This window comes from Uloborus diversus, chromosome 5 (genome assembly GCF_026930045.1).
Source record: "Uloborus diversus isolate 005 chromosome 5, Udiv.v.3.1, whole genome shotgun sequence".
In the NCBI taxonomy this organism is placed as follows: domain Eukaryota; kingdom Metazoa; phylum Arthropoda; class Arachnida; order Araneae; family Uloboridae; genus Uloborus; species Uloborus diversus.
Window position 1 is genome coordinate 11,055,393 of NC_072735.1, and position 72,089 is coordinate 11,127,481.

The following is a 72,089-nucleotide window of genomic DNA, read 5'->3' on the forward strand; positions in this document are numbered from 1 at the left end:
CTTGGAGGAATTCGCGCCAAAAACTAATGGGCACAAGTTCACATAGGGGCACATATGTGTACTAAATTTCGTTCGATTTCATGCGGTAGCTTTTGTTGTAGAGCGGCCACAAAAAACTGGTCACACACAGACGTGACACACATACATACACACACACATACATACATACACACACACACACACACAGACAGACAGACATTTTCCAAAAATGGTCGAAATGGACTCAGCACACCTCAAAACGTTCGAATCCGTCAAAATTCGAAATTCGAAAATTTGCACGAATCCAATACTTTCTTCTATATATTAGATATAGAAGAAAGTAAAAATTTTATCGGTTGCCAGTTTCTGTTAAATAAACAAAATACTTCTTATGTCAGCAAGAAAAAGATTTAAAATTTTTCCTTGATCCTACTTTTGGGGGTAGCAACACGTGAAAGTTTAGTTACGTTTTCTTTTCCGTGCTGTCCTCTGTTATTTAGAGAGAAAAAAATCATTTAAATTTTGATATCTTGACGTTTCCGCAAACACGAATTGCGATAGGACCCTACTCGTTGAAGTTCATATTTCTACAGATGGAATGGAAATGGTAAAGAAATCTGCACCCGTCCTAATATGACTCATGATTTTCCAGAATAGATAATACGAGGCATATCCATGAAAAATAAAATAGTGATATGGATGCAGTAATTAAGATTGTGATTTTATGGCCGATATTCACCAGTACATTTATCATAAAGATTATTTACAGCGTATTACGTTATGTATTTTTATTTCTTATCAGTGTTAACTGATGGGAATGAGTAATCGGGAAATTTTGAATTTAGATAGTTTTATTGTTTATATTCATCCATACAGGTGTTTTCGCCTGAAAAAACACAATTTTTACCCAAAAAACCTTCTTTTTTAAATGTTAAGTCTGCTTGAGTTAGGCCCTGAAAAAAAAAAATAATAATTTTAATAATAAAACCAATCCGCCGATGATTTGTAACTATGATGACGAAAATTTCGCTCTCTAAATAAATACTAAAAACAACCATCGTCATGGTAGTCTGTTAAAGGAGAGTAACATCCTTTTTGGTGAAGCGAGGATAGTATATAATTCGTTATTGCTAAAAAAAAACAGCCCTGAAAAAAATATAAATAAAATCAAACCGCACATGGTTTGTAACTATGAAGGCAAAATTTTCCCTCCTAAATAAGTACTAAAAACAACCATTGTCATGGAAATCTGAAAAATCAGAGCAACATCAAACTTGGGAAAGTGAGAATAGTACGCAATTCGTGATTGCTCAAAAAAAAAAAAAAAAATATTTAATGTGTTTGGACTGACCCGTTGATAGCAATCGAAAGAACACATTTTTCCTGCTTATGAAAGCATTCGTTTGGGACTTTAGATTCATATTGAACTGAAGTTATAAATAACCTTTTTTTTCAAGTAAGTTTCAAGAACAATTCTAAACCTTTATTTACGCAATTGGTAACGATTTCATTATTGGCACACAATAGTAGAAAGCTTAATCATTTAAAATTCTTATCTACTGTCAATTCTTTTGAGTTAACAAACAAAACACTTGTAATTGGTTTTAGTAAGGGATTTTCAATTTTCTCTCATGATTCTGCTTTTACGACTAGCAAAACTCAGTAGTTGTGATTATCTTTCTTTTTTGCTTGTTTTTACTTTCTTCTATATCTAATATATAGAAGAAAGTATTGGATTCGTGCAAATTTTCGAATTTCGAATTTTGACGGATTCGTACGTTTTGAGGTGCGCTGAGTCCATTTCGACCATTTTTGGAAAATGTCTGTCTGTCTGTGTGTATGTGTGTGTGTATGTATGTATGTGTGTGTGTATGTATGTGTGTCACGTCTGTGTGTGACCAGTTTTTTGTGGCCGCTCTACAACAAAAACTACCGCATGAAATCGAACGAAATTTTGTACACATATGTGCCCCTATGTGAACTTGTGCCCATTAGTTTTTGGCGCGAATTCCTCCAAGGGGGGTGGAGCAATGGGACGTTTTTCGAGTTACGCGTGCTTGCTATTCCTCAGGAAGTAACTGGCGGAATCAAACAAAATTTGGTCCATATGTTGGTATTAACAGGAACAGGTGCTGATTCAATTTTGGTGTCAATAACTCAAACGGGGGTTGAGCTATAGAACGTTTTTTGTCGTCAATTGTGACTGCTGTATCTCAAGAAATAATGAACGGAATGAAAGAAAAATTTATCGGCAAGTAGCCCTTAGTGGGTATAAGAACTGATTTTATTTTTGTGTCAACAGCTAAAAAGGGGGTAGCGCAAACACTCGTTCTTTTTTTCCATTTTGAGTGCCCTATCTCAAGAAGTAATGCTACGTTCTGGTTGAAATTTGGAATATATGTGAATCCATATGTAAACAGGCTCTGGTTTAATTTTGACGCCGATCGCTTCAAGAGGTGTTGATTTTTTTTTTTTTTTTTTTGCGCATAAAAATATTTTTATTAATGCAACAATAAGAAAGATAAATCGTAATAGATTGTCGTCTGCGTATTTCTCGTGATTTTAATTGTATGGAAATGATAGGAAATATTATCTCAATGATTTAAAATTTTTAACTGTTGCCATCTTATGTTTGTTAACAAATAAAATATTTGTAATTAATTCAAGCAAGGCTTTTAAAATAACTTTCAATTTTCGCTCTTTGTTTCATTTCTTATAAAAAAATTTGAATTTAATGCGCGCTTTTTCCCGCGAGATTCATCTGAAAATGAGCTAAGGCAATCGAGGTCGCGATTATTTTATTTTTTTAATTTAATATAAGTTCTTGTACTACTAACTACTGTAATATATTTCACGTAAAAGTGTCAAGTCCACCCTTTATGGTTTTACAACAGGATACGGTACACAACGCAACAATACTTCATTTAAGTTTCATTTGCATCAATTATTTCCTTTCAAGAGAAAAGCAAAACTGCCAGTCTTCCCAAAAAGCGCAGCTATTACATAACTGGTTGCATCCAATGAGATCAGCGATCGCATCCTCGTTAACACGCCCTCCAGTGCATCAGCAAAAATCGTAACGCCAGCGAAACAGCGATAATCTTACAAATCTAGTCTTCCGCTCTACCCCGTTCTCCCGCGAAGCGAGCTCAAGTTTCCACTATTGTAGGTTTTCTCCATTTTATACAGCTCACTGATCAGCTTAAGATTAGCCTTTTTGGATCGGACATCGGAGCGCGTGTTTGAGTGGCTGTCTTTTCTGGCGAGTTATCGCGTTTGGTGATTATTCACTGTGAGCAATTATTAGCGGCACGTAAATTTTGGGCAAATTTGGCGAAATCCGAAACTTTGCTGTGGTAACCCTAGCAGTGCAACAATGAAAAATCTGATCCAAAATGGCTAAATTTAAGCTGATGCGTCGGCCTGTCTATATAGCTGCTCTAACCAGAAGCCGTGATAAATTTTGTATCGAATTTTTTCCGGTAAACTCGAAACTGTTTTAGTAGAGGAAAAGAGAGGCTAGATACAAGTGTTCGCAGTCCTCCTAATTTGTGAGCCAAAGAATGAAAAGGACAAAAAAAAAAAAAAAAAAAAAAAAAAAAAAAAAAAAAAAAAAGCTTTTTCTTTTTAAACGTATTCAAAGGCAACACAGGTAAAACTTTGTGGACCTATACTGCGTTCATGGGAAAGATGAACTGGATGTAAGAAATGCTGCATTTGGGGACGTCCATCACATATTCCGCTTGGACAGAAGCGAGCTCGGCGGTCCGATTTTTTCCCCAAGTTAGTTCGGCAAAATGATTGGTACTCTTTTCGCGTTTAAACTCAAGTTTTATTTAAAAAGCGTTATCATATGCACATTTTATGAGTCCTTGATCTGCCCAGTTACGGACGTCCAAAGAAGCAGTCTGTTGTTGTTTCTAATCCTCTGCTTGTCTTACGGAGTCAGACAAAAATCCAACAAATCATTGACCCTTAAGAAAATAAGGACAAGAAGGGGGGGGGGCATATAGTCTTTGGTAAAAGACCCAAGCAATCCAGATGTGTTCTTGGAGAGACTCTTCAGATGTCCGCTTGCCAATCCAGAAATTGCCGATTTAGATAACTTATACAATTCGACACAAGGCGAGCTTCAATGCAAAAGAATGGAAAGTTCATTCTCCTATTAGTATTATAGCTCAAATGGGCACTTTTACTTTCTTTTCAATGCAGAGAAAATCCCAGAGTGGCGTATTATTTACTTCCGGTTTAATAAACACCACATGACAGCAGGAAAATGCTTCAATGTTTACTTGTATAAGCCTTGAATGTTTGCTGTTATTAATCAGTTATTTTATCTCGGGTTATTTCTTCATCGGTAGCCACTTTTGATAGCGCTTGGAATTTCATCTTAGCGGAACGAGAACATAACAATAAAACGCATTGTTTACCCTTTCCTGGTTTAGACGTTATAAACATCAACTCAACACAGCTTTTGGTCTGCATTAGCGGTGTTTATGTTTTAATTGTGTAGGGAGTGAACCTTTTAACAAAGACTGAAAAGCACTTCAGATTTTTTTTCTATAACTCCAGCTTATATAATATGAACTATTTTTAATTCTTTGAAAGTTGAAATGATTGATATTAATTCTCTGTGTAAAAGTGAGGAAAAAGTAAGTTTTTCCTTAATCAATTGTAAAATCTTTCTGTATTTTCTTTACAAGAATTTGAGTTCACTTTAGTTTTGAAGTTTTATTTGTAAAACATTCTGATAAAACTTGAATTTCTCTAAAGAACTAGTTCTAGTATTTGATAGACTCTATCATTTGGGCTTCTTTGCTTGGCGTTTAGAATGTTCACATATATCTTCATGGTCCTAACCTAATGATACGCTACAAAATATCTCTTCAAAACTCTATGAAGCTTTTAAAAGCAGTCTACAGTGGCTTCCAAAAGTGTTCGTACACTTTGAAGGTTTTTTAGTAAAACTAAATCAACGCCAGGGTCGGATTTAGCGTTTGAGCGACTCCGTGCAAAAGTGAAAAATTGCGCCCCTTTGGAACTGCATGAAAAAGACCCCCCGTCCCCCCCCCCAATAAATAAATAAATACATGCTTTTCTTTTTTTTTTTTTTTTTTTTTGCAAACGCATAAAATGTGTCACAGTAGCTTGGTAATAATTAATGTAAATATTAATTATAATTTTCATTAAAAATAACATTTTGTAAAACGGTTTACAGATTTAATTTTGTTGATTTCAAAAATAGTTAAACTGTTACAGAGCTAATTCTCCGAGAGCGCGGACCTAACGTTTGGTTTAAGAGGGAATCCTTACTAGAATATGAGCACACAAATGAGGATACTTGTGCCTATGTGGAATCTGGAATTCAGAGAATTATGCTTGATGTGTTGCATGCATATTACTGATCTTCTTTCTATGTGGAAAAAATAAATTAATGGGTAAAATAGATAAAATTTTGAGATCTTGAAATCAGTTTATGTTTTTCGCAATCACGAATTGTTGGGTTTCTCGTTTCTACTAATGGCTTTTATCGCAACTATCATTTCAATTCAAGACATTAAAATTTAATTGAATGTCATGAGTCTGATACAGGATGTTATGGGAGGGGGGGTGTTGAATACTATTTTCGCCTAAAAAAGATCGTGTAAAGTGAAGAAGGTCGTTTACAATATTTTGATTCCTAGGCAAATAGATGCCACCAGTATAAGCATACATAAATAAAATTAGAAGACGGACATCGGTCAACGGCCAAATGAAAACCATAAGCAATTCAGGACAGCCACAAAAAAAAAAAAAAAAAAAAGCAATATAAACATTGCGCTATGGACAGAGTTTGAAAATATCATGATATTTTCGAAAATATTGGATATTTTGATATATATTGGATATTTTAATATATATCGGATATTTTAAATTAGCACAAACTAAAGTCTTCAAAATAGTAAATGCATCCTCAAATCGCTCTTTATTTTGTTATATTATAATTACAATATGTAGACTTAAAGTTGAAAATTCTTTCATTATTTATATCTAAAATTTCATTTTGCATTTCTATCAATTTTAATGGGGTTAATTTAGCATTAGCTGTTTTACTCATTTTTCTTCTGTTAGCTACTTCTACAGTTATATAACTCAGAAATAAATAATATACATTAGTCAGTGCACAGTCATTAAACATTTTCATTTTTTCTGACCGATGTTTAATAATTAATTAGGCACATTTAATATGAATTCAAATTGTTACATTTTATGAGTATAAAATACAAGTAAAATATACTTCAGATGTAAGGCTACTATAAACAGCTCTTGGAGCATCCTGAGCATCCATGGTATTTTTGCGAGGGTCTTGGTGCTTCCCTTGGACTTGAGGATGACAGGAGAGATCAAACTGCTTTGACTCGTTTGAGCACAGGTCATCTAAAAACCCTCAGATTTTCCCATGGTAATAGAACTTTCCTAGTTTGCACCAAATGTCATACTGAAGAGGCCACTGCCCAACATCTGATTTTTTAAGTTGGTTTGGTAAGCGAGGATCTATTGAAGAGACCTGCTTCTGTCTTGAAGTTGATTAAGGCGAACAACCTCATGGATCTGATCTGTTTCAGAAACAAAGAGATAAGTAAGAAGAAGAGAAGAAAAAGGAATATTATATTACTTCGTTATATTAATGATATATTATACATCATAAAAATATAGTACATAACTTTTTGGTTATTTTTAATGATAAATGAACAATATTACTATGATTAATATGCTTTTTATATTGAAAATACCAGTTGAAAAAATAAATATCAAAATATGATATTTTCAAAATAAATATCGGATATATATTGTGATATTTGATATATATCATTATATATATCGGCGAATCCTGCCTATGGGTAAATTTAGAGTATAAATAGGGGTCTAAGGGGTTACAACCTGAAAAATTTCCTAAATTGTAATTCTAAAAACTCTATTTTTGACACTATTTTAGATTTGATGATATTAGGAAGAAAAGGAATGTTAAGGGGATTTTACTTCAGATTTTTTCGAAATTGAAGGCTCAAAATGAAATTTTAAACAATTCGAAATTTTAATTCTTTGAACGGAATTTCAAAAGGGAAAGGAAGAAGGGGTTTCCAAGGGTCTGAACAAGAAAATGTTTCCAAAAAATAAGTAAATAAAACTTAAGTTGTTGTCAATCTATATCTTTTTTTTTTATTCTACTCTAATGGGCTGTGTTAGAGGCTTTACCTTTTGTAGACCTAGTGCGATACCCAAGGTAGCATCCATTTTTTCATGTGGCACTGCTATCGACAGATGCTATTGCCACAAGAATATCGACGCCCAGTTTCCTTATCAGATGGTTGTTCCTGGGCTCTTTTGATGCGAAACTTAGTAGGAATTTTTTTTTTCCATAAGTACTTCAAGTCAAATGAATAATCGAGGGATCTTTTACATGGCGCATAATCATAGGACCCTAGCACTGTCTAGTTTCTGCATTTTGAAAATCCACCGATTGGAGTTGGGTTTGAACCTGCGTCTTCTGGTGTTAGATACCAACCCCAAACCACTACACTGTCATGTGCAGGTAAACGGCAGTATCTACAAAAATGAGTTTTTGAGATATTTGAAAAAAACGCGTTTTTGATTTCTCCTCTTACATCAATAAAATATTGAAATTTGGTTTTAGGCTATTCTATATGTTTATATCGAAATATTTTTTGGGTAGTCTGTTTCATTTTGATTTTGCAATCAAAATTTTAATTAAAGCAGATACTGTCGTTTACCTGCTCTTCGCAGTAGTAATTTTCATGCACTTTTGATGGTAATCAGCAATAGCTGCACAATGTACTATTGAATGTCCAATAATTACAAATTCAACATAATATGGAGTAGACTCGTCATTACGAAGTATATTTATTGCAAAGTGAATAATATATTTTATTTTAAAAAATAAACAAATACCTTGTATACACTTGACATACATTTAATATAAATAAATGAAATGTATCTTAAAAATAAAATAAAAATTTATTTTTTTACACAAATGTTTTTATGCCTTTATAAAAATAAATTAATGAATAAATATGTATATTTATATATAAACATATGTTGGTTATAAATTTATTATTGAAGAAGACAGAATTTAAATAGGGTATCGACATACATCCACTTGATATAAATTTAATCCAAAACACATTTACGTACCTCCTCAGATACCAGATATACTTGCTGATTTAAACAGTCCTTGCTACAACAAACTCATTTTTGTGTTTTACCTTTTTAAACACTGAATAGAGAAAAACTTCAGTAGATTTTTTTTTTTTTTTTTTGCGCATCTACTCAATCTTCTGTCATGTTCCTTCTTAATTGGAATTCCTCAAAGTCACGAACGAAGGAGGGGGGGGGGGGCAGACAGAAGTCTTCAGCTGAAAATTAATTTTTAGAAAATCAAATTCTTTGATTGATTATCTTCATGATCCACTTTGTAAAAGTGATTCCGGGAACCTCAAGTTCTGCAGGGAAACCACAGAAGTCATTTGTAGTCATGCAGATGACAGTCATTTTGTTGTTGTTGGAGGAAGCCACATGTTTAAAATGGTGAAAATCAAATACATTTACTCAAAATTTAAGTACTGACAACGAATAGTCAACAAGGCATATGTTTTAATTGCTTAACGGCATTTTTGAAAACTATTTTATGTTTCTGTGTTGTCACTTGGCAACTAGAAAATTCTTTATGCATTTTTAGAACTACGACAAATTGTTTACTGTTCTGCACTTTGTAATAAAGCAATAAATCTCCAGGAAAATTTAGGCGAAAGAAATGCTTCGTGCGTTAACTATGGCTCTCATCGAACTACTAAAAGTGCAGCAGCTTAGTATATATTAAAATTGTGAAAAATATCGTCTTTGACAGAGCAAAACAAATGGAACAGAATCGTTCTGTTGCTACACGTTTATTTATCGTCTGCCAAGCATTACTTGTGTTTACTCGTATATTATCTTCTATAACTGTATATTAGCAAAAACTCATTTTGTTTTATTGTTTTTAGAACACGGATATGAAGAATCAAAGATTTTTTAAAATGTTTGGGGGCTGTGAAATTACAAAACATTTTCTTCGACTTTGTTTGAAATAAAGTATGATTATTTTCCTTCAGTATCCCCCTTATTATTTTCCCCAAGTGTCTTCTCCTTTTAAGTATCTCTTACGCTCAAGGACGAGAGGCGGTAATTCCCAAATTTTGCTGAATGATTAAATATGACCTGGCACGCATACCTACATCTAATGAGAAGCGACTAGAAATCATTTTAAAAAATGCAATGTTTTCTCTAAATTTGCTGAATCAAGGAAATTTTTGAGAGGTCACACAATGACCTCCCGTTGGGGCTTTACTGCTTGCGCTTATTTAAGCTAAAAAGAATTCGCGAAAAAGTTTATGCGTCTTGGTTCAAGTTTCGGCGGCGATTCATTTATGTTCCATTCGCCGGACAATGGTTATGGGCAGGTATAGAGCAGTAAGTACTTACTGCTGATTACGTGCATAATAACCTATCTTCCATTAGAGTGCCCCTGGAGCCAATAGCCAATCTCAATTTCATCTAATTCTTTTAGCTTCAACTTATGTCATAGAACTCCAAAAATAAATATAACCTAAAATTTTGATGACCTGAATCATTAATGTAGCTCTGAATTTCTGTGATTAATAGTGTGCAAATTAAATTGAAGAAACATTACCATTTTCTCCGTATGTTGTGGCCATGGTTATAGAATGAATTATTCGTGTTACTTTTGCAAATATGTTTTTTTTTTAAATTTTATCATTTGTTTATGCTTACTTTTTTGACCTATGCATTAAATTTCATTTTCTTTTCTTATTTTTAGATATGATTTAGTTTTTATTTTAAAGCGGCATGAAAACAAGAGCAAACAATGGAGGTAGAACTTTTCTTTTCAAATTTTTTTTCCACTGTTATTCTTTGGTTTAAACAGCTTGCTTTTATAAATATTGATAAGTATTTTGAATTTCGAAACATGTATTGCGTTAGATGTTCACACATAAAATTGAGTTATATTTATTTCTATTATAGTGAGAAATATTTTGTTTTCCTCTTTCTTTTCTTCATTCAAATAAAGCACACAAAAATTGCAGAACATACTGCTTTACTCAAGGGCGGATCCAAAAAAGTTTCAAGGAGGGGGGGGGGGGGTGATTTTTTTAACTAACCTGTTACTACGTTTATTTGGTTCATGGACAACATACATTTTGAGTTCGTGTACTTGGTTACACAGAGGACCCGTTTATGAACTCACGTCCAATATGACAGATAGCACAATACGGGTACATAGTGTAGGACAGAATTAACAGCATCTAGAAGGAAGTTACAACTAGGGCGACGAGGGGGAATTGAACCCACCACCTAGGGATTACTACAATGACGCGCCAACCAACTGTGCTATCAAGGCCCCTTACTACAGATCTGGTTTGCTCATGCTTGTGTATGGGGGGGGGGGGGGCTGAAACAGCATTTTATCTAAAACTGCTAAAATATAGAGATTTAACCAAGGGCACCAGAACCTTTTCTGCTGACAAATTAGCTGATGGTGATGTAATTTTATACTGATTGTTCCGTAATTACGCTTTGAAGTTCAGTAAAAGCTTGAGTTGTCTAAAAGTGCAGGAAATGCGTAATGTTGAATTTGCCAGTTTTCCCTTGTCTGTATAATTTGTCAGTATATATTTACTTAATCTAGAAAGAATATTCTTTTTTTTACACCTACTATGTCTCATTTACTTTAGAATCATAATTTTAATTAGAGTCCCAAGGTATTGCAGAATGCAAGGAAATAATTTTTCTTTGCAAATAAAGCTCTGTGTAAGAGCCTTGGCACCCTCCAAGTTAACTAGAACAGTTTTGATGGATTTCCTTTAAAACTTGTTCCCTAAAGAAAAAAAAAACCATTCCTCCCAAGGTGTTTTTTTTTTTTTTGGGGGGGGGGGGTCCTTTGTTCCGGTTGACTTGGAAAAGAACGCCATTCTTGATATTGTGTAATAGGGATGCACTGATCAATTGGCAGTAAATCGGCGGAAAAAATATTTTCCAAAATAACTTTTGTTAAGTATACCTTCAACAAGAAACTATGATGAATACTTGAAATACACTGCCAACTCAGTCATTCTAGCCCCGGAACTGTTGTTTCGTGCTTATTAGCACTCATCAGCCCGGCATAGGAAGTGACTGAGCCGGAGGTGGAAAATCTCTTAAGAGAGCCGAACAAAGAGGTAGCCAAAGAGGAGCCAAGAGAGCCAAACAAACTGGTAGCTAAAATAGAATCAGCACAGCCCAGACGAGTGACCGAAGTAATGAATTCAGTTCAAATCGAAGGTGAAGGCAAGGCATGGCATTTTCAGTAAGTTACCGCCTTATAGCCGAGGCTAAGGCCGAAGCACTTGAAATACAGCGCCAGCTCAGTCATTCCAGCCGAGACAGACCAATTAGCTACCAGTTTGTTTGGCTCTCTTGGCTACCTTAAGAGGTTTTTCACCTCCGGCTCAGTCACTTCCTATGCCGGGCTGATGAGTGCTAATAAGCACGAAACTGCAAGTCCTCGCCTGGGATGACTGAGCTGGCGGTGTATTTCAAGTGCTTCTGCCTTAACCCTGGCTATAGGGTGGTAACTTACTGAAAATATGATGAATACATTTGTTAACAATAAATAAATGTAACTTTCTGCAAACATTACTATAACATGTAGTATGAAAGTAAACAGAGTAGAGAAAAAACAAAGAGTTTAGAAAGTGGATAAGACTGAATGAAATATTAAAGTATCATTTCTTAAGTTTATGTTGTGACCCACCCAGCTTTTGATAACACAACTTTTTTTTTTTCAGTGTTTTTGTTCCTTGTAACTACACATGATTGCATCATACATTTTACAACTTACTCTTTCAATTTATTAATTCAACAAAACATTAATTTTTACTGAATATCATTTAATTAAAAAATTAAAAAAAACCTGAGCAAACTTTATTACTGTTTTTTTTTTAAACTAATTTTTTTTAACTCTTTTTTTTTTCTATTTTGAATAAGTACACAGATATGTACATTGTTGTAAAATTTCATGTGTCAATACTTTTCTCCTTTAGCATAATTCTTCTAGATAACTTTATGGAGAATGAGTCTCTAACTTTTTCAGAAAATGGAAGTCCTGGATAAAATGGCTACTAATAATTGAAAAGTAAATTTAACTTAAAAGTGCTACCCCTACCCTACTGACCGTAGAATACTCCCTACTTTTTAGAAATGTACATGTTTGTACCATTTCTCTTTCTCTCTCATTTTCCAAATCGAAATCTACAACGCTTGGCGAAATTTAAGTGTAAATTTACTTTTATATAAAGGGGAAAAAAAGATGATTCTGATTTATTTTATTTACTTTTTCTATTTAGTCCTCTTTTCGTGGGATTAGAAGTAGCAAGTTTCGTCATGTGTTTGGATGTGCATCGAAGAAAGACAAGTGTTATGACTGTGTAAAAATCACAAAAAATGCCCATGATAGTTCATTCTGTGCCGTGAATCCTAAATTTATTGCTATAGCTACTGAAAGTGCTGGAGGTGGATCCTTCCTTGTGATACCTGTTGAAAAGGTACGTATAATTTCTGTACTTTTTAGGCTACTTCGCTCAATGATTCTATTTTTTAAGGCATACAATATCAATTTAGACTATACTTGTTAAACATTTTTGTTTCCAAGGATGATTTGTATGCTTAATGCAGTTTACTCTTTTTATCTGCATTGTTTTGGGGTAAAAGTTGCAGAAATTGCAGTTTTATTTTATTATTTTCTTTTTTGTTTCTGGATACGTTTTACTCAAGCTCTATGTATATAAAAATCTGTGTGTGATGCTTTGCTGCAATGAATTGGAATCTGCTGTAAATGGGAATCAAGTTAAGAAATGCAGTAAAATCCAGCTTTAATGAACTTCAACCCCCTAATTTTATCAATGGTACAAGAATCTTGTTCTAATGAGATTGCATTGTAATCCAGTCAGAGTGAAAAAAGAGAAATTTAAAATTGAAAATAATGTGATGACTTAAACTAGAGAAACAATAGGTGTTTCATTAGTTTTCTCAATAAAAGGAACTCAAAAGATATTGCACTGACATGGTTGCAATTCAAGCTTTTTACCTGCCCATGGAACCAAGGGCGCCCATATTGGGGGGCAAGCGGGGGCTCAAGCCCCCCCCCCCTTAGAAATTAGAACTTCCTTGTGTTTAGTATTTTTTTCTTTGCTAAAATGTAAAAATATTTCTTCTCCAGCCATTAATGAATAAGTAATTAAAAATGTCCAATTTTAATGACTCTAATCTGTCCTGAAATTGGTTTTCATGGGGAAAATATCATGCTAAACCATGGTTAAAATATCTGAGCCCCCCCCTTACAATTTTGCATATGGGCGCCCATGGATGGAACTAATATAGTATTGATAAAGAACAAAATATTTTTGTTTAGAAATGAAAATGCTACATAAAAGTTTATACAAAATTGAAGAATCAGCAAAATATGAAATTGAAGCTTTCTTATTTATTGAAATTATTCTTATATCTATTGAATCACGAACAGTGTAGATAAAGATAAATACTAGTTAAAATTGCCATTACAGTAAAGGCAACATTTCCGAAATAGCATCCCTTACGAATTTGAAGATTCTTTTATTTAGAAAATTAATTTTTAAATTAGTACTTTTGTTAAAATATTTTTAGTTATTGGTAATTATTAATCTTGATTATAGCCTTATAAAAAGGAAATTCTTAAATTATTTCATTTTAAAAAGTTCTATTACTTTAATTTTTATGTTAATGACACTTATATTTCAAAAAATACTATTTTTTGGCTTCTGCAATGGAAAATAGTTTTTTTTTTTTTTTTTTAAATTCAACTTTGTTAAAATACAAATAAATAGAATTTCAGGGTTACTTCAAGTAACTAAAAACATTAATACTACATTTTGCAACTTTTTTTTTTACTCAGGCGGCTCTTTTTGCATTGTTTTCAAAAATTTTAGACTACTCTTGCAACTTTTTTACAGAACTTTTTCTGTTGACGAATAGGCTGATGTAATTTATACCATCGGGGGGGGGGGGGGGGGGGGGGTAAAGAGTGAGCGTCCCAGCCTTTGCATGCACCAAACACATTTTCCCTCTCCCCTACCAAGTATTGATTATGTGACTTACTTTGATCTGACTCTGAGGTGCAGATTTAACGATTGCTGTTCACTTAAAAATCTTTTGTTTTATTATCCTACATTTTTTCAAAAAATGTCCTACATTTTATGCATTGTTTGAATCCTGCAGTAAAAGCAAAAAAAAAAAGGAATGTGCAGTGTATTTGAAATTGTATAATCATTACAGACAGGCAGGGTTGATGTTTGCGCTGGAAGAGTAACAGGTCACCATGGGCCAGTGCTGGATTTGCAGTGGAATCCCTTTAACGATAATATCATTGCATCAAGCTCAGATGATTGCACAGTAAGTATTCTTAAATAGATTGTTTTAAGTTCCGTCATTTATTTCATTTTCCTGTATGTATATTTAGTAAAGATTCGAATATTTTACAAGTTGCCACTCATTTGATATGTTTGAAGTGTTGTTACCAAATAGTCACTTACACATATTTGATTACTTTTTAGAATTACATAAGTGTTAAATTTAAATATTACAGTAAAAATTTTGATTAACATTCATCAATGTAAAACCATCTTAAAGGTCTGCGTTCCTTTATCAGGTCTTTTTCATTTCATGTAATTCACTTCTCTCAAAGCTTTTTTGAGCAATCACGGTTGCTTATTGTTCTTACTTAACTGTTTTTGGCGTTCCTATGATTTTATTTTCCCACCAGCACCCTTTGCAGCATCACCGTCGACCGATGCTGCACCTCTAGCAAAAACCGTCTCCAGGTTTCGTCAATATCCTACACTTACACACATACATGCACGCACATATACATATATACACCTACACAAACAAACACACACAAACACACACACAACCACCCACCCACACACTCATGCCTGCACACAGACACAAACACACATGCCTACACACAAACACACAGACTTCCTACACACAGACACACATACCCCCTACACACAGACACACATACCCCCTACATACAAACACACTCGTGATTGCAAAAAACATAATTTGAATTCAAGATGACAAAATTCAAATTAATTTTTTTTTAAAGATTTAACTGATTTTACTTTTTTCTTATTCTGTTCCCAAAAATCTTTACTAATAATAAAGCGGAAAGTCTCTCTGTCTGGATGTCTGTGACGTGCATAGCACCTAGACCGTTTGGTCGATTTTCATGAAATTTGGCACAAAATTAGTTTGTAGCATGGGAGTGTGCAATTTTTCGAAAATTCGATTTTATTCTTTTTCTATTTCAATTTTAAGAAAATTTTCCGGAGCAAAATTATCATAAGATGGGCGAGTAAATTGCGAAATTATCATGACGTGGAATGGGAGAGCGAATGAACATAGCCAATTAGCGAGATATTCGTCATCCATTGTTTGTAAATATACAGGCAAACCGAATGACCTTTTAATTTTCAACTACAGGCAAAGCCGTGCGGGTACCACTAGTTCAAAATAAAACAGAAAAAAAAAATTGGGGGGCATTTTTTCTTGAAAACCAGAGCTTAATTTTGTGGATGATGCCTTTGAGACTCACATTGTGAAATACTGCCTGATTGCTTTAAGTAAATCATAATGAAAAGTGCTATGAGTTTTGCTACAGATATTTTCATATCTTTCTTTTCTTTACTTGCACTATTATTTATTTTTGTTTAAATACAGAACCTTTTTATCAATGGTTTTGAAATAAAAACAAAACCTTGAATATTTGGATCATAACAATTTGGTTTAAAGATGGCAAACATGGTCCTTGATTTTAATGAAACATATTCATGTTCATACCTATTTATTTATATTCATATAAGCATTTAAAGAAGGTATACAAAATATTTTTTAACGGATCCTAAATAGTTTAGGTTTTTACAACCAGGTCAAAAAAATTTCGAACATAAAGGGCAAATAGTTTTTAAATTGATATTTTAATTTTTGATCCAGTAATTTATTGGATCAAGAATTTCAGAATTTATTATCAATTCTAAAAGCTTTAAACTGAAGTATACAGTTGTTTTACTACCGTAAGTCTAAAAAATAGGCTTTATGTTATGTAGCTAGTAATATGCATTTAAGCGGTTGTATATGTGTTGTTCATGAATGATAACCCAACGAATAAACATAATTGATCAAAAGAACATTAAAAAAAATGCATTCTTTTGATAGATGATGTTTATTTTATATAGTTCTATCTTCCTCTTTTAATTTCTCCATTAAAACCTTTTAGCCAAAAGACATAAGTTTTTTGGTATTACTTTCATTTTACACATTCAAAATAATTTTGTGTTTTAATTTCACGTTCAAAATGTACTGTATTCAGCGATTGTTATTGATTTAATTTTTTTGAAAACCAATTTTACAAAATTTTGACAACACCTCAATTTTATTTATTTTTATCAAATAAAATTTAAATTTGTGCCATGCAGGATCAAACCCAACTTTTGAAACGGAAAACAAATATCTTACCACTTGATTACTCGTAATCTATTGCTTAATACATACCTAAATAAAATATTTTTTCGTTAAATTTGTATTGGTATATTTTCTAACTGTGATTGATAATAAGTTATTTTCCTTAATAAAAAAAAAAATTAATGAAACATTTTCAATGTACGTCAGTAATCTCGCATAGATATCACTTACAACTTTTTAAATAAACAAAGTAGTTCAACAATGTGTGATAAATGGATCATTACAATGAATAACACTGCCCATCTCTTAGAAAATCTCCCTATCCTCTTTCCCCAACTCTTCTAAAAAATTTCTTAAATCATATTGAACTCAACAAATATGATTGTTTATTTGTGAGAATGTTAATCCTTAGTCTCTTGTAATTAAAGTATTCTATTTTAAATTTTCTGAATGTTTACTTTTGAATTGTGAGAAAAAATTGAAGAGAACTTTGATCTCTTTTTCATATTTTCAATGGTATGTATAGCTCTCAGTCTTTGATATTATTGCTCTTCATTTGTTTCCATTATGACATAAGTTGAGATGTTTTTTATAACAGTTCACTGTTTGTTAATTTCTTTGCATGTGCTTTAAATTTTCAGATGAATCAAAAAAGAGAAGTTTCAATATTTTCCCCGAAATTTTCTAAGTGAATCGGCTAATCTAATTTTGCATTATACAACATACTTGCCAACTTTTACGGATTATCCGTAAAATTTACGGATATTCTCAGAATTTTACTGATTACGGATTGATATGATGTTTTTACGGAAATCTAATCTCAAATGCGCAATCAAAGAAGGGGAAGGGGAATTCTGTCGCTTATCTCCAACGGCGACGATCTGCATCGTGTGTGTCATGCGCTGCATCCCGACGTCACGGAATAGGCGTGGCTAACGGCTGGCAGCAGCTTGTGATTGGTTTGAATTGCAGACCGTACAGCCGGTTCCCTATACAGGCAAGACAAGAAAAGTTTTCTACCATTGCGAAAAAAAACTACTTCGCATATACCTCAAAATAGAGAAGAAGAAGAAGAAGAAGAAGAAGAAGAAAAAACTACTTCTACTTCTGACTTTCCGACCGCGTGTTGGTTCGTTGTGTGTTGTTTGCATGGTTGTTAGTTATTTTTGACCTTTTGCTAATATATGGAAAATTCTACTTAATTTGTTATTATCAAGAACATGAGTGCTAAATCGGATAAAAGTTACCATCAGACTTTTAAGGAAGAGTATAGTAAAGAATTTCTGTCGATTAAAAAATCGAATAAAGGTGAAAAATTTGCCTTTTGCGATGTATGCAGAAGTGATTTCAACATTGCACATGGAGGAAGAAATGATGTAATGTCGTTGTACAGTTTGTAAACAATTAAATCCCTGTTTTCCCCATGCATAATTGGTGTCTTTTAATAATTCTTACTTTCAAAGAACTTCACAAAAAATAAATAAGTAACTAAAATAACTAAAAAATATATAAAATTGAAAGAGGATATTTAAAACAATCTAGAAGAAAAACATGTTTAAAAGGTTTTTGCATTCTGCAGAAAGTGCACTGCACATAAATGAAAAGTATGTCAATTGAAAAAAGAATCATTCAACATCAAAATATTAAATTTTTGGTGGTAAGTATTACAAAAAGCTATTCTAGTTATCCATTTATTGCTACTTATTTAACATGTGTTAAGTTGGACAATGAAACTTTTTTGGTATTGCATTTTTCATTTTTTATCACTTTGCATGAATTTTTTTTCCTAATAAAATTCATGCAGGGGGATTAAAGGGAAAATATTTTAAGTAAATTCTTGTATAAACATATAATGCAGAATAGTGTTGGACATTTCCACTATCATACAAAGGTAAAACTTATGTATTTAACACAGATTAAAATTGCTTCATCATTGTTTCGAGGAGGTATGTTGTTCACGGAAAAGTTTTACTGATGCGCATTTTCAAAAGTTGGCAAGTATGATACAATATCGCTTGTTTTTCACGCCTTTTTGAGGAAAATATTTCTTTGATATTAAAATGTTTTAATGTTGACATATTTCTTGATTTTTGAAAAACATTTCTTTGTGGCAATTTTACTATTTGATGAATTTTGAATACAAAAATTCTATTGAATTATTTTTCCTGGTTTATTTTCTTAGTTTAGTAATTATTATTGTAGTGGAGTAATTTATCATCTTCACTTATCCCCTTTTAAATTTATAAAATGGAGTAAAATGTTGTTTACTTATAACAAAATCTTAATCATTATATTCAGTACTTTTTCCTTCAGATTATTATGTTAAAAATATATTTTCATATGTGTCCTTTATTTGAAATCATTGTTCTTATAGATCAAAGTGTGGTATATCCCAGATGGTGGACTTAAAAAAGCCAATATGAATCAACCTGTTTTAGAACTTACTGGGCACAAGCGACGTGTTGGTTACATTGTGTGGCATCCTACAGCTGAGAACATATTATTTAGTGTTGGTTTTGATTACATGGTAAGTAAAAGCATTGATGTTCTCATTTGCTATTAGTGCTAACTTTCTCTTTATCTTAACAAAAATATTAACAATAAAAAAATTTAAAAAAAAAACACTATATTTACTGATATTTAGACATTTTTCAATTGTACATTGCTCTTGGAAAAGAACTAATGTTTTCTGTGAGATAAGATTTCCTTGTGAAAATACCTCTCTCCCCCACTCCCAACCCCAATAATGAAGCTTTAAAAAAGTTCCAAAACTTGCAGTTTATTTTCAGAAATGTGTGGTGTATTATTTTGGTGAATACTGATCACTGCATTTATCAAACAAGAGATCTATTTACATAAATTCCAAAAAAAAAAAAAAAAAACATGCAGTATAGTTTTAAACAAATGAAATGGCTTATCAGAAGCAATCATTTGCCCCCAGTTAATATCAGGAAAAGGTTTATTCTTTGAAGTGACGCATGGAAGGAAAGGTTTTGTGGGTGAAAACACCCCCAGAGGCCTTGGTTTTATTTTATAACTAATCCTATTACAGTAGTTCATACCTGGGCTGCAGAATTGGTGTCGGGCTGATTTTGGATTAAAGGCAGGGTTGTAAGAGTTTGGGCCAGTGGTGGTTTCAACCGTGGATAAAACTGGTTTAAACCAGCTGGGATAAAATCAGTTTCATCCAGTTTTGGCCACTTAGATAATTATTAAATTTTAAATGAAAATCAAATAATAATTTATTAAAAAGAAATGCAAAACAAACCATAATCAATCATCTTTCATTATTTATCTAAATAGTGTGTTTTACAGTTTGTAGAAATTACAGCATGGTTAGAAGATAAGGTTTACATGAAAAATATGCAGTAACATTAAAAAAATAAATGAGTGAAACATTGTAAGTTGAATAGATAGATTTTAACTCTCACACACAAATGTAAAGTATTTGAAAGTATTTCAAGTAATTTTGAAGAATAAATGAGAGAAAAAAAAAAGCTTCTTTTAGAAACATATATAGACATTTTTTAAAAAACAAAATTAAAGGTACAGAAAGGAAACACTTATGAAAATTAAAATGCAACACTACTGAAAAGTTACTATATTTATGTTACAGGCTGTTTTGTATTCCTTATGTCTTTTGTTTTAGTTGTGAGCAATTTCAGTTATTAATTTTGAAGAAAGTTGAAATTTGTTCACTACTATTGTTATAAAGTAAATTACTTCACTATTATATTTAATTGACTAAAATTACTGTGCTTAATTAAAAAACTTCCAACTAACAGATTTATTAGTTGCAAAACACACATCTCTCACATACATACAAATTAGAAATGTATTTTCATGTAATTTAGTTTTGGCCAGTTCTATGGTGGTTAAATCTAGTTTTGGCCGGTTTTAGCCAGTGGCCTGGATAAAATCAGTTTTGTCCGGCCAAAACTACAACACGGATTAAAGGAGTCAAAGTCTCATTTTCCCTCCAAGTCCGAAACTCTTCCAGTGCTTGCGGAGACGGAGGGGGGGGGATTTTGGGGTTAAAGAGTCGGAGTTCCTAAAATTTCCAAGACCAGAGTCTGCTTTTCTCCCTCTGACTCCGCAGCCCTGGTAAGGACTGCTTTGACCAAAAGCCCCCTCCAGAAGAAGTTTCTGGCTGTGCTAGTGATTCTTTGTTATAGGATCTAAACTAAATAGACATCATCCTAGTTTGAATTTTATTTTGTAACTGGAGTTAAATGACAAAAACTAGAAAGCTAGTTAAAAACTGAATTTTTTTCATGGTATGAAATGAAGGATTAGTATACAATGTCAAATGTTAGTACATTGATTACTGCAACATAATACATTAATGTTATAGCTTTTTATATTTCAAACAATTATTGCTGTACTTGGATTCACTTTTCAGATCTTAGTTTGGAATATTGGGGAAGGAATTCTAGAGAATAGCATTATTTGTCATCCAGATACAATACACTCTTTATCATTTAATCGGGATGGAAGCTTAATTGCTACCACTTGCAAAGACAAGAAACTTCGAGTTATCGATGCTAGAAACGGTGTTGTTTTGCAAGTAAGTTTTGGTTTTATCTTCAATTTTGCATTTTTATACCTTTTATAAGATTCTTTAGTATAAATTTAAAGAGTCAATATGTACAACTTAGCTTTATTTGTAACTTATTGACAGTGCTGTATGATATTGAAATTTAAAATGTCTACAATGATAATTTATTGTTAGGGCCATTCTGTCTGATGCAAAAAATCAGTAATCCCAGTTCAGCAGATGTTGTGTACTGTACAGAGAGATTTCTAGAGTTCTTTTCAAGGCGTGAAACAACTCCTTGACATTTTGAAAGAGTGAAAATCTGGAAGCAGTAAAAACCATAATAATTGATTAGTTCTGTAACTAGTTCCTAACTCTAAGATATAATGGAACATAGCAGGGAAAGACTTTGAGAGGAGTTTCTGATTTTTAAACATAAAATATGCTTGTAGATGTAGAGACATTTAAAATATCTGCGCTAGTGTATATTAACGATTAAATTAGATTCTAATCACTGAAACAAAATTATGTCATCAAAATGACATAAAATGACAAACAAAATGGCATGCAAAATGACAAATGCTTGTAGATGTAGAGGCATTTAAAATATCTGTGCTAGTGTATATTAACGATTAAATTAGATTCTAATCACTGAAACAAAATTATGTCATCAAAATGACATAAAATGACAAACAAAATGACAGGCAAAATGACAAATGCTTATAGATGTAGAGACATTTAAAATATCTGCGCTAGTGTATATTAACGATTAAATTAGATTCTAATCACTGAAACAAAATTATGTCATCAAAATGTCAGCGTGCGAGGTCACAGTTTGCTCAGGTAAAGTCTTATCTCCATTACTGCAAAAATGATTTTGCAGATCTGATTTTAAAAACCTGAATTGAAAAAAGCCTAGTTGGACATCTCCATTAAAACTTAAATTAGTAAGTAAATCTTTCTTTTTTTGAAATCAAGTATTCTCTTTCTCCTTAATTTTAAAGGAGTTACGTTAACCTTATTTAACTAAGTATTTAAATCTTTTTCGCACATACTATACAAGTCATGCAATATTTGCCAGGAGCTAATCAGGAGATGATCCGAATTTAAAGCTACAAAATAGAAACATTATTTTGGTCAGTAGTTGTTAGTACATAGTTTTTATATTTTGTTGTATTTCTTTTCTTTTGCTTACCTAATCAGCTTAAAATTTTCCCTACAAGAGTGTTGTTCAAAAATTGCTTGGCAAATTATTGTTTTAGTTCCAAAGTTTTGTTTTTATAAATATTAACTAATTTATTTGCAGGAAGGTGTTTGTCATCAAGGTTCCAAAGCCTCAAAAGTTGTATTTTTAGGTGATACAGGACGCCTTTTCACTACTGGCTTCTCTCGTTTTAGTGATAGACAGTGGGCGGTTTGGTCACAAGTTAGTATATATTTTTTGAGTTTTACTTATTTTAACATAGCTTACACTTTCCACTTTTCACTCCAGGGTCCCCTGTACCTACCACCAAGGGCGCTCATACGCATATTTTTGTCCATGCAAACCGATTTCAAGACAGATTAGAGTCATTAAAATACAGTCGGACCTCCATATATCGAAGTAGCAAATTGCCGGAAAAAATTTCGATATATAGAAATTTCGATATATAGAAATTTCGATATATAGAAACAATCTTATTTTATCCTAAAAATCTCCTAAAACACTAAAATTAAAGCTAATTTCAGTGTATGAAACCTAGTTTCTAATTTATACGAGCATTAAATGAAAGTTATTAATTAAAAAAAAAAACAGAAATTACATTTTTGCGCCTTCATACATCTTTATTCTTCGGCAATTCAACTTGATTCGCAACATTAGGGGATTTTCGTTTTGAGAAAGTAATTGAGAGAAAAGTAAAAAATCAATCTACTTAACTTGAATGATTTTCACTTAAGCTAAAAAGACTAGGAATGATGATCAACAGGCAATAGGGATAACTTGAAACTGATTTTACTGTAGTACTGATTGCAACTAAGATATTTGAAATAAGCTTGAGGGAATTTAAGAACTCCAGAACAAAACAAAGACCTATTTATACACCCCTCAACCCCAGATTCCTTATGAGTTTCGTAGCAACCTTTAATGAACATAATTTTCTCCCCTAACCTTTATTTTTCATGAGATAAACAGTCTAAAGTGAAAAAAAAATCCACTAGTGTCTTGAAAAAAAATCGATATATAGAGAGTTTTTCGATATATAGAAAATTTTGATATGTGGAAGTTCAATATATGGAGGTTCGACTGTATTTCATTTTTAATAACTTATTCATTAATGGCTGGCGAATAAATGTTTTTACATTTTTGCAAAGAAAAAAGTATCAAAAGCAAGAAAGTTCTAATTTCAAAGGGGGGGGGGGCTCTTGCCCCCCTATATGGGCGCTTTTGCCTACCACTATTTGGTTCATCCAGTTGGATGGGACCCTGAAGGCAGCTCTTGATTTTTTAATCCAGACTGGAAGCTAAGCACTGCCAGGGGTATTGTTTCATTTGAAGGACTTTAACCAATAGCATATTTAACATCCCCTAGTCACCAGTAATGAGGACGGTGGATCCTCGACTAGCTAGGATAGAGCCAAGGACCCTCTGGTCACAAGTCCCATGCCTTACCGATCAGGCCACCAGGGCAACATAGCATACAGAAATAAAGGGTGTCCCAAAATTAACGCAAGATTTGAATTTGCCACCATTTTTTCCATAAATTGTTGGCAGCCATGAAAAAAGAACAATTTGACAGTTGAGAGTTTAGGGTTAGTAAAAATGGGGTGTTGTTGTACCATACAGCTAGAGAGAGTGAAACATTTCAATTACTGCATCAGGCATTTCCTGGTCGCGTACTCACTCATTTCGGTCATCAGAATTGGCACCCTAGATCGTGTGATTTAGCATTTTTAAATTTCTTCTTATGGGTTTATTTGAATTCAAAGGTCTATGTCAACAAGCCCACAACCACCCGTGCATTACCGTGTTGCGATACCGAGCGCCAATAACAGTAACTGCTTGACCAGCCTCAACTTTCATTATTTTTGAAACAATTGTTCAATAATGAAAGCGCGTTATTGTATCGTATAACGCTCCATTTTTGATTACCCTAAACTCTAAGCTGTCAAATTGTTCTTTTTTCAGGGTTGCCAACCATTTATTGCAAAAATGGCGGCAAATTCAAATCTTGCGTTAATTTTGGGACACCCTTTACAACTACAAATTACATGACAAGAAATTTGCTCAAGTCCCAACTTGGCTGATTATTGTGTAGCAATACCCAATGACATTCAACTGTCCCGTTGGAAGTATTTTCCCTGCTGCATGTAACCATGGCTTCTTATAAATTCTAACATTTACAATGCCATTGAAATAGTAAGTTTTTCTTCCTTCAAGATCTTAGAATTTAACTTAGAGCAATAAATTTTACCCCCCTAAATGCTTCCAGTCTTCTTCATCCTTGTCACAGATTGATTATCATCATCGATGTAACTTCGTGTTCATGCTCATTTAGTTTTAGATCTGAAAACTGTGCTTTAATGAAATGATTTTTAATTGTTTCAGATCTGTCTTGATTCCATGTTAAGGAAATCATATTGATTGCCTGAAGTATACTTATCTTTTTATTGACCCTTTTCTGTTGTGATACTTTGAAGTACCCATTGAATTAATTTCCTAGTAACACTCACTTTTCTAGATCTAGATTATTTTCCATTTCCCCTCATGATGAAGTATCCTTAATTCCTTGACAGCAGCTTGAATCTGCAAATATTTTACTACATTCAGTTTCTATGTTCTTCTATTTAATTTCTCTTTTATTATCCATCATAGTTACTTGGGCTTTGAAAAACAAAACAAGTAGAACATTTCTCTATTTTTTTTTATTTATTTATTTTTATTTTTTAATTAACTGAACACATTTTGCTCAGTTAGTCTTATCTCAATAACTGCTAACATTTAATTTTCAACTTGGAACTCAACAAATAACTGCAGCTTTGATTTTAGAGATCTGAATTTAAGACAGTTTAGGTGGACATTCATTGAAACTTGTGTTTGTAAGTAAATCAATTTTTAATAAAATGTACTATTGTAACGAGTGTAAAAGCTCTCCTTGCTTTTGTACTTTAAATATTTAAATCTTTTTCACAAATACTGTCCAAGTCGTATAATCTTTCTCAGGTGTTCATCTTTTTCTCTGTAAATGATCTGAATTTTAAGGTACTTAGATATTGGAAATAGTATTTCTGCAAAACTGTATTTTAAAACATAACTGTCTTTTTATTTATCTCTATTTCAAAAGATTTTTTTCTTGATTAAAGTAATTTGTATTTTAATTATCTCAAATTTCCTTTTTAGCATAATCTTGAATCACCTTTAAAGATCGAAAACATAGATTCTTCTTCTGGTGTTTTGTTTCCATTTTATGACCATGATACAAAAATGGTTTATGTAGCTGGAAAGGTAAATTTATGATATCTCTAATACATAACCTCTTATACTAATAGAAGAGGGTGGCCTCTTAAGTATATATTGTTCACATACATATATCAGGCTGTGTTCCAGCAAGTGTTACTAAACCTACATGAAACATTTAATGAACTATCACAGGGGTTTCCAAACTTTTCAAGGGGATATTTTGATAATTGGGAATCTGGCGCGGTCGTCTCATTTTTTGGCGTAGATAATTTAACTGTGGTAACCCTGCTGATTTATAGTAACCCTATGTGAGTAGGTGTTTTGGTTCTCTTTATTTAGATTTGCAACGAAAAATACCTCTCGCGCAGGCACTGGAGCGAAAAACTGACGCCAATGATGAAAGATCGCCAGATTCCCAATTATCAAAATCTTCCCCTTTTCAAAGTTCAAAATCCTTTGAGCAATTACAATTTTCTCGCTGCACCCTAATTATTTATCTCTATTATATATCTATATTTATCTATCCATACATATGTATATATTTACTTATTTATTTGTGCATAAATCAAACTGGTTATGCGTATGTAGAGATAAATAATAAATTCATGTTTATATATTTGTATTTGTATGAATCATGTTTATATATTTGTACGAATTTACAGAAAATACCTGAAATTATGTAGAAACAGGGTTGCAACTTATGTTTTTAATGAAATCAAAACTATTTAAGGTTCAAAATTGCATTTTATGTTATGTTTTTATTAAAGTTAAATATATGAAACAAGGTGAAACTTTGATGAGAAACCCTTACCTTTTTTTTAAATTAAATTAATAAAGAATATTTCATATTGTGGAACTCCTTGACTAGTGCATTTGATAAAAATTACTAAGGACTTATTTCATGGTGCCAATAATACGGTTAAATAAATGCATTGTAGAAGTCAGTTGAACAATATTAATTTGAGAGCCTCACAGCAGAAAATTTTGTAGTGCTTTTACAGTCAACAGACCTGCAAATGATGACTGTAAATGTTCTGTGGGACATATGAGGAATGAGGGTAATGTGAATTCTTGATTTGTACTGATACATATGTAGACTGACGTAATATATATATACATTGCATATTGTATAAGTAGTTAGTACAAGTCTTATAATTATTTAATGAACTAACATTTTCTAACTATGCACTAAAGAAAGCAGAAATTACATCCCTCTATTATAAACTTTTATTTAAACAAGGACATTTGTGCCGATTTTCCATTCTTGTCAGCTGCTTCAAATGTTGAAATTTTGGGCATGCTGCTGATCAATACCTTACTAATGCAAGTTAAGTGCTTTGTCCTTGTAGTTTATCTTTTGCATTTCAGATACTTAGAAAATGATGTATGTTTTTTTCCCCCCTAATTTTATTCATGTTTGTTGTTTGAAGTTTAACTTATGAAAAAAATTCTCATAGGGTGATGGAAATATTCGTTACTATGAGATAGTCAACGAGTCTCCTTGGTGCCATTATCTGAACCAGTTTCTCACTGGTTTTCCTCAGAGAGGTCTAGGGTTCATGCCAAAACGTGGCCTTGATGTTTTGCGCTGTGAAGTGTTCCGCTTTTACAAACTTCATGCAGTAAAACCCCTATGTGAACCAATTTCCATGATTGTGCCTAGAAAAGTAAGTGAGCTAGTTTGTTATATATAAATTTGTTACTGCAATTTAAAAATTTAAATCACTGATAACAATCATTCGTTACAATGTTGCCTTAAAACATGGTTGAAATTCTTCCAAATGGAGCAAAATCATAACTACCATAACAAAAAAATAAATAAATAAAAATAATAAAAATGAATAAAATTTAAAAGGAAAAAAAAAAGAAGAAATACACTTGACCTTTTTGAGGTAAAAAATATAATACTCTGTATATAAATATAATATTCTATAATTTCTAATTATATACTGGGCAGTAATATTTTATGGGGTATAATAAGATATTTTGGTGTACAGAAGAGAGAATCTTAATAAGAATTGTGTTCATTACAAAAGTTTAAAAATAACTATGAGAAATTTCTCTGTATGAAATGAACTATTTATATACAAATACAAAAAATTTAAATTTTGTTTGATGGATTAAATATTTTACCGTTATTGACAATTCTTTTAATCATTCCTAATAACTTTTTCAACCTTTTAATTATTTATTTTTTAAATTAACTATGTTTTGTCTTTTAACATAGTATTGCATTTCAGAAAATAGTTTTTTACGTGGTTGGGTAGAGTTTCAGATAGACAATGTTTTAAAGTAATCATTACAAGCTATGCCGGTATTAATGTCGCCTGTCAGTGTTACAAATGATTAAGTAATCATCACAAACATTCCTTCGCAGTTAATTATTTTTAGACTTTTTTGGTCATTTATCTTTTACCTGGACATGAAGTAAATACGCTGGAACACTGGGGTTTTGTCTGAAAACCGGGACTGTCCAAGTTTGGCAATCCTAATTATATGTATAGCTATGGACTTAGTATTACTACAGTGGTTTCTTAGTATGATTATTGAAAAATTAGTATAATAGATGCAGAACAATAGCCCTTAAAATTCTTCTCTGTGTGTGTTGTGTGGCCTTTTGCCTAAGAGCCTAACTTAATATGACATTTCACTACAGGAAGATTCTCCACCATTTGTTAAGTATATTCGATCGTTTAATAACTTTGATGGTATTAATGAAATTCAAATTAAAACACTAAGTATTTCTTTATGTTTTTTATAACCCTCAACTTGCTTTCAAATTTATTTTTCTGTATTTCTTTTTATTAAGTCTGAACAATTCCAAGAGGATCTTTTTCCTGACACTGCAGCTCCAACGCCTGCTCTTACTGCCAGGGAATGGCTTAGTGGAAAAAACAGAAATCCCATACTTATTTCTTTAAAGGTATTTCATATAAATGTGTTTACTCTTTCAGTGATTTGGAAATGTAGGAAAAAACAAATGCATACTTTTTTAATGATCTTATTGTTTTTGTGCATAATATCAACTTAATATGTGCATAAGTTTTTTATTGCTGATTTTATTCTTAATGGACCAGAAAAGAATGTTTCCCAAATGTGCAAAAATGTGCTTTAAAGTCTTAGTGCTTTAACAGGTTTAGTTTCTGTTCTACTCCATAGAAAAGTTTTGTTAATTTCCCTTTTATCATGATTATATATTTTACTCATTTGATTAGCTTGATTCTATGTAAGATCTATCTGAATATAAATGAGGACAGAGCAGGGTTGGGATTTTAGTTATTAAATTTAAAAAGAAAATGTGATGCCATTTCATACCTGCCAACTCTTCCGGATTTCCGGGAAGTTTTATGGATTTTCCTGTCCTTTTCCGTTATTCCGGCTATGAGCAAAATCTTCAGGATTTTTCACGTTTTGTAGGAAAAATATTGTATCTCGCTTATTTTGGCGCTAACGATACTTTTGTGGAATGCAGCACCGCGTTTTAGGCCAAGTAGCCAAGGAAAGGTTGCCGTAGGAGAATGGCACGAAAAGAAGTAAGGCAAGATTGTGACGTCACTGAGTGATGCAGCGCATGACTTCATCGAGATCCAATCAAAGCAAGCGTGGCGGCGGGCAACTAGGGGCAACTTTCGGCGCCGATTATCTTCTCGTTCTATCAGTTCGAGTTGTGTTTGCTTTCTTCTTTTTTAAAGATGAATATGAGTAAAAGTTATTTCCAAACTTTTGAAGAAAGCAATACAAGTAATATTTACTAAACGAAAGTAAGTTCAATTGATATGAAATTCATAACTAATATCATTTTGTTAAATGTAAAAAGGGTAGGTGTCCCCTGTTTGATTTTATTTTGCATTAAAATCTTGTGGATAAAAATTAAAAAATCTTCCGGATTTTTTTCTCAGAGGTTGGCAGATATGCCATTTTTTTTTCAACTTCATAATTCTCAATATATTTTATTTTTCAGACTGGTGCTGGTGCTAGAACTAATAAGCCAGTTTTATACAAACCGGAGAGGCAATGCCTAATGACTGCAGACAGGAACAATGAACAAAAGTTTATATTCATATCTGAAGGAAATAAAGTAGACTACAGGGAAGTGTTGAAAATGAATGGGAACAATAATGTCCTGAAAGAGACATTATCACTTGACAAGTAAGTCATAAGATTAAAGTAAGGCAACACAACGTTAGAGAAGCACAAATTTGTAAATTACAGCAGACACGTGTTTCGGTGTTACAGGGAACGCAGCTTTTGTCGGATGTCTTTTCATCCATAAGCTCATTATTTTTTGCGTTGAAAAAGGCATTCCCTGTAACGCCGAAACACGTGTCTGCTGTAATTTACAAATTTGTGCTTCTCTAACGTTGTGTTGTCTTACTTTACTGTTCAGCACAAAGGTATTTATTTATCTTAAGTCATAAGATAAATAAATACCTTTGTGCTGAACAGTTTTTTGTGCTGAGCAGAAGCTTTTTATTGGTTCTTCCAACTCTGAATCCAAAACAACTGTAAGGGAAGAAGGGACTTGAGTCAACTACTATCAACAAAAAGAAAAGAGACCACTTAAATGTTTTATGTGTGTTTTTTGAACTCGGTTTAATAATGTCGTTCAATATTGCAAATGGATTACATCTGAAAGCGCTTCGATAATTTATTACATTGTTTTGTTTTCTCTCAACTAAAATGCATAGTTGGAAATAAAAATGCATTTTCAATAAATTATTTTTAGAATATTTGTTCATTTTGTTTTCTGATTATTGTTATTCTTGTAGGAATTGTTGGTTCCTCCACATATATCTTCCATAAAATTACTTGTGTGTATTTTAATTAAACTATCTTTTATTTTATTTTATCTATGTATTTATTTATTTTTTTTGGGGGGGGGGGGGGGAGCAGCTTTTTGGAGAAAAGGCTAAGTGGTTAGGTTAAACTATTAGTGCACTTTTCTGTAATTAAACTGAAATTCTTTTTGGCAAATCATTCATCATTCTAATAGGGATTCTTACTACACAGACAGCTCTTACATCTTGGATTAAATCATTTGTACTTTTTTTAGTTTTTTCCTCCTCCAACAACAGGTGTATTTTATTTGTTATAACCTGCTTTGCTTTTTAAGAGTTATTTTTATTTTCCATATTTAGTAGGTGTTTTCTTGGATTGTCATGGGAATATACATCATTGACGCCAATTTTTTCCACCGCTCAGTGGTATATCGTGATTTTTTCTTGAAATCCTTTTTTTTTTAAATCTTTTTTTTAAGGAAATTTTTGCATTTTTGTAGCAGTTTAAATTTTACAAAGAATTAAATTTTGATTTAAAATATTTTCTTTTAAAGCAAAATAACTTCAGATTAAAAGAAACTCTCAAATTATTAGAACATTTTGCACAAACTCTTGATAACAATAGTTTGATCAAACAATGTTTCATTGTACTTTTAATATTGTTCTTTAAAATTAACTTTTTAATTTAATTAAAATTTTCATAATTTCTACAACATATAACTAAAACATATTTGTTTCATAATATGGTAAAGCCTAGCATGTGTTTCCCCAAAATTTGTATGTCTTGTTTTAGATTTCAATTCTTTTGCATCCTAAAAGAGTTTTGACTTATTTTTGACATTCTAGATTTTTTAAATTTATGCTATCTTGAAATTTTTTGTTTTCATTTCAATAAATTCTTTTTTTTAACTCTATATTTTGAGTACATATGTTTGAAAAAATACTAAGTTTTAAACAACTATGCACATTTTTTTTTTTAAATTATTATTTTGTTTTCAAAGTAACTTAGTAAATATTTTCAAAAGTTCTTTAATTGTATATTTTTAAAATTCATACAAGAATGAATATCCTACTATATTGATGAAAAAATCTATTTATGTCATGGTAGTATCTAAGTAATGTAACTAAATGTTAATGTATTGAATACTTATCATTTACATATGAATGTAATATTGCCATTTCACGAAAAAGTCAACCCTTTGTCCCACATGTGATGGTTCATATATTTCATTAAAAAATAATGATTTTAAAGGGTAATGACGAAATGTTTTGCTTAGGAACTCACACATAAGTTTGTAATTTGTTAAGCAGAAAATATTTGTTTGTTAATATTTTAAAGTATTTTTAATGAAATATGTGAGGCGTCACGTGTAGGACAAAATGACCGTTTTCCATAGAATGGCCCAATATATACAGTTAAAAATTTTGGCTTTTAATTCAGTGAAAAGAATTCAGTATTTTTTTTTTAAATAAGCAATGTGGACAATTTACTAAATCAATTTCTTAAATATTTTTATTTGGTTCCTTAACATTTTTTTTAGACTCCTTTAAAAGACCTTTAAAACTCCTTAATTTTTACTTTAAAAAATGAGTATGTTACCTGTAAAACCAATTCGGTAATTTCTTATTTACTTTATTATGTATTTAAAAAAGAAACTTGATTGCTCCTCGGCATACTTCATATAAGCAGTATCAAAATGAAAAGTGATCTTAACATGTCATTTTTGTTTTCAGTGTTAATCACAACATTATGGTACAGACAAATTCAAAGAAATTCCCTTGGTCTGAAGAGTTATCGCCTCCTGCTAATGATGCAAAGGCTGATATTGTCTCCCACCACACGCTTCCGGTGGCGACATATGTCACTATACAAGATAATGATAGCTCCAGTGAACATGAAACAGATTCATATCAAGAAATGCTGAACAATAAAGACGTAAGAATTTCTTTTTGGTTTTTAAAGCATAGTAATAAAAGTGTTTTGTCGTTTTTGTATGCATTCTGATTGGATGGAAACAAATCTGTTTTGTTGATTGTATGTAATGATATGCTGTTTTTAGACATATTGTTTTTTTCTTTAAAAAATACTTTAGTTTCTAGTGCAATTTTATTAAAATTTTTTGTTTAGCAAGCAGTAGGTCACTGCTTGCTTATAGTATCTATCTTTTTGCATATATATATATACATAGGACATTATTGTGATGATGAGTTGTAATCAGGGCTTACTTTCTGACAAAAAAAAAAGTGCTAGAAACCTATATTCTTCAGAACATATACTTAAACTAAACAGTCTGAATTCTGACAAACAGGGGGGGGGGGGGAACGAAACGCAGAAACACTAATTTACTGTGAGCTCACCATAGTATGTATCAATACAGTCATTTGTATCATTTAATTGGTAGAATCAGCCCAAAAGTACCGAGTAGTAAGAGACACATTCTTGCTGATCATATCTATTACAAAGTAATAACAAACAACTTTTTACAAATAATACAAATGATGTTTTTGCTTCTAGGTCATCCATCTTCTCTCAGTAGTCTAGCTTTATCATTACTGTGCCTTTATTAAATGCATCTGTTTTTTAGAAACCAGTTTCTAAACATTTAGATCCAAATTTGTTGTATTGTTTTTCATCTTGCTTTTCGATTTGAAGCATTTAGACAAAACAATAGGCCACTTGAATCAGGTTCGCAGGCAGACTGGGCACCACTGTTTTAAGCAATGGATTGTTCAACATTTACACTAACACAACTGGATGTCATTTCAACTGATATACATAGTGCAATTGCTCTTTCAGTGGTGCTTAGCTCACATTACCAGCGTTATTTACCGCAGTCCAACTTTCTTCACACTGCCCAGCTGCATGTATGCATTCGCGAAGGTTAAGGTACCTGATCCTAGTCAATTTCCTGATTGGTCTTTCACTCCTCTCTGCCTTTTTTGTTCTGCTAGTGTAGTGATTTTTCAACTTTGTCCTTAACACTAGAATTACGCCGATCTTCGAGTACCTAGAAATAAGGCATGGATCATTTTGACCCTCTGAGAAGAAATTGGCATATTTCCCTGCATAATGTTATATAATTGTAAAAATTAGTTAAAAAAAACACATTTATAATGTATACAGTTTATTTAAAGAATATAGACATTTTAATTTAAAAAATGAGGTATTTTAAAAGGGTTTAAAATGGCCTTAAAATAATGAGCACTGTTTTAGTTGGCATTTCAGAAACTAGTGGCTAATGCTCCCTTTTATGTTCAAAAACATTATGAATGCTACAAATTCTTGCAATGATATGTTCCTAGAGGCATTTTTCTGTTTCTGATCTGTTTCAGCATCAGCAAATGTATTTAGATTTCTTTTTTTCTTAAACGGGGGTCAAAATGACACCTCCCCACGTTTCTAGGTATAACCCTATAGTTCGGGTTTTTAAAAAAGTTGTATTTTCTTGAAAGCGTTACAGAAAGATGATTTAGGAAAAGTCAAGGAAAGGTTAAGCTTTTTCTGAAAATTTTGAGGAGCAGTTAGCAAGAAAAAGTGCTTGGGGTCAAAACGACCCCTTCCGTAATTCTCCTACAGTGAAACCTGTGTAAGTTGACCACTTGCGGTGCAGTACTTTAGTGGTTAACTTACAAGCGGTTTGTTATATGATTCTCAGCCAAATTTGGTGCGAATTGGTTATACAGGTTTTTGCATTATATAGATCATTTCACAAATTTTGAAACTAATATTCAGAATATATCTATATATTAGCACTTCAGAATGAGTTTTATCTGCAATGAGTGTTAAAGCACCATTATTACAATTAGTTATTCACAAATAAATATGTTTCACAATCAAAATCCTGCACTTCTGCTAGCTTCATGGTTTGCATGACAGCTGCATTTTCAAGAGTCATCTGGTATTTTCTTTTTACTATGTCAATTTAAAAGCTTTGAAATGAGATGGAAGAACTTTCAAAATTTAATTTCCTAACAATTTTTATTTTTGCAAATCAAAACAGAGGGATTTTTTAATCTTCAAAACCTATTGTTTACTTCCGAAAAGTAGTGCGGTTTATAGAGAATTGCGTTATACAGGTTGGCGTTGTAACGGTCTTCTACTGTATATGTACTCAACATAATGATACTGTTGACTGTATTACTATAATGGTGCAACAAATCAATCCCTGAATTATTTATCACTATCAGTTTTCAGATTTTTTTTACTTTGCATGCTGTGCCATTACTGATTTAAAGCCATAAATTTTTTATACATTTTTTTAGTTGCTGGAGAATTGTAAAAAATTATCTACTCAAGTCAAGGAGCTGAAAAAGAAGTTGCTATCAAAGGATGAGAAAATTAAGGAATTGGAAGAACAAGTGCACCGATTGACTCTTAATAACCAAAAAATCTCAATTTAGTTCCGTGGTGTTTTCATGCTTATCCAAAACTTTGTTAATTACTGCAGTATTTTTTCAAACATTTTCTCTTTAATAAGCACAGTTTTGTCTAAAAAGTTCTAATTATTTAATTTTTATGCACCAATTTGTTATGATTTAAGAATTATTAACAATTTGTACATTAAATGTACTAAAAACCTAAAAGTAGATCTGATATTTGTTAAACTAATAAAATTAACTGTTAGTGATTAGTTTTGACTAGAAAGAATTCTAGCGACTTATGCCAATTCTGGCTTATTTTTTTATACCTATAACTATTTGCTTTTTATATTTATTTTTTTTCAAATGTACATTTCATTGTGCTAAATTTTATTAAACTATAAAGCTTTATTGTTGAAGTTAATCTTTAAAAATTGTCTGGATTTTTTCTTATCTCATTCGGTGTGACCAAATGCTGAGAAAAACTGAAGGAAACACTCTATGTGCTATTAAATCTTTTGACCAAAGTTAATTTTTAAATCTATATGTGCATAAACTCTCATTAATGTGAATGAATATTTTCAATCATTCTTCTGATGATTTTTTTTTTAATTTTTATTCTTTTAATTTTATTTAACCTTTTTTTTTTTAAATCATTTTCATAAGCATTGCCATAGTTGACAAATAAGCTTTTTATTTGCATTTTAATATATTTTATATTTCAAGTTTTCACTTAAGGCCTTAAAATAATTTTATAGTTACCTGTTATTTTGTTTATGTTAAAAACAGGAGCTGAACATAATGAGAACATAGAATTGCTTGCTACCCTTCATATTAAATCGTTCAGTTTCTCTTTCATAATTTAAAAAAAGGAGGGCAAATAACTTTCATTGGAAATGAATCCAATATTTTTAGCAGATAATTACATGGTAGCTATTTAATATCATCTTGTGGATGTTTTTTTTTTTCATTAAATTATTTTCTTTTCATTTAGTTCAAAAAGAAAAAAAAATCAAATTTGACCATTTGAAAACAATTGAACTAAAAGAAAAAGAAAAAGCAGTTGAAAGAACAATCTTTTAACCGGAAACTATCAATTTTAAAGCTCTCCCAGGATCCAAATAAGTTACAATCGTGTTAATTAGTGAGAGTCATTTGCATGTGCAATCATGATCTACCCTAATGCATGTCACACTTACATATCCAGTGTGACAACATTCTTTAGAAATGATATGCAGGAAGTAATGTTATTTAATTTATTTACTTTTACTATATGTACTATATGTACAAACTTCATTGAGTGCAAGTTTTAGAATGGCAGCTTTACGATCTAGTAAGTAATTGAAATCTATAAGTCTTTTTCCCTCTCAAAGCTGAGAGTAAAAGGTTAGAAATGGCATTTTTCTTGAGATTTAAAATGTGTTGTATGGTTACGTTTTTCAATGATGCCATTTTGATAAATTAAATATCTAATCTAATTACATATTTCATTTAATGACTGAGAATAATGTGCATTCTATTAATATAACAAAATGCTTCACCGGCCTTCGTGAAGGAAGTAGAAATAAAAGAAAATCAATTTTTGTACTTTCTACATATTCAAATATTTTGTTTCAAATAATGCTTCAATTCACGTACGTTTTATAAGCTTAAAATTCTGACTTTTAAAAATTAAAAATAAAAAGTTTCTAAACTAATCAGTATATGAATAATAAAAAGTAGAATCATTCTAGACCAATAACTTAGCAATTCAATGTTTCTCATAATTTAATGAATGTTGAACAATTTTCAGTGGCGGCTCGTGCCTTGAAAAAGTGAGGGGGCCCGATCATGGGTACACTTGCCCCCCCCCCCCCCTTCGGTTTTTAAAAAGAAAAAAAATTTAAAAAAAATACGATTTTTAAATATTTTAACTTTCTTAAAATAAATATTTGTGTTAAATAGGAAAAATTAAATTTATTTTTAACTCTATTTTGTCATTATAGTACGCTAATTAATTGAAGACAAACAGTCAAGAAAAGAGTAAACTGTCGAACCTTGTGCAAATGAAGGCTTCTTTTTTTATTGTATGTTGTTTATTTTACAACATAGCCTGATGATTCAAGCTATGTGAAATTAACAGCATACAGGCAGGGTAACGGTCTCTGCGAATCCTGCTGTAAATATTGAGGTTCAATGCGTTGGTATTGAGAGAGAAAACAGAACAGATAATCCACGGCAGCGTATAATCCGTACCTCGTTACTTTTACACTTTTTTAACACATAATCCGCGGATTATGCGCAGGAAAAGACTACAATCCTTTTTTTTTAATTTCAAACACGTATGCACAAAAAGGGGGGGGGGGGGGTAAATAAATATATTGTCTGAAAATAGTGAGGGGGCCCAGGCACCCTCCGCCCCCTCCCACGAGCCGCCACTGACTATTTTCAAATGACGTTTTCATGAGCATTTTTACTGTTCATAAATCAGATGCAAAAGGCTTTTTGTTCATTTAAATATCGTGTATTATCTACACATACCTTTCCCAAATGACAATTGCTTCTGTTGGCTAGTTACAATAACTGAGCTTACTTATATTTTAAAGTTTGTTTCTATATTTTGTGGGCTCTTATTATCATTATTGTTAGAACGATAGTTGAACCTTTATCCGGTGGAAACGCTGCTTAAGGCTGCTCATATTCACTGGCATTTCACTTGAAAGTCTTAGCAAAGTAAACACTTATAAGATTCATGTTATTAACATTGCACAGATGTAGGCAATACAATTGATCAACCCTACATTTTTACATTGCTTATTTTCAGCACTTCTGAGTACTAATGTAAAATCTTGAATAAAATATAAAATGTTGTGTGGTTCAAATGACATGAAAGTTTTCTTTTTCTTCTTTTTAATGATATTTCTGTTTTTATTGTGTGAACTAAGCCTTTTAAAATAATGTTTAACTGCATTTATAGTGAGAGCATTTCAGATTTTGTAACATTTCAACTAGCTAGTATGTTCGTTTTTTGTTTTTTGTTTTGTTTGTTTTATATGAGTAAAATGTTGACTAAGTTTTTTGAGCATCAGTTTTGGAAATTTAGTTTAAGATAGTAATTGTACTGTAAAATAACTGTTAGTATTAAAATCTTTTGGACTTTTACAGCATAAAGCTTCAATCATGTACCTATATCAAGCTTTTTGTATACATGAAATTTATATTTAAAAATATTATAATACATATTTGTTTTGTTGATAGAGAGCTTTTTCTGCATTCCTTTTTACATTTGTATGCAGTAGGTTTTTATGGGGAGGAAAAGTAGTTATTAAAGACTTTTCCTCACCATAAGACCATTTACACTATTTATAAAGATGAATTGATTAAAAAATGTGAATAATGTAAATGTTAACTTTATTATTTTTGATGAATTTAATGCTGATATTATGCCTGCTTTGTCTCAAAATACTTTTCCATATCAATAATTAAAACTTTGATTAGCTTGGCATCTTTTGCACATTATGAGTGTTACTAATGCACTTTATGATGCCTACAAAGTGAAGGCAAAGGAATTTTGAAAAAATTAAACATATTTATTTAAAAATTAATGTTCATTATTCAGTAAATAGTGAACTTGTTGCACTTGAAGTTAAAGTCTTTATGAATCGGTATTGTTTTCGAAAATCTCTTCTGGAGTTCAAAAAAAAAGCTCTCTTGAATGCAACGTCATAAACAAAATAAGTGGGAAAATTGAATTAGTTTTCTCTGATAAAGAAGTTGATTGAAAACAATACTGATATAAAGGAAACTACGTTTAATCACATGGTGGTAAAATATAAATGAAAGTTTAATCTAGATTTTAGTGGACACTTTTGTAATTACTTCGAGTTTTTGTGTTAAAATGTGATAGTTGGACATCCAAGTTCTGTTCTGCTTTGTGCTTTTTCATGTACAAAAAATAGACAGCTATGTGCGTTGATGTCTGTAATGTTAATGTGATAAACTTTTTCCTATTATTTTTTGCATTTATATTGTGCACATTGAAAAGAAACTTTTCGCATGGGAAACGAACAAAGCAGCCTTACACTGCCTTGCAATTTTGACAAGTTACTGTTATATGTACTTTGTTATAGGCAGTTGGCGACATTTCTTGCATTTGTTTTGTTTATCATGGTAAATGTATTTCCATTTCCATCTGCATACAGCTAGATTTTGTACTGTTTTTTCATGTTGTAGATTTATATTTGTTCGGTATTACAGAAATTAGGATATTTTAGATTGAGATTGCATTAGTGCCTTGCATGTTTATTAAAATATATTTTGTAAAGTTTATTTATAAGAATAATATACTGTGTGTGAAAAGATGGAAAACCTTGAATTAGCTATTAATATTTATTTCTACGAATGTTAGTTGTTAGTTACTGTCAAATTATTGAAAGTAATAGATTCACAATGTTAAAAATTACTTCTAAAACCATTACCAGTTTTGTAAACTTCCATTTGGTATTTTAAAATCTGAAGGACTTAAATGCTAGAAATATTTTTCCCTAAAAAGAGAAAGATACAGGATGGGAAAAAAAAAAAAAAAGATTTGGACTATGCAGTATTTATATGCTTGCATGAAATAAAATTCAGTTAATATGTAAAATTTATTCATTTATTTTATACAAATGTTAAGTGTAAAAAGCATTACGTTCTTGGTTTGTACAGTTTAAGATGTAATTTTGTTTACTTGTCATCCAGATGTGTAATCAGTTATTCATTTATTTACTTTATTCTAGTAACAACTAGAGACAATTTAAAGTGATGAAAACAAATCAATCTTTCTGTAAAAGTTGTTTTGATTCTACCTTATTTTAAGTAGCTTTATTGTGGAATACTTATATTTGTTGGTAATTAAACAACAATTCCCCATTAATCTAGTTTAATTTAAATTTTTAGATTATGCTGTAGAACTTATTGAGCAGAAATATTATCTAAGATAGCTAAACAATACAAAGTAATTTGAAATGTTAAAAATTCAGTTAAATCACTTCCATGGCACTAGGGTAATTAAGATATGTTGGAATAAACACATTTAGATTACATACCGGACCAGACAGTTGAATAAATTGTTTTATGGTAATTAGAAAAAATAAAGAATACTTAGTGAGGACAAAAAGTATTTCAACCGTTTTTAGTACACTGCTGCATTTTTTAGTCCACAGAAAAGAATGGAAAAAATGCTATTTTAATTTACCACATAACCAATTCTTTCCTTCTTTTTGTTGTACTGGAGGTGTAAAAAAATTTCTGTATAAATTTTTGAGTGGTAAATTTAAAAGTGGATGTGTTTAACATAGGGAGTAGAGATAGAGATTATAGTTTAATTCTCATGGTCTTCTATCTACTTGTAGAAAAATGTGAATGTATTTTTTCCCTGTGTATCCCAAAAATGTTCCTTTTTAGTTTAAAGAAGTGTAAACTTGGATAGAGCATAATAGGACTAAAATCAGTATACATAGCACTAAGTTTATTAATTTTAGTCCTCAAGCAAACTGCATATACTCCTCTATCACAAAACAGTAAAGAAAGAGACATATTTTCCTCAAAAATGTCTCCTGCTGCATCTCGTCTGTTTTAAGTTATTCGCTAATACCTTCTCCGCAACATATGTTCCATTTTTTAGTATATATTCTGCTTTGTTCAGAATATATCACAGTAAAGATTATCCAAAGCTTTAAAAGAAAGGTTTTACAAAGTAGACAAATATAGGGGATTCAAGTATCCATGAATTTTACTTGTATCTCCTTTATCTAAATGAATTGAAAGCATAGGACTAGATTAAACAATAAGCACAAATTTTGCAAATGGGGCACAGCAGAAATTTATATTTAGATGCGGTGGATTTAAATCAACTTTTCGTTATTGTTAACTAGATGACATTTTAATTTACTAAGACTCTTAATTTAATGGGGGTATCAATGATACTTTCCAGTGCTAGTGTAACTGTTGACCTAAATATTTATAATCAGATAGTAATTCTAAATTTTTACTATTTATATTTATCATTGCTTTTGTTTTGAATACTGTAAATATTGTGCACCAAAATATTTTAAGTGCTTAGTGCAGCTATGGGTCTTAACCCAGCCCTGTGAAAGCAGTAGATAGATTTAATGTTGTAAAGTAATATATGTTTTTCATACCTGTTCATTATATATCTTATTGCATTGTATAGTTGTAAAATTGTTTATATTGAAGGTGTGCAGCTTAATAATAGAAATTCAAATCATATTTTGCTTTTACTACCTTGTTTATCTGCATATGTAATATGCACATACATAAACTGAAGTCTCAAAGAGCTGTTTTGGTTAATTTTTAGATTTACAGAGAAAACCAAAAAACATAGAGAGTGAAAATAAAGCCCATAAGCTGTTACTAAATATGGAAACAAATAATGAAATCCTCTTTTAACCATATTTTGTTGTTGAAGTTGACCTTGGATCTGTCAATTTTTTGGAAACAGAACAGGATTGGTTCATCAAATTGATTCAACATCCGGTTTCTTATTTCACGAGCAGATTACAAACCATTTTATTTTCTGTTCATTAGAAATTTCCACTTTATGTATGCTTATTTATCATTCTAACTATCACAATATCTGCAGTTTTTCTTATTTTAGACTTGGCAATTCTTCACTTTGTATGCACAAATAATCAACATGTAGGTATTGGGGAGTTCAGTGTGTGTATATGTATATTTATGCAATGAAAGCTCTCTAAAGAGACCATCTTTTTCTAAGCTTCGAAAATCGCTTTTTAAGGAGAGGACGTCGCCACTTAAACATTCTCAGTCCTATGCCGGGCATTGTTCGACATGTGTTTAAATTGCTATATAGTTTTCATCACAAAATTGCATCCTTAAACATGATCCTTAGAATACTTGTTTGATTTATAATAATTTCTTGAAACATTTAATAATCTCCTTGGATTGCATTGTTAAATAACTTTGATTTTACGATTTCCTCAATTTAATGATACATTTCACTGGTCCGGTTCCGACTTTATTGAATGTCTTCTGTTCCTCGATTTAAGGATAACTTTTCCGGTCCCTTGACAATCGTTAAATCAGAGTTATACTGTATATATATTAGGGGTGCTTGTGATCCAAAATTCTTAAAAAATTTGGGGCTGACAACATATCGTTGCCTCAGAGCAACAGTAAGACATCTAATCCAAGGAGTAACAGTAAGATATCCTACTGTTGCTCTGAGACGACGACATTCTGAAACTGAAAAAGTATTTAAAAAAAACAAAATGGTTTTGTCAATGATTTTAATGATATCTGTATGCATATATATATATATTTGAAGTTTTACACTGAGGGTGGCAGGGGTGAGGCGAGCTTCCAAAAGTTTTAGTCTCCAGAAAATCTGACTTGAGTCAACTATCACCCCTGATATATTGCTCATTTGGAAGAAGTGCCAAAATACGAAAAAAGGAAATTTTACAGGAGAATGTTTGAAGTTTAACTCTTCAGGAAATTTGCTGTACTCTTCAGTGGTTAACATTATAACAGAAAATCTGTCATTATTTTCTAAAGAAGATAACATTATTTGAAGCCCTTTAAGGGGGGGAGGGAAAGAAAATTGAAAATTTCCTACTGTGGCACTCTTCTTCCAGACGAGCAATGTATATAAAATTTACCTCAAAGGGATAATAGAGTTTCGCTAACTAATAAATAGTATCACTAAAATTAAGAATCAATTTATTTTGAGAATTTTTATAATATTGAAACCATTAAAATTCATTTTAGATTTTGTCAAAAAATCTTGAGTGACATGAGAATGTTTATTTTAGAAAAAAGAAACCATACTTAAAACTATGGTCATAATTTAAAACAGAAATTGCATTTTTTTGGGGGGGGGGGGGATTGGTCATTTTGAGAAAGTGTCCTCTTGGAAAGTGATCGCTCAATGAAAGCAAAGTTAGCATTTAATGAATGAGGAAAAAATATTTTATAGAAGGTTGGTCAAACTGGTGGTACTTTTGATAAAGATGGTCACTCTTTAAAGGGTTCCTTCTGTGCAGTCATAAAAATTTACTAAATTAGTTTAAAAATTGAAAATGTAATTTGTAGATATAGAATAATTATCTACTATATCTGTTAACATGAATGTCGATTTTATTGTCTCGGAGTTTTATGAACCTATTTAATTTCACTACACCAAATTTCAGCATTTATCTATTCCTAACATGAATCGAAAATGTTTGCCTCTTTCTTATCATGGCTACTTCTTTATATCCATTCACCCACGATATTTCAACTAAATTACTATTTTGTTAATGAAATACATGTGTGTAAGCTATATAGTTTAATTATTATAGCTATCTTCCTGTAATTGCAGCTAGATATTTCTTCAGAGCAATGTAAATATTGTTTAACTGAAACATTATACATGCATTATTTATTGATTGTAAAATTCTTAGTTTAAATTACATTCCAACGTATAAAAGTATGTGCACTTTAGTAATTTGCATTTGTATGCTAGTCTGTCTCCAATGCCAAAGTAACATTTTTTAGCAATATTCAATAAAATGTTTGTATTATATGATTTCATTTTTTAAAAACATTTTTACACCTTTCATTCTATAAAAAAGTAAAGTGCCAGAACTTTTCATGTGAACACTAATTATCTTGTTTTAAAACAAATTAATTTTTGTTAGAATAAAAAAAAGTAAAGCATTCAAGTAAAAACTTCTATTTCTGACACAAATTGTATCAGCCCAAATGTATAAGAAGTTATAGGAAAATTTGTTTATACATTCGTTCTGTTTTTTGTTATTTTGGTTTCAGTATTCATATAATGCGACATTGCAACAAATTATATGTAACGCCCCCCTCCCCACTTGTAACTCATGCTATGTAGTAAAGTAATAAAATATTTTGATCCTAGCGCATTTCCTTCACTAAGCCAAACTTGGTGTTGTCATTTATTACAGTATAAATTATATACTGTAATAAAAGTAACTTTAATGCAAGTAGAAGTTATACATATTATTTTAAACTGTTATAATAATGTAAATCAAGTGTTAAGCCCAGAATGGCTTAACAGTTTTCTAAAGAGATTAAAACTTGAAAGAGATTTTCTTTTCTACATTAAAATTTATTTTTGCTGAATTGCAAAATGAAATTACTTGATTTTTTTTAACCTTCAGTTTTAAGTTTGATGCACTCCCCACCCCCCCTACTTTCGGTGCTCAGAACCCTTAGCCCCTGTCTTAATCTAGTCCTGCTTTTGTCAAAAAAAAAAAAAAAAATGGAGTTCTTTGGACTAAGTTCAGTAGATGCATTGAATTCCTGAACATTTTACAAATTAATAATCAAAGCAATTAGTTTCATCTCTATGCTTCCATCTCTTTAAAAAAATAAGACTTTCTTTTAAAAAATTGAAAATAAAAGACAAAGTACGCTGAATAAAGAAATATACGTATTTTTATGAGATAAATTTGATACACAATTCATTTGGCCCCAATAATTAAAACAAATAAATCAAAAATGAAAGCTTGGAATCGGTAAATAACAAATAAATTGACATTTAAATAGCTTAAAATACTTAATAAATTATAGTTTGAACTTAAAATAATCAAGTTGTTGTAGAAAATGTAAACAAATAAAATTCATTAAAACAATGATCTTGCATTTTGCTCCCAATGATCGAGGCATTTTTCTTTTAAAATCAGCATGAAATATTTCATGGAACTAACCAGATAAAATGTGTAAAGTTCATTAAAAAATGTTATAACATGGATTAAAGTATTTCATTCAACTAGAGTTTTCACTCATCATAACCTTCTAAAATTAATTGGAATGAAAATGGAATAAACTTATATCCTGTTCCTTGATAAAACTTGCTTTGAAATTCAACCCTGAAATAAAGGTAACAATACATTAATCCTAATAAATGAATGCAGACTAGAATGTAACACATAATTGAACAATATCGGAAAATGTTTTTAATAGTTAAATGACATTTCTGCAACAAAATGTTACTAAATTATTCCTTTGCCGCTCTTTTTCTTATTTTGCCAAGATCTGCAATCCCCCCCCCTCCAAAAAAAAAAGAAAAAAATGACATAAAAATAATTGTTTTTTTGAAGAAGACATGTAAACAAGTTTTTGTAACATGACTTGTTAAAAAGAAAAGGAATAGAAATACAAAATTAATTTATGTAGTAATTAGTAATATGTTCAGTATAGTAATATGTTTTCCACTAGTTATATTGGGAAAACAAAATAGGTTACAAAGGAATAATCAAGATTAACTTTAATTTTCATTTTTTAGCCCCATGTTCATTTTACCAATGAAGAGATTTAATACAGTAGCCCCGTGTTATATTGCGCCTTGATGTATCGCTCTTTTCTTATCTCCCGAAATGAAATATTAAAACCTAAAAATAAAACCTTGCTTTAAGCTTGAAACCATTCATAAAAACATATGGTATTACTCAGAAAAGGCCTCTTTCTTCTTTATTCTATCAATGAAGAAGACGAAGATTCTTCTATTCTTCTGAATTCATTGGAAAAACAGCAGCAATTCCTGTCATCCAAATGTACATACCAGCAGCATAGTTTACTTCAAGATATAGTTTGGAAACTACTTGACATTTGCTTTTGTACGGATACTTAAGCCTTTACAATGAGTGAGAGACAGCAGGCATGTGTCATACTGGGCCAAGCAGAAAAGAACATACGCCCTCTCCGACTGTCTATTAGTACAGAAAAGATTTGTGCTTGATTGTACAAATCTTTATTTGCATCAAAGAAAGGAAGAATGATCTGGATGGATGACAGAGTTTTCTGGAAACAATCTGGTTGCTTTTATGTTCCACATCCTCCTACTGTAAATTGAAGGAATTAGAAAAGTCTATTGGGAATAAGAGGGTATTGGAATGCTCACTCTTATCTTGTGGTAGCTAAGGATCAATTTCATTCGCCATTTGATATTTGTACCCCTTTGATGCTGAAATTTACTTAAATTTATTCTTGTTTAAATTTTAATGCGTGTAATGATACATTTGTGAATTAAAACTAAACCATTTGAAAATCATGTCAAAAAAAACGAATGCTAATTTTCTTGTATATTGGACGGATAGCTATTTGAAAAACCTCTGTTATATCGTGTTTTTTCTTTGTCCCCTGAAAAGCATGATATAATGAGAGGTTACTGTATTAGTAACATAAACATCTGTATGTACTGTACTTAGCACTTGAAGTACATTTCTTTGTGAGCTACTGGTCTAGATGATAAATTTATACATACAACTTAAATTTCCTTTCTAATTCTATGCAGAAAATTTAACATATTTTGCATTATAGAATATATTACTAACTAGTGTTTTAAGTTAAACGTTGAACTGAACAAACTTACCAATGAAGACGTAAGGCATGAAGAAATGCGGATAAACCTTCCATTACCAGAAGTATACTAATAGTTAAAACTGCCCAACCTGCAAAGATGAAGTAAAGGGCGAATGCACCAAGATAACTATTCATACCTAAAGCCATTTTCAGAACCATATTCCACAGTACTTCGGATAATTCTGAAAAATATAAAACAAATAAGATACAATTGAATAATAATGTGCTTAATAATATAACATTTTGCAAAACAAAAACATTTTATACTTAAACAACCTTATGAACATTCAAGCTACACTTACTTAGCTAATAGTATTAATACTCAGCTGAGATCCAAATTTACTTTTGTAACAGGTTTTTAAATGCAAAGTTTAAATGTTCTCTCAAAAGAAAAATCGCCAGCTATGTGATTTTGCAGATTTTATGACATTAAATGGTTTTTCTGAAATATTTTATGCAATCAATTTAAGTTGCCTGTCAATAAACTAAGCAACTTAGTAGATCTGAGAGCAGCCATGAGAAAAGAAATGGCACACTTTCAAAAAAAGTGGATGAAGTGTTAGCTTTTTGGCATTAACACACACCAATCAATAGTGGATACCTAAAGCTCGTAACTTTCAATAAATAGCCAACATTTGTTATTTTCCTGCGTCATACAACATGAGACTATTGGAGAGGAAAACTGGTATCTTACTATTTGGACACCAAGAAATATCTTACAAAATGAACTATAATTGTTTTATACTTCTAAATTAAAAACATTTTGATTGAATTTTTATAGGCCTCTTTCCTTACTATAATTAATTTTAGTTGTTTTTTGGTAAAAGAATATTACTGAATAAATGAAATATTTCCAATTTAACTGCGTAACTTTCATGGGAAGATCACCTGCAACAATTTTAAGTGAACAAGTACAATGTACGGGTACAATACGAAAATTCCTCAGATGAATGGATCGTTAAAAAGAACGACATTGCCCATCTCCAAAGCAAATCATGCTAAAGATAAATGCAACCATTAATTTGTCACCCATCATAATAATAACAAAATTTATATAAGATTCTAATTTACGCTTTCCACAAAATAGAAGTTTTTTAATTTCATTTTAAATGTTCTTAATTTTGAATATGAAGGACTTCTCCACTTTCTCACCACTCTGTATATATGTCAGGCATGCTGAAACTCCTGGTAAATGTCAACATTCCCATACCAAAGACATCGGCGAAAAGCAGAATATTTTCAGTGAATCACTGAGTAAAAGTCAACACTCTCCAAGTTCACAGTAACATATAAATAATACAAGGTGACTAATATGGACTAGCATTAGGTCCAAAGAGGAGAGATAACTTCCCATAACTATTGCTTTTCTATTTTTACTTTCTTCTATATCTAATATATAGAAGAAAGTATTGGATTCGTGCAAATTTTCGAATTTCGAATTTTGACGGATTCGAACGTTTCGAGGTGTGCTGAGTCCTTTTCGACTATTTTTGGAAAATGTCTGTCTGTCTGTGTGTGTATGTGTGTGTGTGTGTGTGTCACGTCTGTGTGTGACCAGTTTTTTGTGGCCGCAGCAAAAACTACCGCATGAAATTGAACGAAATTTGGTACACATATGTGCCGCTATGTGAACTTGTGCCCATTGGTTTTTGGCGCGAATTCCTCCAAGGGGGGTGGAGCAATGGGACGTTTTTTGAGTTACGCGTGCTTGCTATTCCTCAGGAAGTAACTGGTGGAATCAAACAAAATTTGGTCCATATGTTGCCATTAACAGGAACAGGTGCTGATTCAATTTTGGTGTCAATAACTCAAACGGGGGTTGAGCTATAGAACGTTTTTTGTCGTCAATTGTGACTGCTGTATCTCAAGAAATAATGAACGGAATGAAAGAAAAATTTATCGGCAAGTAGCCCTTAGTGGGTATAAGAGCTGATTTTATTTTGGTGTCAACAGCTAAAAAGGGGGTAGCGCAATCGCCCGTTCTTTTTTTCCATTGTGAGTGCCCTATCTCAAGAAGTAATGCTACGTTCTGGTTGAAATTTGGAATATATGTGAATCCATATGTAAACAGGCTTTGGTTCAATTTTGACGCCAATCGCTCCAAAAGGTGTTGATTTTTTTTTTTTTTTGCGAATAAAAATAGCTTTATTAATGCAACAATAAGAAAGATAAATCGTAATAGATTGTCGTCTGCGTATTTCTCGTGATTTTAATTGTATGGAAATGATCGGAAATATTATCTCAATGATTTAAAATTTTTAACTGTTGCCATCTTATGTTTGTTAACAAATAAAATATTTGTAATTAATTCAAGCAAGGCTTTTAAAATAACTTTCAATTTTCGCTCTTTGCTTTGCTTTTGTAATAATTCAGACATTGGGATGGTCGCCAAGTTTTTGCATGCGTAATTTTGTTTTTGTTGGGAATATTGCTTCCTCATTAAGCATGGGGAGGGATCAGAATTATAAGAAAGATATAGAAGAAAGTTTCGTGATGGCCACAACATACTAGTTTGTTATATTGCTGATTCTAATGTGGTGATATACAAGGTGTCCCTTTAACGCTGTATAAACTGGATGATTCTGTCCCACTAGATTCTTCGCTCAGAGTACATGAAACCATCCCCAAAGAACTTTTTAAAAAAACTACAATCAGCCGTGCAATGGCATACATTCATGCCTTTTATATGAGCAATGGGCAATTTGAACATCTTTCTATGTAAACCTATGCAACGTTCGTATTTCTGTTTTAAGTATTCTTCCTTGTATACCGGATATGACAGAGGCATCGCTACCGGGGGCCGAAGGGGGCAGTTCACACCGGGTGTCACCCATCTGGGGGGTGACACCCAAAGTGGAATTGCAAGTTTTTGAAATATATATAAAGCAAAATGAAATTTTAAGACAACAAATTTGTAAAATTTCCGAGGGGGGAAGCCCCACCCACACCCTACATCATGGAGTGAATATTATACTCAGGATTAGGGTCATTGTCAAAACTGAGACCTAGTAGGGTCATTCCATGCTAAATGAGCAAATCAACTATGGCTGACATGTCACAGATTTCAATGAAAATTTTTATTTAGGTAAACCATGCATATCTATGAGGAAATGCAAAGTATGAAAGTTTAAAAACTGTTTGTTGCTTTGTTATTGAAATTAGAAGTTGATGCTTACGCTAAGCCTAAATTTTCAGAGTTCATTGCTGCCTGTTTGGGACTCAAAACCTCCATAAGTTATAAACGTACACTTAAAAAATAAATATTTCTGCATTCTTTAAACAAATCTCTATTGGGAAAAAGCAAAGTAAAATTTATTCGGATCTTTTTTTGAATCTGAGATATTAACAAATATTGAAATTTTGCCAATTTACTTCAGATTTCAAATCACTCTTCTAGCTCTTTTAATGAAAAAATAACAATAAAAATGATTCAGATTGAAAAACTATCTATAACTAACTATCTGCTCTAATTTAGTAATCGCTTATGAATTTCTTGATGACGAAATCGTACTTTAAAAAATCGAAAATTTCATTTTTTTTCTTTATTTAAGATGTTTTTTTAAAGATTAGGGAATGCTTTAAATGTATTCAATTTTTTTTTTACATAATATATTGAAGTGTCTTTTAGATACTACTAAATTTTTATCATTGGTATCAGCATATTTTTGTTACTAGAGTAACTTGAACTATGGCAAAATTTCATTAGTTAGTTCTTTTTATTGCGAATTTACAAAACTAACCATTTTTTTTCGTGTTTCATTTTTTCAAAAGCATGTTTATGAAGTACTTGCTAAAATGTACATTTTTTAAAAATTGAAATAAATGTTAGATATACTTGCTTTTGCATCATTGAGTCGTTTATCTAGTTTTTTGAATTCTCGTAATTTCACATAAGGGTCAATCCATAGAGGTTCCATACAGTATAAACTACTCATTCGTGTTCAAATATTTCTAAGTTATAAAATTAAAATAATTATTTTGAAAATTACAATATGTTTTTTCAGTATAATGTATTATATAGGGCACAATATACGTAATTTAAGAAGGTGCAATAAAGTTTTCACTTTTTATTTCTGTTTTAGTGTGTGAATTGACTAGCAAAATGGCTCAATTTCAAAGACCTGTATCTTTTTTACAAACCAAATACAAAAAACAATATGTATAACATGTATAGTACTTGAGTGGAATATTCAATTCGTAAGGAAATTTTATTTTTAATTCCATCCTCTTTTGGTTTACAGGGGTCTAAAAATGTCATCTTTGTCATTTTTCCAATTTTTGAGGGGCTGTAATCTATAAAGGGTGCACAAACACACAGCAACACTTACATATTCTTTTTAGCATGGTTCCAGTGATGTGATTAGTTTTTGCCGTATTTCATTTTGTGTTTCTGTCCCGACGCGAGTTATCCCACTTTGAAATGAGTAAAATTTTTACATTTGACCCTGAACTTTAACCTGTAGCCGTTATTTTAATTATTAACTTAGAGCTACGTAACTCAGCATGTAAGACTATCAATTTATGCACTTTAACATCAAAGCATTAAATTAACTGTCATAAATGTAATTCAAATAGATTTTTGCCAAAATGCCAAGATCAAAAAGTCCCATTTTTGACTACGAAGATCACTTTTGATGACCTCTAAAAAATCAAAGATCCAGTTGAGAGAAAAACAAAAGTGGTTTTAAACATCTTTCATATCCAGCTTTTAGGGATATGAATTTCAAAAAAATTAAAAATGGTCGAGCGCACACATCCGTCGAACCTGTATGGATTGACCCATAAAACAGAAAGAAAATGCTATTTTTCTAAATTTTATTTTACGTTTGGAAATCAAAAACCAATTTCGAGTTTCTTCAAGCAAAAAGTAGAAACACAGCTCTATATTCTTGTAAAATTTTAAAGTTATCTGAATTTTCCCTCATTTGAATTTTTGTGTCTATGTGACGGGGAAAATCATCATTTTACAAAATGTCTAAGTTTAAAACTGATTTTGAAGACAAAGGAGTTAAAATACAACTTCAAAAGTAAGGTATTTCTTTTATGATACTTAGCACATTATTGGGTATTAATTTCATCAAAGCTAATGCATTCCTTAAAGATTGAGATTAAAAAATAAAATGCTTAATTATAAGAAAATTGAAATATTTTCAGTTTCTGAAACTCGGTTAAACCTTAACTATAATAACTTTGAAAATTTTACTGACATCTGATTAATTACCCTACTCCATAGATTGCAACAACATATAATTTTTTTCATTAAATAGTTAATAAGATACAAGTCTTCAAAAATGCAACATTTAGCATTTATGAGAATGCTGTTCAATTTGACCAATTTTCAATCGCATGTAACTATTCAAATAAAAAATTTTAAGCAAAAATATTTTAGATATTTTTATATAGACATAAAAGGAACCTGTATACCAAATTTCATAAAAATCTGTTACCATGCCGCCACCACTTTTTTGCGAATTTTGCTCAATTCGTATGGAATGACCCAGTAATGACTTCCTCTTGAACCATAAACTGAAAATCATTATTTTCCCGTGTGTTTGAGATATGTTTGAAATAAATAAGAGGCCATCAATTTCACCCCCCCCCCCTTTCTTCTTAGACTTTATTATGGCTCTGCACACATACTTCTAAGGTGAGTTATATACATAGCATTCATAGTTTTTACATGTCTTTTGCACATTAATCCACATAAAATTTTGTTTTTAAACACATTTAAACACAATGTTGTTTCTGAAAATGGTAGGAATTTCATGTTTTTATGGGACATTAAAACCCTTTTTTTTTGTGTGTGTGTCTGTTTGTAGAGGGAGTGTGGTGACACCTCAAACTACCGCTCTGGGTGTCACCCATTGCTAGGTACGCCACCTGATATAACGTTGTACTTTTTTCTCGCATTTTCTCAAAAACCACGGGTCGTAGGGATGCAGTTCTTTGAGGACTTTTCTATGTACTCTTGGAGTGCAGAGTTAATCTGATGTAGATGCATATCAGAATTCATTATAAGAACTTACGTGCATGAGCCAAACTTAAAGCCCACAGTCGGAGATAGGATGCAGTGTGAGATATGGACCCCAAACAGAACTCGATGGTGTGAATAGCTTGATCAATAAATAAATCTGGAAGTCCTTTGTTATCATGGTCATCTGAAGAAGAACTTGAAAGTCTCTATTAGAAAAGAAAAATCCAGATTAGGTGATATATTTAACCACAGATATTTTTAACACTTCTACAAGAGTAGATAATGCATTGAAAAATCCAAACTACACATTAAAAATCTAGTCAAACATATCTTCATGCTTTTTAATTTAAATAAAGGCTTCATGGATTAGCAACTTAATTTTTTTAAACATGACATTTCAATGCTTTGTAATTTTTTCCAAGTACAAAATGTCTACTTATTTTTCTACCATTTTTGATCAATCCTAAAGCTTAAATCTCACTTGAGGTGTAGCAAAATGCTTTTTTTCTTTCTTTCTTTCTCTTTTTTTTTTTTGCACTTTTTTCTACAATAATTCTATTTTTATCAAATATAATTTAATGGTATTACAATGCAAACTGATTTCTGTCTCATTCTTGCTGTACTTAAAATGCCGAAAAAAAAAGAAGAAAAAAATGTTGTATTCTTAAAATACTTCATTCTATTAACGCAGTTTGTTCTAGATATATAAAATTCCTTGCATAAATTGCCTTATTCTCAACAGAAGTAATCATAACTTATATGGCAGATGATTTTTCTCTGAAAATGTTGACTTAAAGGAACTCAATATTAAAAATTGTTCAAGTGAAAAGGAAAGGTAACAAAAAATTTTTCCATTTGGCATAGCAATCATAATTAATCTTTAATCTAAATTATGCTTAATGTGATATGAATATGACATCACTGGGGCCCTCAAGGAGGGGTTCATGGCACAGCTGTGTCATTTAATGTTTTTGGGGAGAGGGTAAATTGAGAGGGTTTTTGATCTCATTTGAGGCTTAGACCATTGAGAGATGGACAAGCTATCCATTCAGTCGCTATTGTATGCGCTGAATTAGAAGTAAAGGTGACAAGTTTTATGACTCAGGGAGAAGATCAAATAGATTCGCTGCCATGAACCATGTAGTTCGGTCACTGGTCCTTTGGATTTCAGCACTTTCTTTCTCTGTTGCTATTCTACGAGAGCGCAGCTTTTAGAGCCATTTTTAAATCGGCATAACTCAACAATTTACTGTAGAGATTAAAAAAAAAAAACACTCAGCCATGAATGCGCTTGAGGGGGACAGAAAAAAAAGTGCCAAAAAATTTCAGGCAGAAGGTAAAAAATTAAAATTGACGACTATTCAAATCCCTACGAGTTTCAGTGCAGACATGAGAAAGTGCTTCAGTGTAAGGCTAGAGTCACATGGTCTCCCCCCACTTCCCCCCAAAGATTCCTGCATCAACAACCACACCCACTCGCTGTATCTGCTTGTTAATGATCTAAGATTTGAGGGGGGGATGCATCAACACTCTTGGAGGCGGAGGGCACCCCGGGGAATAATGCACAATAAGTATTTTAGAGGGAAGCAATTACTTACTTTGTTCCTTAGGTGAATCATAATAGGCTTAGGTACCAGCATCCAAGGAACACAAAGGAAAGCAACAACAACTAATATTGTCTGCAACACTTGCTGCAAAAATTAATACTATTTAGAAAGAAATATAAATGATCATACAGTCCAAAATTTCACCTTCATAAAATTAAAAATAATATTTTTATCACACATTTTAAAACTCTTTCACATGTTTTAAAAATTAATTGAAAAGCAACAAATTGTCACATAAATATGTGGTTTGTACCATAATACTTCACTGGTTCAAGAATTTTTTATAACATACTAAACGAGCTGATGTGTGCATCACATGACTTCCTTTTATTCCAATTTAATGTCATTTTCTCATTACTGGAAGTTTAAATGTGATTCAATAGTTTACTCTCTAAATATCACCAACAGTGGCCAAATTGAAACCAGATTAAAAAATTTAAAAAAAAAAAAATCGCCAAATTTGTCACCAAGTTGGAGACAAAACTTGGCGACTAAAAGACTGGGGATATATTGCCAAAAAATAACACCCCAAAAAAAGGTGCAAAAGACCCCCTTTGGAGCCTATGAATGCAACCAAAAAGGAAGGTGCACAACTAGACCCAACTAGGAATCTACGTGCCAAATTTCAACTTTCTAGGACATTCCGTTCTTGAGTTATGCTACATACATACATGCACACATACGCACATACATACGTACATACAGACGTCACGAGAAACCTCGTTGTAATTAACTCGGGAATCGTCAAAATGTATATTTCGGGTGTCTGTACGTTCCTAGGCACGTATCCACGTGTGGTCGGGTGGAAAAAATAACTCAACATTCATTTGGGGGTTAATCAAAATGGAAATTAAGGCTGATTTTTGGGTGCAAATATTTTCGCGAATACAATACTTTCTATTTTGTAAAAATAAGTAAAATTGAAAAGAAAAAGTGCAATTATAAGTAGCTTACAGTGATTGTTATGGTTACAGTAGTAAAAACAAACATAATGCAATGTGCTTAATTATTTCATTAAACAGAAAGCAATACCTTTCATTACTAGAGTTCAATGTGTGCACCGTATGTTGCTCGGACTACGTCTAAATGGTACTCGAGCAGGGGTGATTGTGAGTTCATCAAAAAATACCTGAAAGTTTCAAAGCCAGAAAGGGGGGGGGGGGGAGGGGGGTAATCTTTGGCCCCCTATTACTTAAGTGCACCTTTGCCATAGTTTTAAATAGTTCTGAGTCAAAATATTGTGTGCACATTTAATTAAATTTTTAATGGATTACAAAGTTACTTTTGAGCTGGTGTTATACAAATTATCTTGACATTTGTCCATCTTAAGGGATAGTTATCCATCTTAAGGCTTTTGCAGGTATATTTGATGAGTATTATATAATCTATATATATAAAAATGAATGTTTGTCTGTATGTCATCCATGAACTCAAAAACTACCTGGCAGATTTGGCTGAAACTTTCACCGTTTGTTATTTTTGGAACTGGGAATGTTTATAGACCAGTTCGAAAAAAATCCGATCAATAGTTCCTTTTTTATTCCAATTTAAGTCACAATCCATTGGATAAATACAAATAAAATTATCGGCAGCAGAAATTAATTCGCGTGAAAGATCTCATTGATAAGAAGTTAGCTCTTGCCATTTTTCTCGAGTTTGAACAAATAAATACTTTCTTTATTGCTTTTATGGCTTTTCATGCAACGGGGGGATTTAAAACTTTTTCTATTTGATATTTTTAGCGATTGATTGATCTTGCAAACTTCGAGAGTACAATGGACCGATTATTATGAAAATTGCTATATATATGTATTTTTCCACGGAGAAGGTGCATAATATGCTCATTGAAACCACTCGCCACCAAGTGGCACTGCAGAGTAGCAACTTCTGCCCCGTTCAACCGATTGTCATGAAAATCAGTATAATGATGTATTTTTTTGTTGGCGTAGCAATGCGCGTCGGGTACAGCTAGTTTAAAATAAATTGAGGAGGTAGGGAGATAAAAGCATAACGAAAAAAGAACATAATTCCGGTATTTTCAGATATGAAACGACCGGAAATATGTCCGAAAATACCGGAAATTCGGTAAAATACCGGACCACAATCACCCCTGTACTCGAGTTCATACAATGTCCACAAATGGTGCACAAATTTAATTCTACTTATGAAAGGTACATGCTTTCTGTGTAATGAAATGATTAAACACCTCACATAGGTTTGTCAGTCAGCACAACAGTTACATGTAATATTACATGGTTTTCTTTTTTTTTCCCCCCATTTTATTTAAAAGCGTCACAAAAAAATTCTTGAACCTGTGAAGCATTATGGTGCAAAACGCATATTCATACAACAATGTTGCTTTTCTGTGAATTTTTAAAATATCAAGGACTTATCAAACACCCAGTATATCAAATACAATTGAACCTCCATACATCGAACTTCCACATATTGAAATTTTCTATATATCGAAATCCCAGGCAATTTCTATGTTTATTACAAAGAAAAATTGCTTCTATATATCGAAAAAATCTCTATATATTGAAAAAAATTTCGAGACATTCGTAGATTTTTTTTTCCATTTCAGACTGTTGTCTCATGAAAAATGAAGGTTAGGGGAGAATATTATGTTCACTAAAGGTTGCTACGAAACTCAGAAGGAATCTGGGGTTGAAGGGTGTGTAGATAGGTCATTGTTTCATTCTGGAGTTCTTAAATTCCCTCAAGTTTATTTCAAATCTAAGTTGTAACCAGTAACACTGTAAAATCAGTTTCAAGCTATCCCTTTTGTCTAGTGATTGTCATTCCTAGTCTTTTTAGCTGCTGTAAAAATCATTCAAGTTAAGTAGATTGATTTTTTACTTTTCTCTCGATTACATTGTCAAAATGGAACTCCCCTAATGTTGCGATCAAGTTAATTGCTGTAGAATGAAGATGTATGACGGCGCAAAAATGTAATTTCTGTTAATTTTTTAATTATCAACTTTCATTTAATCCGATGCTCGTGTAAATTGGAAATTGGGTTTCATACACGAAAATTAGCTTTAATTTTAGTATTTTAGGAGATTTGTACAATAAAAAAGAATCGTTTCCATATATCGAAATTTCTATGTATCGAATTTTTTTCCGGCAAGCTACTTCGATATATGGAGGTCCGACTGTATAAAAATTATAAATGAATAAAATTGTAGTCTTCAGCGATATTTAATGCTTTAACTTTAAAAAAAATCTTGAAAAAGTGAGGAACAATGCCCCTCTATGCCACTGACACAATATAGGGCACAATTTATACACAAGGAATAACTTGCTGCAACTTATTATTAGTATAATGAATTTCATGCATCTTTGCCCAATCCCAGATGAAAACCTACAAAGTCCCAGATTAGAGAATATTAGGTGTCATTTTATCACATAATTTCAGAAATCAATTACTGTTATTAAAAATTACATACCTGGCCACCATACATCGGAGCAAGGTAGCAAAACTCCGGCTTTTTGTATTCATCTTCATCTGCATATTTCATCAAAAACATATTAATCAAAGATATTAGAAGACTCGGTGCACAATATGCTTGCTGCCATGTATACATAACCCACTTTGCAAAAATCAGGATCACCAAGTATCCAAATATGCATGACATGAAAATAATTTGAGGCAAAAATTCGAGATATATGCTAAGTGATTTCTTAAAGTGGCTGAAAAGAATGAAAAAATAATAATTGCAGCATCAACAGCAAATTTTTACATCCAAAATTTATTGATTTTGCTAAACATACTACTTACACGTGGTTCCACAGGCTGAGCACCACACCAAATATCATTTGACTAAAGCCAAAAATGATGGATACTTTCATTTTGTAAGAGTTCAGAAACAGAATTTTATTGCTTGCGCTTTGCCAAATCTAAAAATAAAAATATTGGAAAAAGTCATTTCATACAAATTTCACATTTGTTTTTTAATGCATAATCTAAGACAGTGGTTTTCCAACTTAGTTTGAGAAACCTTACAGTTTTGCTGTATTGTCTCTTGATTAGATGGGTTAAAATAAAAATTCAAATGACAAATATCCATCCATGTAAAGTATTCTCACGAACCAATTAATAATTCTTACTACAGTATAAATACCTAACATTGGTACTGCAGCACCTCATGAAATCGTTGAAACGCTGTGATTTGGAAAAGACGACAGGCTGAATTTTATAATCTATATATTGACACTTAAAATTACAAGCAAAAGCTGAAATGGATAAAATGCCAGTTTTGAAAAAGATTAAAATAATACTGCAAGGGCGTATATAAGGGAGGGACTGAGGAGGCCCGGACCCCCTCCAAAATCTGGAAAATTTAAATGAAGGTAGTTATTTTAGGTTTTATTTGCTCACAAACAATTTCCAAATTTTTAGCAAACATAAAAAAAGAATAAATAAAAATGATATCGGCCAGAGTTCGTTTCGCTCGCTAATTAGGTGGGTTACTGTAGCGTGGTTGCTTCCGCCGGACAATTCGCTGTATCTATTTTATGTTACATATTTGAGTACGCCAATTTTGGCGTAAAAAGGTGAATGACACAAAACGCAACTGGAAATAGGTATAGAAAATAAGAAAAAGAAAGATATTGATTAGTTAATACCGTTGCCAAATTTATCTAAACAGCCACCGCCGGCGAACTTGGCATAAAAACAGGGGGAGGAGTGTGGATTTTTTTTATTCAACGGACTTCCTTCTTAGCACGAGCATCGCTGTGTGGGTACAGCTAGTTATGTATATAAAACAAGATTAGGATGCCATGAGAAAATTCAAATTCTTCAAAGGGTGTCGCGAATCGTTAAAGTTTGGGAACCCTGAGTTAGATAGTACCAGGCAATGATGGGGCAACTGTTTTTGGGAACCACAGTTCCAAACTTATGCTTATTTTCTTAACTTCTAAATTATTATCAGGCTAGCAGTGATTTCTTATTTATTTATTGCATCACAAAAGTTTTTTTTTTTTTTTATTTTGAGAAACAGCAGCTGTAGTTCAGATTTGTTTGTTCAATATATACATTTGCCTAAAAGCTATTGCATCAAACCTTCACACAAAAGCTGAAGCAAACTTAATGGATGTTTATTTTATTCAAAGCATAAAGATCTAAGAGGAAATATTAAGAGTTTTTTTTTTTTTTAAATCAATTTTAATTTTGAAGAAAATGAATGCTAATTGAGGGGTTTATTTCCAATATTTTTTCCTTATTAGTAAGAATTCATTCAATATTTAAAATAGATAACTCTTCAGTAAAGGCTACTAAAAAACAATTGAAAACGAGAGCTTAAAAAAGGAGTTTATGCAAGCAGAATAAAAGCAAATTTGAACTTAAATTAAGTATTGCTCTAAATTTAATAAAAAAGGCATTGAAGTGAAAAGTTTGTGATTTGCTCAAAAAATAACGAACTAATATTGATTAGTACTTATAAGTTAAATTAAGTTTATCAATTAGAGAAAAACATATTTTTAATAAATACTCACTGGATCAATTCCGAACGGATAAGGCACACTGGTATTGGGAAAACTGTATTCTGCATAGGTCTGAATAGTTAGAGCACCCTTTGTGATACTAAAATAGAAAAATTTAAAGACGTAAATAATACAGTTACTATCATTCAAAAATATGTAATGGAAAAAAAGTAGGCATTAGTTAAAATAATATTTCTAACTACTGATATGTTAATAAAAAGCTATTCAGTTTATAACTTATAGAGCAAAATTTTATAGGCAACGCATGAAATCCAGTATTCTACATGACAATGTATAAAATACTAGGTTGTATTTTACACATTGTTATTAACACATACACACAGATATATATATATATATATATATATATATATATATATATATATATATATATATATATATATATATATATATATAAACAGGGGCGGACTGGCTACCTTTGGCCTGGTCGGCAAAATCACATTTTGGCCCACCGTTGTTAATTTTTAAAAAAAATGTATACTGCTTCTATATGAGCAAAACTACATTTTGGCCCTATTCCCACCATACTTCAAAGCTTAAATAGTTATGTCAGGTTAGAGACATATATGAAACGATAAGAACTCAAATTGAAATAAAGGGGAAAAAAAAATACTTGGCCCTCAAAATACAGTCAAACCTCGTTATCGCGACACCCGGATTTCACGACACTCCGGTTGTCACGTCACTTTTTCAAAGTCCCGAACTTATGCCATTTAATTTTAATGTTAAGTTGCTCCGGATTTTACGACAGTCTTTTTCGTGCACCTCCGGTTACGACGACACTTCGAGCTGCCCCGACTGGATCAAATATTTCTTTGCAATTGTTAAATTTTCAGTAAAATAATTAAAATATCTGGAAATGTTTGTTGTAGGAACTTTGGACTCTGACAAGGGATTTGACCAGGCATGACACCTCAAGAATGGTGAGGGGCAAGTAGATAAGTTCTGAAAAGTACAGGTTTCAGACTTTGACAACAGGGACAAAAGAAAGGAATTCAAAGCAGGTGGATTGTAATACTGGAAGAGAGAAACAGCTGGAGAAGAGAAGATCCCATAGCTACCTTGAGCTGTAGGTGGTCATTACAAGCTTCTCCCATGAGAGAAAACCATTCCTCATTAAATTGAAAAGGGACACACAACTCTAAAGTGGATAAAAGAATTAGAAAGGGTTTTTTCACTTTCGAAAGGTGCGGCTTAGATGTCAAAACCTAATCAAACTGAGGACAAAAGTGAAGAGTCTTGAATTGATTTCTTTCTTGCTGATACTTTCGTGGAATGGAGGAGTGTTAAAAATGCTATTGAAAAGTTTTTTAAAAATAATTTTTGTTATATCCACCAATAATTCAAATTTAAATCTAATTTAAAATGTATATAGATACTATTAATTCTTTTCATTAAATCTAATTTTAATATTGACTAATGTTTAATTATGAATTTTTAAACTGTTCCGGTTATGACGTCGCTCCGGCTATGACGACACTTTATTGACAGTCCCAAAGGTGTCGTGATAACGAGGTTGGCTGTACCTAAGTTTTTAATCTGTATTTAAATTGCATACATATATAGTACAACAACACCATTCTATGGAAAAACGAACAATTTGTCAATAGCATGACAGCTCATATATTTCATTAAAAATAATAATTTAAAGGGGCAATGAACAAAATTTTCGTGTTTAAGGAATCGCAAGCGTGTATGAGATTTCTTAAGAAAAAAAATTTGTTCATTACATTTTAAAATCATTGCTTTTTGATAAAATAGATGAGCTTTCACGCACGGGACAAAATTGAGGTTTTTTCATGGAATGGATCAAAAGGGTTGAACTGTAAAATTTGAGCATTGAAGTAAAGAAATTAATTTCCCTCAATCGTTGAGCAACCGAGATATTTCTGCTGAACAGGAAGCTATACTGTCAATCACTTTATCATAGTCGTTATTAAATGATCTCTTGACATGAATTAGCATGTAGTCCACAAGAAGATCTCGTTCAATGTTTGAACGTAAGCGATTTTTTTTCATCAGTTAATTTATTCCGCAGATAAGAAGCGAATTCACTCGCCTTTTTAAGAATGGAATCGAAATTCCCTCGTTTTCTCTCAAGTTCTAAAATTACGGTGTGAATTTTCTTGGTGGCTGTCAAGTAGCTGTAGTAATTTGTTTCAAAAGTAATTGACAATTTGTTGACTGTGGCTGAGAACAGAACAATGACTAACATGAGTTTTGAAACACCAAAACAAAGTAATGTTGCAAAAGTTTGAAATTTTCATCGAATCTTTGAATAAATACATAGTTTTATGCGTACCTAAAAGCTTCGAAGTGAAATTAGAAACATTTAGAGATATTTACTAGGATAAAAACTAGTCAACATACTTCGTAATACATTTGAGAGGCAATATTCTGAGTTTTTAGAAGTCTTAGTGTATGCGGTACAAAAAATCAATAGTGAAATCTATTGATTTTTTGTGAATCTTTGCAAATGACGATTTTGTAACATGGGTAGGGCAAAATCATCATTCTGCCAACTATAACATAACCTATAGGGCTATATTTATCATGGGCAGGTAAAGAGCAGTCACAGCAAATTTTGATTTTTTTTTTTTTTTCATCTATTGTACGTTAGCTTTATTGTACAAGCTTGCGTATTTGGTTTCTGCTGAAAAAAAAGTTTAACTCCAGCATTTCCCGATTAGTAGTAGTGAATCCAACACACGTTTCTTCAACTGCTTTAAAAACTCATTTCTGCATATACTGCCGTTAGCTTGCCCGTGGCAGTATAAAGCACTTGATGTCCAGAAAAATATGTAAAGTATGCAATTCAATAAATTTATTCCAATTCTTAGCTCTCCTTTGGGGGTGCTGGCTTCTTGATTATTTGTTTCTATCAAGAAAACCTTAATTATCTCTTTACTTAAACTTTAATTACTCTTGAGGACGCAGCATTTCAACACTTCTTCAGCTGGGGTCACTAATTTGGGATTTTTAGTCAGGGGTGCCCCTGGGGTGGGGGATTATGGCGCAAGTAGTGCCATCAAAAGGGGAGGGGTAATTTTTAAATTTAAATTTTTTCATTGATTTATTTTTAATTTAAATTATTTATTTTATTTTATTCTGTTTATATTTTATTTCATTTATTTATTTAGTTTGTGTGTGTGTTTGTAAGTCATTGTCGTAGCACAGATCTTTTCAAATAAAATAATAATAATTAAAAATAAATAAATAAATAAAAGTATTTTCAAAATGAATTAAATAAAAAATATTATTAAAAAATGAATAAAATAAAAAAAGGAGCTAAAAAATTTTAAAAAAGGGGAAAAGAGTGTTGAGAAAATTGGGGGGGGGGGGGGAATTTGCGCCATTGAACCTGGGTGGAATTGGCACAATCGCTTATTGAAATTTTCAGCCAAGGGCCGCAAGTCTTTTACCTTTCATCAATCCTATTCCCTCTAAAGCAATTGTTTCAGAGAGTCTAAACTTTTGTGTGTAGTTAAGAGTAGAACACAGAAATTCTACAAAAACACTTAAAAATTGTATGCCCCCGAAAATAAATTAGAAACGATGTTGAAGCAAAAATTGTTTTCCATCAAAAATATAAGAATACTTAATTTATAAGCACAAAGTTGAACAAATTATAAAGTTTTGGATAATTTAACATAATTTTTTTAATTTTAAATCATGACTATAAATGAAAAATAAAAGGGGAATCAAGTTATGTAAAATAATTTTGACCATAAAAATAACCAAACTATATTTAAAAAAAATGATTTTCATCACCAGTAAATTAATTAAAAATGGTGGAAATAAAATGTATCGCAATACTATCATATTTATATTATGAGACGCTGTTTTTTTTTTTTTTTTTTCTTGGTTAATGATGTATTTTTTGGCAATATTTAGATAAAGTTTATATTTTTCAGTTAAAAATACTTTAAAAAAAACGTACTTAACATCAGATACATCCCATTGTGAATGAAAAATATTTAAAGATTTGGCAAATGCATCATTATATATAAGCCCAGTATATATAGAGAAGAGTCCCATCAACAAAATAATATAGCGACCACCAAACATTGTATTCCATATCTGTAAAAGAATCAGACACATTAAAAAACAAATAGAAATTCAACTTTTGTTCATAAATGAATATGGCTTGCAATAAACATTAGAATTGAAAAGTATAATATTTTAATAATGGTAAACTAAAAACCCTCGTGTATATTAAAAAGGATTTTGATAGTTTACATCAAAAGCAAAATATTTTTAGCAAAGACATTTACATTCAGAAATCAAATTACGGGTAAATTTGCACAGAAAACAATTCGTTAATCATTATTCAAATATAGCAAAATAAGATAATGTTTCAATGGGAGACATTTATTTGTATTTAAGGGAATTCCAAAAGTTATTCTGAAACAAAAAGCTTACTACTACTGAATTTATATGCAAATGAATAGGTGCATATGAAATTGTATACTTTCCCCATTTTTTTTGTCCATGCACACAAATGTATTGTATAGCAAATATTAAAATTAATTGCACATTACTGCATTTTTCAGTTGACTTTTGAAAGTTCCTATTTTACTTTAAAGAAAGATGAAAAACAAACATTTTACTCTTCACAAAGACTAATAACCAAGTAAACCATGGAAAGCCACTTTATGGAAAGCCATTGCTATTCGAATTTTTACTCATAAATAAGCAGTAATAATCTGCTCATGAAGAGTTTTATCATGGAAAAGGTTTTATTGCAATTGGAAGTGCAATCCATTTGAAGAAGAGTTAAGGAAGAATTCAATTATATTTTTGGAAGAAACAAAGACTACCAGGGCTGGATTTAGGGGAGGGTAGGTGGGGCTACTGCCCCAGGGGCCTCCACAACAAAGGGTACGGGGCCTCCACAATAAAATTTTTACAAAATATCCTAAATAAAAAAATAAACATCAGTAACTTCAGAATGTATTTACTATTAAAGTGCTGATCGAAAATATCAGATATATACATATATATCAAAATATTCGAATATATATCAAAGTATCGGATATTTTCGAAAATATGATGATCTTTTGGAACCCTGATTAGGAGCCTCCACTCCTTCCTTGCCCCGGGGCCTCAACATTTCCAAATCCGACCCTGAAGAATATCCAGTACTGTAGTATACCTAGTTACTGAAAAGGTGTGTCTTCTAACTGGCATTTCACAGCACAACACAAAGGCAAATTATGCTTCAATAGAACAGAAGTTGAGAGGAAATGGACGGAGGAGTTTGTGTTTATTTTTGTCATTTATTATCATCTTTAAAAATGATAGTAAATGACAAAAGGTACTCTCAAAGTCGAGTAAACCGTGAAGAACATTAGCCGCATTTACATGGACCTTTTCTACCTCCCCCCCCCCCCAAACCTGCTTTTAATCACATTCTGGTTATTTCCCACGTTTCTACTCTGCGCAAAGATTTGAGCACTTAAGATACCACTATGTAGATCTCTGGGATCTGCTTAGAATTTCGGTTAGGCAACTGCTGAAATTCATTTCTGTTACTGGGCTCCTTTAGTAGTCTAAGCCGGGCTAGTAAAATAGACCTAAAGTCTCAGTGCTCACACTAGTTTCAAGCGGCTCCCTTTTCACTTCATACTTCATTCATATTTCCAGCATAAATGCTGATTTTTCGTCCTCCTGCTATCGACAGGAGTAAATGCGGGGTTTTTACCCAGAATGCACTTTGCAAAACGAGCTTGTTTACTAGCTGGGTATAGCTGCTAAGGATGCTGGGCAAAACCGCTTTTTTGGATACAGGGGTACAAGCTCCTTTTGCATGTGAACCGTGTATTTTCTAACCTTTTTTTTTTTCGGAGTTGGAGCAGGGAAATGCGAAGTACAAAAGTCTCATGTAAACACGGATACTATGTGTAATAATATATTGCAATAGAAGTAATTAATGTCTAAAAAATTAAATTTTATTGTTTAAATGTATATATTTATTGCCTAAATAACAAAACACAAAAATAGTGAGACCTATCTTTTTTTTTTCCAAGTAAAAAATATTTTGGTTCATTTTCTTTCTTTCTTTTATTTATTTATTTTTTTGTTTAGTGCACAGTTAAGGTATTTTTAGTGCACATTTTAATGATGCTTAGAGCATATAATCCAGGGCAACATTTTCTAATCATTAACACATTAAAGCCAATAACATTTGGAACAGTCAATGAAACTATAATGCTTGAAAATACCTCATTATCACTCTTTTGAGCCATTAGTTGCCTTTCCTTATAAACCATCCAAAAAGCAAAAAGTGACATCAACAAACCATGTCCAGCATCACCAAACATAACAGCAAACAAAAATGGGAAGGTAATAATAGTATAAGGCGCTAAAAATGAAAAGAAAAAAAAAACATTAGTAAGAATATTGTGATTACTAAAAAGAAAAACTATACTAAGGATAGGAAATCTAAAGGCTATAATGCTTCATGTGGTAGTCCTCCATTTTAAAGTGGTCTAACTAACACATTTAAAAGCTGCATAAATATTGTTCCCCAGCAAGTTGAACGGCACAGATTGAAAAATTCTAATTTTTCACTACAGTTAAATTTGTTTTGAATTTAAATTCCTACATAATTGAGTTGCAAAACTAATCTTGCCCAGATTGACAAATATTCAATTACATAAGTGTTCAATAAGTAGGATTGTGGTTATAGTACATTAATGTTCTAACATTTGAGTGACACTGAATAATATTAGTGTTCCCACTCACTTTAAGAAATTAAATTCTCCGACTTTTCCTGGTTTTCTAGAAATAATTTCCTGAAATCACCGACTTGATTTTTGAACATGGGGCTTTGCATATTAACTTAAAATTATGGTTTCTTTTGAAACATATGAAAAATCATTATTAAGCATACCATGGGAACCCTGCACTATTTACAGCAGATTTTTTGCATGTATATTCAAAAATATTATACAGTAAACTCCCGATTATCGGCGGTCGGATTATCCGCGGGTCTTTTAACAATTTTTTTTTCTCTGACTTATGATTATGTTATTGTTTGTTTTTAGCTTTTTCATATATTTTTTACTAGTGGTACCTGCATTGCTTTGCCCGTAATAGAAAAATAAAAAGGTATTTTGGTTCGCCTGTATATTTACAAATAACGTATGGTGATTTTTCTCGCCAATTGGCTTGTACCCATGTTACAGTTCCACGTTATGATAATTTCATGTCTCGCCAATTGGCTTGTGCCCATGTTACGGTTCCACGTTATGATAATTTCGTAATTTACTCATCCGTCTTACGATAATTTTGTTCTTAAAATTGGAATAGAAAAAGAACCACATCGAATTTTGGAAAAATCGCTTCGAAGTGCACATTCCCATGCTACAAACTAACTTTGTGCCGGATTTCATGAAAATCGGCCAAACGATCTAGGCGCTATGCGTGTCACAGAGATCCGGACAGAGAGAGATCCTGACAGACAGAGAGACTTTCAGCTTTATTATTAGTAAAGAAAATCAATGTTATTGATTTTAGCTCTCACTTTTCTGTATGTGGGAGTTTTATTCCTATTTTTTAGCTATTGTATACACAAGTATGTTTTTTACCTGTAATTTGGATTATCCGTGGTTTCACTTATCTGCCTGCCACCCTAATCTGCGGATAATTAGGAGTTTACTGTAATAAATACAAAGCAGTAATACTCAGGGCTGTTGCTGATGCACTATGCTGCATAAAAGATGCCGGTTACAAAAAGGACGGTAAAAATGTATAATGATAGAATAAATAACAAATAAATACACAAACTGCTGCTTTAAAAACACAAACCCTTTTAAATCTCTAACATTTTCAATGTAAGTCTAATAATGGTTGCAAATCGTAATATGTTTTGTAAAGAAGAAAGGGAAATCAAAATAAACAAAAAAAAATTAATGTTTAAATTAAGAGCTGAAATCAAAAGTGGTGTAGCTTTCGTGTTGTTGTTGATTCAGTAAACACTATCATCTGACTCCATATTATTTATTAATCTTACAATGATACACACCAAATCAAACGCGTCTGTTCGATCGCCGAATTGTTTTCGTTCCACTCCTGCTCTCCGCTCGAGTTGAGTTGCTCGCTCGCAGGAATCAGTGACTTCACTTCACTACACACTCCCTCCCTAGAGCAAACGATTAGGAATCATAATCCTTTAAATGAGGGGGGAACCTGACAATCCTTCCGCTGCGTGTGGTATGAGTGCGATTGCTCGGCGGTGAAATTTCCTCTCGAAATGCACCTTGGGTGGGTTGATCTGTGAAATCCCTGTGTCTTTGGTTTTCGAGGGGTTTCTCGTCGTTGTCCTTTACGATAAAGCATGGTTTCAGTCGGTCAATTGAAATTCTTTTGACAGTTCCATTGATTTCAATGTCAAAATACTTTGGTGACCGATGTTTCACAACATAAGGCCCAAGATAAACTGGTTGCAAAGATGAAGTGACGGCATTATTGAGGACAAAAACGTGTGAGCAATTCAAAAGCTGTTTTGAACCGAACACGTTCGTATTACCATGGGTAGTCGTTGCAGAAGGTTTTAGGTTGCGGATAATACTTTGTAGCCTTTGTACAAACTCTGAATGCGTGACATTAGGAATGGTGTCAACAAACTCTCCGGGTAAACGTAGAGGACTTCCGTAAAGGAGCTCGGCCGAAGAGTATCCTAAGTCTTCTTTCAGTGCAGAACGCAATCCGAGGAGAACCAAAGGTAAAGCGTCAACCCAAGATTTGCTTTGTTGTAAATGACATCTCAAGCTTGCCTTAATAGTCCTGTGCTGTCGCTCAAGCAGTCCGTTCGATTGTGGGTGGTAGGCTGTGGTTCTGGATTTTTGAAACCCGAAGTATTTGCTCAAAGATGAGAAGATTTGACTTTCGAACTGACGTCCTTGGTCAGACGTAATACGTTGCGGTATTCCAAAGCGTGAAATCCAGGTTGAGATCATGCCTGTTGCAACTGTTTCTGCTGATTGATCTGCCATAGGAACAGCTTCAACCCATCTCGAAAAACGATCAATCATCGTTAGTAAGTATCTAAAACCTTGACATGGTGGCAGGGGTCCAACGATATCAATGTGAACGTGCTGGAAACGTTCGGTAGGAACCTTGAAGTCCATAAGAGCTGATTTGGTATGTCTTTGTACCTTGGATTTTTGGCATTCCACGCATTCCCTGCACCATAACTGACAATCTTTATTGATATTTGGCCATATGAATCTTTTTGTAATTAATTTTCTTGTGCTTCTAATCCCTGTATGAGACAGGTTATGAATAGAAGAAAATAACTGTCGTCGGAAGTTTGGAGGAATGTAGGGTCGATTACACTTGGTGGAGACATCACAATAAATGGATTCATCAGTTTCTGGAATGGATATTTTAACCATTCTCAGCCTTGGGTTATTCTTCAAAATTGTTAAATCGTGATCATCTTGAAGTTTTGCCATAGCTGCGTAATCGATTGGAGATGGTGCGGATATTGTATCAATTCTGGAAAGGGTATCAGCAATAATGTTTTCTTCTCCTTTGATGTAGCGAATATCCGTTGAAAATTGAGCAATGTAACTCAATTGTCTTGCTTGTCTGGGAGAGGCTTTGTCCAAGTCTTGTCGAAAAGCGTATGTGAGGGGTTCGTGGTCCGTATAGATCTCGAAAGGCCTTCCCTCTAGTAAGTATCTAAAATGCTTAACTGCACTGTAAATGGCCAGAAGTTCACGATCGTACGTGCTGTATTTCCTCTGTGCCGGGGATAGAGTTCTTGAAAAGAAGCTAAGAGGTTTTTTTAATCCAGCGATTTCTTGTTGAAGGACGGCTCCGATGCTTATGTCTGAAGCGTCCGTTACCAAACTCAGTTGAGCCTCTGGATCTGGATGTGATAAGAGAGTCACCGAACATAAGGCATCCTTGAGCCTGGAAAACGATTCACGACTTTCGTCAGTCCACTGAAGAGGTTTGGTGCTATTCTTTTTATGGCCAGCAAGTAACTTGGTGAGTGGTTGCTGTATGCCAGCGCATTTAGGAATGAATCTGTGGTAAAAATTTACCATTCCCAGGAACCGTCTCAGGCTAGTGGCAGAGCTAGGTTCGGGATAATTTTTAATGACATCGACTTTGGATGTACAAGGCTTCATTCCCTCGGAGCTGATTTCATATCCGAGAAATTGGATGTGTGTTACACCAAATATAGATTTAGAAAGGTTAATGCGTAGACCATACTCGTTCAGTCGCTCGAAGAGAAGGAACAGATGTTTTTGATGTGTCTCTTCATCCTTCGAAGCAATCAATATGTCATCTAAATAACAGAAAAGAAAGTCTAATCCCTGCAACACAGTGTTTATCAGACGTTGGAAAGTCTGTGCTGCATTGCAAAGGCCATACGGCATGAAGGGGAACTCGAATAGCCCAAAAGGCGTGGTTATGGCGGTCTTTGGGATGTCCGCTTCATGCACCGGTATTTGCTGGTACGCTCGCAGTAAGTCAATGGATGAAAAAATCTTAGCTCCATGCAGTATATGGTTACAATCCGTTAGAAATGGTATCGGATAACGATCTGGAACCGTAACATTGTTAAGGGCCCTGTAGTCCCCGCAAGGTCTCCAATCACCTGATTTTTTCTGGGTTAGGTGTAGTGGGCTGGCCCAACTGCTCTTGGAAGGGCGGCATAAACCTTGCTGTAGCATGTAGTCAAACTCTTTTCGAGCGGCCTTTAATTTTTCTGCGGAAAGTCTGCGCGCTTTACTATACACCGGTGGTCCCTGTGTGGTGATGAAATGTTCGATATTATGATTTACAATTTTAGTATTTACAATATTAGGTCTTAGCAGATCAGGGAATTTTGAGACTATGTACATATATGGCTGTTGCGTTTCTATTTCGGTGATGACTGGTCTTCTCGTTGAAAAAAACGTTCCCTTTGTTGACAGTTTTGTATTTCCATCTATTAGCATTTGATTTTTGCTGTCGATTAAAAGGTTGAAGTTTGCCAGAAAATCTATCCCGATGATTGGCTTGTCGACATCGGCTATTATGAACGGCCATACAAAGTCTCGTCTGAGGCCAAGATCGAGTCGTAACAGTTTCTGCCCAAAAGTTTTAATTTTCGAATGGTTTGCTGCAAATAGTTCAAATTTATGTACATTTTTTCTTTCCGTGAGCGTTGGAGGAATTACAGAAATCTCCGCCCCTGAATCTACCAGGAAAAGGGCTGCTGATGCTTTGTCACTAATGAAGAGGCGACTCAGCTCCGCCCCTAGGCTCCCTGTCGCCGTGGAAAGCCGGGGTATCAGTTTTCCTGCACGTCGGGGCCCTCACGCCGTAGTTGAAGAGACATACTGCATGGTTGTAAGCATTTATACGCTTTATCACCAAACTTTGAATGGAAGTAGCATATTCCTTGCTGATCAGAGGGTTTGCGGCTGCCAGATTTGCTGTGGCTCTTCCCACTATGCTGACGACGAGCTGAGGAACGTCCCCTTTTGTTTAAATTTTCCACCAGTATTCGGAGATCTGTTATCTGTTTTTGGAGGGATTCCAAAGTAACCATCGACACATTAGTATGTGACACCGAAGCCAAATTGTAATTATTGGGTGATCGAAGGTCCCAAATTTTATCAGCCATGGTGGCCAGTTTATTTAAATCATCGTTGCTGACTGATAGAATGCTGCGCATGTCCATTGGGAGGCGTTGCAAAAACAAGGCTTTTAGAAAATTTTCACTAACCTTTTGGTCGGCAAGATTTCTCATTTCACAGAGTAAAATTGAAGGTTTACGATCCCCAAGTTCAATTTGGGTCAACAATTTTTGTGTCCTTTGGGATTCACTGTCTGCGAAAGTCGAAATCAGGCGATCTTTTATTGCGTCATATTTGTTGTTGGGTGGTGGGGTAACTAAAATGTCCGTAACTTGCGCTAGGATTTCCGCCTCTATGGAACTGACGACTAGGTCGAATTTTGTTTCGTCACTTGTGATTTTTGCACGGCGGAACTGTGCTTCTAACTGCAGAAACCAAATCCTGGGATCAGGCTTCCAAAACGGTGTAACTTTCACTCCAACATGACCCACAAAGCAGGCTTGCTCAGTGCTTTCGGTTTCAGAAAGAACGTCCGTTGAAACGCTTTGTTTCGGAATTTCTTTATCAGTACTCATTTTCAATGCACAAAATAGTCCGGAGGTCACCACTGTAGCTTTCGTGTTGTTGTTGATTCAGTAAACACTATCATCTGACTCCATATTATTTATTAATCTTACAATGATACACACCAAATCAAACGCGTCTGTTCGATCGCCGAATTGTTTTCGTTCCACTCCTGCTCTCCGCTCGAGTTGAGTTGCTCGCTCGCAGGAATCAGTGACTTCACTTCACTACAGTGGTAACAACATTCTTCAAAGATCTTTTGATAGTTTTATAATCTCTTATTAAAATCTAAAGCATCTGGGAGCCTCGAAATTATTTCTGTACTGGTTTACAGAGAATACTTGCAGGTTATGAGTGAACAACGTGACAGATAAAGATACAAAATCAATGATATTCAGAAAATACAGGATCCCACACATCAACCTCACACCTCTCGTATTTGAAGAGGGCGCTGTGTGAGTTGTGACGGGAATTTAGCGATTAAAGTGGTATTGGATAGACAATAGTATAGTTGTCATTTGCAGCAATAGCAATGGGATGATGAGCGCCATCATGTGTTGTGCAGGGGCATATTCGAAATGGCTGTTGTTTTTTATTACCACTCAGCAAGAATTTTGCATTTGGTTCCAATTTGGCTGACATGATCTTGTTTCAGACCTAAAAAAATTCATACTTGCCTATCAAAACCATTGAAGCACCGGTATTGCACTGAAAACAAAAATGCCTGGCTGACCTCAAATCGCCACATTGCTGGAAAATGTGACAAATGTGAGAGCGTTCATCCAGGA

The 72,089-nt window shown here is 32.4% G+C and overlaps 2 protein-coding genes across 2 annotated transcripts in view; one reads left to right on the top strand and one right to left on the bottom strand.

Moving 5' to 3' along the window:
* The first annotated feature begins 4,496 nt into the window (after positions 1-4,496).
* On the top strand, positions 4,497-35,055 carry LOC129222392 (coronin-2B-like). Its single transcript, XM_054856894.1, has 12 exons — positions 4,497-4,631; positions 12,420-12,617; positions 14,383-14,499; positions 18,947-19,099; positions 20,975-21,139; positions 22,416-22,535; positions 25,488-25,592; positions 27,005-27,214; positions 28,357-28,470; positions 29,509-29,696; positions 32,060-32,261; positions 34,589-35,055. Exons 1-12 carry the CDS (start codon positions 4,593-4,595, stop codon positions 34,724-34,726), a joined length of 1,749 nt encoding a protein of 582 aa, XP_054712869.1. The 5' UTR covers positions 4,497-4,592; the 3' UTR covers positions 34,727-35,055.
* A 9,061-nt stretch (positions 35,056-44,116) lies between these two features.
* The window catches only part of LOC129222442 (V-type proton ATPase 116 kDa subunit a 1-like), an 86,279-nt gene continuing 58,306 nt past the window's right edge, over positions 44,117-72,089 (bottom strand). The window contains exons 19-27 of the mRNA XM_054856956.1: positions 65,377-65,516; positions 63,093-63,232; positions 59,144-59,231; positions 57,423-57,541; positions 57,091-57,334; positions 53,633-53,725; positions 52,087-52,240; positions 46,071-46,242; positions 44,117-44,568 (exon numbers count right to left, since the gene is read on the bottom strand). Of these exons, the coding sequence (XP_054712931.1) occupies positions 44,478-44,568; positions 46,071-46,242; positions 52,087-52,240; positions 53,633-53,725; positions 57,091-57,334; positions 57,423-57,541; positions 59,144-59,231; positions 63,093-63,232; positions 65,377-65,516 (1,241 nt within the window). The 3' untranslated portion in view covers positions 44,117-44,477. The remainder of the gene's footprint in view (positions 44,569-46,070; positions 46,243-52,086; positions 52,241-53,632; positions 53,726-57,090; positions 57,335-57,422; positions 57,542-59,143; positions 59,232-63,092; positions 63,233-65,376; positions 65,517-72,089) is intronic.

Coding starts and splice junctions, on each gene's coding strand:
- LOC129222392 (XM_054856894.1), top strand. CDS start 4,593: ATGATTGATATTAATTCTCTGTGTAAAAGTGAGGAAAAA. Junction 4,632..12,419: donor TGTGTAAAAGTGAGGAAAAA/GTAAGTTTTTCC, acceptor TTTTCTATTTAG/TCCTCTTTTCGTGGGATTAG. Junction 19,100..20,974: donor GTGTTGGTTTTGATTACATG/GTAAGTAAAAGC, acceptor TTCACTTTTCAG/ATCTTAGTTTGGAATATTGG.